This window comes from Lygodium microphyllum, chromosome 21 (assembly GCF_053477565.2).
Source record: "Lygodium microphyllum isolate KBCC chromosome 21, Lygodium_microphyllum_v1.1.10, whole genome shotgun sequence".
Lineage (NCBI taxonomy): Eukaryota > Viridiplantae > Streptophyta > Polypodiopsida > Schizaeales > Lygodiaceae > Lygodium > Lygodium microphyllum.
The window spans coordinates 52257258-52329346 of NC_141155.1; the positions used below are offsets into that span (position 1 = coordinate 52257258).

The 72089-nt window shown below is 39.8% G+C and overlaps 1 protein-coding gene across 2 annotated transcripts; it reads left to right on the forward strand.

Annotated features, from left to right (window-relative positions):
- The first annotated feature begins 20647 nt into the window (after nucleotides 1–20647).
- LOC148018003 (casein kinase 1-like protein HD16) lies at nucleotides 20648–49195 on the forward strand. Of its 2 annotated transcripts, XM_087661110.1 has the most exons (17): nucleotides 20810–20952; nucleotides 21304–21483; nucleotides 21679–21804; nucleotides 21909–21982; nucleotides 22077–22146; nucleotides 22241–22296; nucleotides 22396–22467; nucleotides 22545–22639; nucleotides 22753–22819; nucleotides 22903–23032; nucleotides 23110–23328; nucleotides 23421–23551; nucleotides 47704–47878; nucleotides 47970–48060; nucleotides 48141–48298; nucleotides 48419–48607; nucleotides 48712–49195. In XM_087661110.1, the coding sequence occupies exons 2-17, from the start codon at nucleotides 21400–21402 to the stop codon at nucleotides 48769–48771; spliced, it is 1797 nt and encodes a 598-aa protein (XP_087517236.1). In that variant the 5' UTR covers nucleotides 20810–20952; nucleotides 21304–21399; the 3' UTR covers nucleotides 48772–49195. The 2 variants fall into 2 exon arrangements, with proteins under 2 accessions (XP_087517235.1, XP_087517236.1); XM_087661109.1 differs by having other exon boundaries at nucleotides 20648–21483.
- The last annotated feature ends 22894 nt before the right edge of the window (nucleotides 49196–72089 follow it).

The following is a 72089-nucleotide window of genomic DNA, read 5'->3' on the forward strand; positions in this document are numbered from 1 at the left end:
TGAGGCCTACACAAAGAGGTATTGAAAGTCAAATTGGCCTTTGATCAACAAGTAATGTGTCATGACATTGTGAATGAAGATGCCTTTTGAAGACTTTTTGTAAAATATCATTCTATCATAGTTTGTATGTAGAAATGGTGGGAAATGATGTTCGATCCATTCTATCATAGTTAGTATGTAGAAATAGTGGGAAATGATGTTCGATCCATTCTATCATAGTTAGTATGTAGAAATAGTGGGAAATGATGTTTGATCCATCATCAATGTTGAATACTTAGGCTTGAGAACAATGTTGTAAATACTTACTTTTCTCATGAATAATACTAATATGCACATTACAACATGAACTTTATTTTGAATGAAAGATGGGGAAATACATACTTCAAAGTTCATAGTGGGGTAGGCCCATTTCATCATTACATTAGTTTTGATACTTCCCTCAAAGCTTGCAATGGCTTTGATTTAACATAGATGTGCATTCATTCATGGCAATTTGCCCCAAAAGAAAAAAGTGGGTGAAGGGCATCCACACCTTGCAAACGTATGGTTGGTTCTAATAGAACATTTTGTGCATTGAACATGGGGATTTTCTGGAGATGGCTAAAACAAATGGTTTCATTTATCTTCTCTCAAGTAACATAGGCAAAATGGTTGAGATGCATTTTTAGTGGCCCTAACATCAATAAAATAATACAAACTTTAAGTGCTAAACTTAAAAGGGAAGCAAACATGACAACATATTGCTTCTCTAGGCACACGAATAAAGAGCTAATAATTGGATAGACATATCACCATCGATATTCATGTTTTCTTTGCAAAACTGTGTTTGTTTATATTCCTAGTGGCGCATTTGATGGTTATCACTTCAATCCAACTTGTTGTGTTGTTTTTCCTTTGTTATTGCTCCATTTTCATCAAGTAAGCCATAACTTAGGAAAATTTGAGAAAGAAAAGGCTCAATTCCCTTTTCTTCTTCTTTCTTTCTTTAGTTTTCCCTTTAGCAAATTTATCTCAAAAATAGTCTCTTATTTCCTTCTTTCTAGCTCACTAAACTATGTTTGGCTATGTTCCTAATGGCGTGTCACATGTTTATCACTTCAATCCAACTTGTTGTGTTATTTTTCCTTTGTTATTGCTCCAATATTCATAAGTAAGCCATAACTCTAGAAAACTTGAGGAATAAAAATCTCGTTCATATTTCTTTCTTCCTTTATTTATTTACTTTTCCCATTAGCAAACTTGTCTCAAAAATAGTATCGTTTTGCCTTCTTTCTAGCTTGCCACATGTGTGCTCAGCATGTCCTTAATTTGTTTCTTTTTAGGTTGCCACACATTTACTTAGTATGTCTTGGCTTCCTCCACTATTGGCAAAATACGACAATTGTTTAACATCCATGCTTCTCATCTTTGTTCCCTCATCTTGCTGGTAGCTAAAGTAAACAAGCTTAAAGAAATAGGAAACAACCACGATGTAAGAAAGAGGTTGATCACTTGATCAATGTCCAATGTATAAAGACAAATCAAAACACTCTATTTTTCCACTTGCAAGTGAGAATATATATGTGAATACACTTGTATCTAAACAATTTTATAGTTTGAAGCTACGACATGTGTGAATACACAAAGAAAAATGTATAAAAGGGAAATTAGAACATCAATCTTCCATTAGGGATCCCATTAAGGAGTGAGAACATGCATGCATTTATCCATTGTTGTTGAAACATTATAACCACATAGACTCTAAAAGAGCTTAGATTGTGTTTATCATCATAGAAATATATATAAATTAAGCTACCAAACCCAAACTTTTGTATTGAACTCACATAAGGAAGAGAACAACATAAAAGAAATATAATAAGGAAAAAAGAAAACTCTAGTTCATTCATAAGCATCACTATTTGAATAAACCATGGATGTGCCATCTTAATCAAGCACAATATATTGTGAAATGTCCCATCGATGTCGTATTTGTTGTACGATACATATAAGTAGCAAGCATCTATGCATTACGAGGAGGCATTTTCCTATATTGATGGTTAAAAATCATAGCGTGCCAAAATGACATAAAGGTATAACCCATGCATGACTAAGATCTAAGAGAGCTAGTCTGATTAAAGGCTAATGTTTAGAGGAACTACTGGACTTAGAAAAGTAATTGAACATAGCATCTTGCTAGAGTACATGAGTGTAAAAAAGCAAGCCAAACACTATAAAGAAGAGCCCAAACCTTGAGCTATGAAACTAAGGTTGGGAGGGGAATTCAATGCTCTATCATTCTCCTCTTTAAGGTATTGGTTTCTTGTGATCATTTCCTTAGAAGCTCATAGAAGAAGACCCTTTAAGATAAATTGTAGGAAAAAGAACAAAAGAAACAAATATTTCTTTCTCACATGCCTAATTCATGCTTAAATTAATGAGTTTGGAAGCTTTTTAAAATATAAAAAAATATTCAAAGACAACAAACCAATGATGGTAAGCACAAGGTTGTAAAAGAAAAAAAAAGTACTTTTCAAATGCAAAACACAATATTTGACAATAATAGTGTATGAAATGGTTAAATGCACACAACCTTAAGGGATGATCAAAATAACTTGTCAATATCCAAATAAAATTGAACTTTTTATGTGCCAACAAACTTGAAGCATGACTTGTAAGTAGCAATGCTTGGATGTTGAATCAACAAACTCACTTGTTCCAAAACTCCCTATAACTTTCATCTTAAGCCATCCTTCAAACCGTGAAAAAAATTGGATCCTATTATAGCATAAAAACTAAATAACTTTTAGTGACTTGTGATGTATATGGGTTATTAAATTATCTCAAGTAGTGAAGAAAAGAGCGAAAACTTTTTTGTATCTCGTGGTACTATCATCTTGGGTAAATTCTTTCCATTCTTTTAAGAAAGCATTGCCAAAATACCGATTGTGAATGTTGGAGTCCATCAACTCATTGATCTTATCATTGTACTATATTATAGCATAGTGAGGTAGTAGAAGAGGAGAATTTACACATGTTCAAGATAGGTGGCTCATAAGCAAATTTCCATGTTCATAGTTGGTTATACAATTGAAAGATTCTCACTATCTTTTTGGCCATGTGTGTAAGCTTACTTATTTGCACCCCACACACACCCACACATGCACACATACACACCACAAATGTATGCATGTATGCACACATGTGCATTCACACATGCACACATTCCTCTCCAAATCTTAGAGGTACATGGAGAGGTATCTAGTAAGTTGGTGCTTAAGCAAGACTACAAGATTGTGGTGAGGTATATTGTACTAATAAGAAGTCATTTTCTGTTGCTAATTTGAGGTCCCATTAGAATCTTCCACATATCCTTGTTTTATTATGATTATGTGTGTTCTTATGGAGATGGTGATACTTCAATAGGGGGCTTATTTATTGCAAGCTATCATGCACATGGCATGCTCTACTCAAACAATCACTTGGCCTCATGGCTAGCATGGTGGGCATCTTATATGTAGATTTCAAGTTCAAACTTTAGTTTTTATATTTTTCTATTTCATGTCCTTATGTCATTGATTTTTGTCCCACTCTTCAAGATTGTGAATCTCTCTCTCTCTCTCTCTCTCTCTCTCTCTCTCTCTCTCTCTCTCTCTCTCTCTCTCTCTCTCTCTCTCTCTCTCTCTCTCTCTCTCTCAATGCATGCTTAGATGATGGTGGTTGCACTATTGAATTGCTACTCATGTTTACATTTATGGAAGGAGATCTTAAGTCGAGTACATTTGAACATCACACTTTGCACAAATATATATCTCAAGAATGTTTGTATTCTATGTGGAAGATCTTAAATTGCTACATTTTGTGGAGTCCAAGATCAAATGAAAGGCTATGTCTTCACGTTATTCAATTATTGTAAATGCCAATATAGGAACTAGTTGTTCTTTATAGCATGCCATGAATCATTTGGCATGAAATAACTCATTACTTAGCAAAATCTAGGGCCAAGTTTTGAATCACTTGGCATGAAATAACTCATTGCTTAGCAAAATCCAAGACCAACTTTTGGCACGTACCATTCTATTACACTGAAATTTAAGGAGCTCCATATCATTGTATCCAATATGCTATGAAGCCCATTGACTAGAAGGTAAACACTTGAAAGAGTAAGGCCATGCAGAGGGACAACTCATGTCAAGGAGAAATCAAACTTGAAAGACTAGGGAACACACACACCTACCCCTCCAACTAAGCTACTTCTTGGTGACATGTAAGACTCTTACACTTAGCACATAGAAGGGAGATGTCATGGAAAAAGTGCTTGATTACACCAAGTGCAACTTACCAAAGGATGATGTTGTAAGCACATGGCTATGACAAGGGAGACTAAAATTGTGGTGAATATTTCAATGAGAGTGGATAATGAGATAAGCAAGTACAAGGATGATAAGACTACTATTACTTGCATAAAATGGATAACACAAATATATACAAGTAGCATGGAAGATAGGTAGGTGGGTGGTTGTGGACCTAGTGGATACTCAACAAATATCTCACCTAGTGCCTAAGAATATATCATCTAGCACTCAATATTGCATATTCTTATGCTCACATATACAACTCTCTCATCATAGATACACTCTATCACGACATTTCCCGCCCCCCTCGGATGAAAAGAGGCTACATTGAAGCATATCCTTGTACATTTCCTCATTTAGAAAAAAAAAAACAAAATTTATTCTATAATATAAGGATCTTCTACCAACAAAATTGGGAATATGTGGAGTCATGGAAGATCCATGGTTGTTTCTTAAGAGAACCTTGATCAATTGCTTCAAATAGATATTGTGTGTACATTATTGCAAATATAAATCCTTACCTTCTCTTCAAATGATGAGCCCTTGATAATGTTATTGATCAAGATGACACTTTGATTTGTTGAGGTAGCACATGCAAGAGAGGGATTGAATGGTCAGGGAACCTTAAAGAGTATATGTACCATGTATAGTGTCATTAAGCGAACCACACATACACTAATGTAAGGAGAGGATGTAGGCAAATAAAGGATTTTGGGTGATCAAAGAGGAAAGTTCTTGTGGCAAAGGGATTCATGATGTGTGTATAGAGAACATCCTTAGGGAGTCCACCTTATAAAACATGTAAGATACCACATGAGTTCAAAGGAAAGGGTATTTTATTTAGTAAAATTTACAAGATAATGTTTACAAAGGGGTTTTTTAATTACAATTTAAAAAAACTCGTAAGTTTAGTAATTTAAAATTGGACATGTAAAGAAAGAGTATTTCTAAATAACCTTGGAATGCATGTTATATAGATGATTTTTATAGGTGCACCCCCCAAGGGAACATCCAACATAAAGTGAGACTTAAGAAGTAAGAACTCAAGATGTGAGTGCAATGATACAACAATGATATTTCATGTTTGAGAGTCAATGCAAATAGAATAATCAAGTACGACTCTTGCACATTTGTTGAGAATCAGTAGTGGATCAATGAACTCGTGTGACCTAGAAGAGATAATAGCAAGGATAAGGGTGACCAAGAGGAGGCCATAAAGGAATATTCCAATTGTGAGATTTGGCAAGCGAGCTTGATGAAGATGACAAGAACAATGAGAATAGAGTGGTAAAGGGTTTGGGGCAATAGACGAGTAGTAGAATTGGTGGAACATGAGTGAAGGTAGTCCATGTAGTTTCCCATTGAAATATCGTACTTAAAAGGTGGAATTCATTAATGAAAGGTAATTACATGTCCTATCATTTATGATAGAATTTAATTACATTGAAATTACATTTAATAGTACCTTTAAATTCATTTAAATTGCCTTTAATAGTTTCCCATGTACATTTTAATTCTACTTTTAATGATAGGTAATTACCAATAATGAAATCTTTATATGATCCATTACATAGCACCCAATATGCACAAGGGAAGTAACTCCATGTGGTACAAGAAGCATGTGTGGAAAACATTTTGTTTAAATAGTTTAGAGAACAAATGCAAAATCTAGATAGAAATGATGTCCATAGAGATGAGAAGGATGAAGCCCAATGCAAGAGGATTAAATTAAGATAGAATTTCTAGATGGAGTGCTCATGTGAGAAGAGACAAATGTCCTTGAGATTGTCAACTAGATCACCCTATCTAACCATTTGATTGTTGATCATGTGAAGGACATAGATGACATCTCCTTCTTTTTCTAGCATCTAATGTTGATGGTCAATTAGGAGGAATGCTATATATGTCTCATGTTGAATGTTGTTGATTTAAAGGGGTAACCATCTGTGTGATGTCAATGTAGCCAACTATGTTGGAAAACCTCTCTATTGTCCAAATGGAAGCAATTGAGGTAATAGAAATTGTCATTGCTTTTGTGACTTGGATATCCTCTTCATATGTCACTAAAGATCCATGGTACCAATGATACGATTGGTGTCCCTTACATGATGGTCACGTGGGATTAGCCCCTACCATATGAGAATCAACACCTTTGGGAAGATATGGAATTTCTACTTCTTTCAAAATAACCTCATTCCTCAAGCACGAGAGAAGTTGGTTTGGTCACTAAATGAGCTATGGGTGACCCATGAACTATGATTAGAGGGCATAGCCCTTGCCATGGGAACCTTATTTTTTGTCATATTTTTAGGTAGAATGATTAAGGAAGAGTTTATAGATTCCTTGTCGATCAAGACTAGGGTGGATGAATTGATTGTAGAGTGTGACTAAACATTCTATATATTAGTCAAGAAGAGAATATAAGTGCTCCATATAGTCGAAAAAGATGTGGTTTAAATGTACATGTGAATAGGGAAATCGAGATTTCAAGGAACCATAATTGAGATTTTGTAGACATGTGCACTGAGATATTGAGTAGACATGTGGCTAGGGCAATTCAAAGTTGTATGAGAGTTGTATACATGAGAATAAGGCAGTCTATATTTTAGGAACCATATTGTCACTCAATTAGTGAGCATATACAAAAGTTGTGTGGAAAAAAAGAGAATTAGATAGGTATGGAGATGAGACATAAATGTGCTTATGAATGGGTAGGAAGAATTGTGTGCTTGAAGAAAGGGTAGTGGCTTACAAACATGGTAATTTGATAGTGCAATAATGACAATATTAAGAGGGTGATTATTTAAGGATAAGAAGATAAGGTGAATAATCTAAGTTTAAAATTTGATTGGCTAGTGAGTGGATAAGATTGTGCAAAAGAGGATGGGGTGGATGATGCCAGTCACTTCCATGTCATGGAGTCCCGAATCACAAGTAGATGATGAGAAATGGCTTTGATGGAGTATTATCGAGGTGGTGTTGATATAACTGAGCTCGTGTCAACACAAGAGTACTAGAAATTAATACAAATTAGGTGGCAAGAGCTAAGAGGCAATCAAGATTGTTGTCAAGCTAGAAGATATATTTCTTGCACCAATATTCGTTTATTTATTGGATAATTGGGTTGTTGATTTAGAAGGTTGTTACATTTAAAATGTTAATTTAAAAAAGAAAAGAAAAGAAAAGACAGCAATCTCCTATGCCAATCCTCGTCACCTCTATTTGTCACCATCATCATCGTGATGTCCATCATCAATGCAATCATCTAAAAGAAGACCGAACATCCTGGGTTGCACACATTGAGAAAAGCTCACATGGAAGCGACAAGTACACTCAATAGCTACCCATCTTAAGGCTACATAAAGCCTTAGTAGGAGTTTAATTAGGGGAAAGGCACTAGTTGAATTTCCTTGGGAAGGTAGGAGAGAGAGAGAGAGAGAGAGAGAGAGAGAGAGAGAGGCATAACATGTGATAGATAGGAGATGGGAAACTATTTCCCCACTAGAGCTGCACATCTTGTAGATTTATTCCCCTATTCTACCGAATTACTTACCACTTCCTTCACTTAACCCAAAGTAATACCCAATTGCCTCTACCATTCTTTCCATCTTGTGTCATCAGACAAACTTTTTATTATCCTGTCTACTATCTATGGAATCCTTCAAAGATTTTGTTGTAGCTTCACCACTCAATCCACCCCTTCTAAAGTAAATTTCTCAATCTCTTAAAACCTACTCACACTTCCCTTGCAACTATTTCCCTGCTTCCACGAATCCTAGTTCACAGTTCAAGTTCGACAAAGATTAAAAAAAGGAGGAACTAAGGAAGTGCTAACAATGATGGCCCCAAAGTGGTAGAGAACTGGAGTGGGACAAGTGGTTTACAAGTGTGAATGAAGCCCCAATTGCACTAGCTTTTTTTCGGGTACCTTTAAAGGAAATTGCCTAAGTCAAATGATTGATTGATCGATTGATTAGCTTATAACTAATCGGCTATTGTTGCTACTTGAGACAATGATAGGTAAAGTTGTAGTCAGGACCTTGAGAATCCTTAGATTTTTATGCATTCAAGAGGAAGGAAATTGTAATGTATAATGACCTTAGGATATGGAAAGGAATTTGTTCATTAGAACTAGTTATGATTATCTCTTAAAGGACGGAACTACTAGAAATATAGATAGGTGCATGTTAAAATATTGCATGCTAAGGTGTTATATCATCTAGGAGAAAAGCTTATGACCTTTGAAAAGTATGAAGGAAGTTGAGAAGTATCACACCTGAAACACATGGGGAGACTATTGTGTATCACTCTTTATGACTGCATGTTATGGGAAATAAGTCACGGATTGTATCTTCTCTTGTGGGATAGTCGATGAAAAATGTTTTGATTTTGATGAAATGTTTATGATATGTTTGTTTCTAGGAAAAGGGATGGTTTCCTAATGGAGAATGCACAATTGCTTGTCTCCCTCAAGACTAGTGGTTAAGTCTTTTACTAAGGAGTTGGATTTGTCCACAATGGGTACCAGGATCGGCATCAAATGTGAGAGGTTTCTCCGTAGGGAGGACATTAGGCTAGGAGACAATAAGGGTGCTAGGAGGGTTATGGCTATAAATTCATTAAACATTGAGGACCGGCTAGCTAACCCCTACGAGCCTAGAATGGTCTTCTCAGAAGGCCCAAATGCTAAATAAGAGCAAATTAGTGGATTGTGCCCATGAATAGGTATTCAAATACTTTGGATATGAGTCCTAATGTAAGGGATAGAATGCAGGATGGCATTTTACCTTGGAGAATGTATGGATAAATATATAGCTTGTAATTATTTGCAAAAGAATGATTGAAATTGTATTTATATCTATGCATAAGTTACGTGAAGGAACACCATTTTAAAAGGGTTAATTAAGGAAGTTGACTGCTATGTATCAAATTAAATAGTGCTAGGACTAAATAGCAAACTAAACAAAACCCTAAAGGAAAGTAGCTAACTAGATCCCCAATGGGTCTCACCAAAGGTAGGGTAGTCTCAGTTCATAAGGAGACTTCCATCATAATGTAAGTGTTAGGCTAGGTAATTTTAGGAAAAGTTGAATGTTGATTGTCCTAGCATGTCATTGATAGAACTCAACCAATTCTATTTTAGGGGGCCGGAGTTGAGACTTTACCCTATGGATAGAGGGGTTGATGCACATTGCTTCTATTTGAGGGATGATAGCAATGTTATCACCTTAGAGCAAATGCTATGGCTAATAGGAGACATCAGTAATCAAATTGGATTCATGTTTCAGGTCAATCCTTGTGGGGTAGACTCAAGTAGCTCGAGATTACGACGAATATTTGGTTATTCAAACAAGTTCTAGACAAAAGTAGTCTTAATTACTTCTTGTTGATGGGCTACAAAAATGCATGCTATCGATGTTCCATTTTAGATAGGCATGTTACACGGTATCAAAGCACCAAAAAATATATATATAAATATTGTTACAAACTACTTAAACTAGGCAAGAATCAACTAGAAATAAATTCTTTATACCATCAATGCTTAATGAATTTGGATAAGAGAAATGAAGCATGGAAAAGATTCTTAGTATTTCAGGCTGAGAGATCAATTCATGTTTATTTTGGATCGAATTTATAATCCATCTTCATTGTATGGTGGAAGACACTGGTGTGAAAGTCATTGGACATATGAAAGCATATTCTACAACATCAATGTTTATCATCTTATTTACATCCAAATGAACATGAAGTGAATTCAATGGATGGAAAGTCTTAAGGTTATCTATTTATTCATTTTTGAAGAATCTAAATCAAACCCTACCCTCTATATAGATGGATGAGAGATTCAACAAAACCGTTATATCTATGAGCAAGTGATCTAAGTTACTCCAACTGATAGAGTTGCTATCCTAAGCTACTCACATCGTGAAAATTATTGTCAAAAAGTCTATCCAAACCTTCCTTCCAAATATCAGATCTTAGATTTATTTGATGAAGCCCTAACTTATAATACCATCGATGTATTGAATTTCCATGCGTGAATGTTCATCGTGATATAATGCTATTGACTATTGAAAGTAATGTGAATAAAATATCATTTTCTCTCTCGAACATGCACAAAAACTATAGTTATTAAAGGAAAACTTAAGTCAAAATGTGGATAAGCTTTATGATACATATTAAACTAGCTCCTAATGTATTGAAAGTTAGGATATTCCAACTATCGTTGATCCTACCGAATTGCAAGAGAATAAATATATTCTCAAGCAAATTAAACCTCTGAAATGCAATGGGAAAGGAAAATATGTGGAAACCAACACCAAAGTTTGGATCGAGTCCATGGAAGACTATTTTCCAACTATAGGGATGTGTACCCTTAACCAAGCCATGATGGCCAAACTAAAGTTAATAGGGGAAGTGTGTCTCTAGTGGAAGTAGTGATGTAGGGACAACACTAGAGTCTTGGAAACTACTGCTACATGAGAACTCGATAAAGAAGCTATGCATGGGAGGTATCTTCTACTTTCCTATTGCACCTCAAAGATGAACGAGTTCTTCAAGCTTCACCAACTTGAATTAAGCCTAGCAATATATTACTCCCAATTTGTAACCCTCTAGAAATATGCTCCAGCTCTGGATATCGCCCAACAGGTGGCCAAGTTTTGTTGAGTGTTAAATCCTCTCTTAGAAACTCGATTGGAATCCATGTGACCCAAGGATCTTCAAGATGCTCTCCTTAGAGCCAAAGCTTTGATTGGTTCAAATAGAGACCCAATGTATTGAAAATAACTAGCTCTCGATGTACTCCAAGAAAGACTCTGACGATCCAAAGAACCATGAGAAAAGGTGCCATAAGTACAAAGAATTAGGACACATATTGAGAAGTTGACCTACTCACCAATGTTTCCATTAAATGAGCTAGGGATATCCAAGTTAATTGTCTTGAACTAGATCAAGAGGATCAGGAACGAGCGAAGAAGCAAGGCCATGTAAGTTCAGCATTTGGTATACTACAAGAATCAGATAATGATGAAGACCTAGAGTCTACTAGACCCTTTTAAGATGAGTAGAAGTCCCAGACAAGATGCAATAAGCCTTATACTTGTAAGATATCCTCTACGTCCAATAAATTCAGTCAACATATTGCACAAAACATGTCTTTGAATTCATAATATTGCTTTTAAAGTTAAACACCTCTATCATAGTAGCACAATGAAAGCATGGTGGGTCCTAACCCATAAAATATATGATCAAAATTACCATGGAAAGAGTATTAACCCTAGTTCTTTTGAGATGAGGGCATCTCAATTCCTCTCGGGGGAAGAGAATGTAAGGTTTTAAATGTTAATTTACAAAAAAAGGAAGAAAAGAAAATGAAAAGATAGCCGTTGCTTGTGCCAATCCTCATCATCTCTGTCCATCACCATCATCATCATCATCACATCCATCATCAACACAATCGTAGTAGCAAAGCTTGCAGTCATCCAAAAAAGAAGGCCGAATAGCTCAAGTCACATGCATTGAGAAAAGCTTGCACACAAAAGCAACAAAGTAGGCTCAATAGCTAGCCATCTTAAGGCTAGATCAAGCCTTAGTAGGAGGTTAATTAGGAAGAAGGTGCTAGCCAAATTTCATTGGAAAGGTAGCATAGAGAGAGAGAGAGAGAGAGAAAGAGAGAGAGAGAGAGAGAGAACTATTTCCCTAGTAGAGCTACACATCGACTCTCACCCACATCTATATTTCCTAGGTTCCTTCCCTTATTCTATTGAATTACTTAGCACTTCCTTCACCTAACTTGAAGTAATACCCAACTACCTCTACCATTCTTTCCATCTTGTGTCATCGCACAAACTTGCTCTTATCCTATCTATTATCCATGGAATCCTTCGAATATCCCATTGTAGCATCGTCACTTAGCGTATCCCTTCTAAAGCAAATTTCTTGATCTCTTAAACCATGCTCACACTTTCTTTGGAAGTGTTACATTGCTTCCATAAACCCCATTTGAATTTCAAATTTGACAAAGACCAAAAAAGGAGAAGCCAAGGAAGTGGTGACAATGAGGGTCCCAAAGTGGCAAAGAACTAGAGTTGTGAGTGTGAACAAAGCCCCAACCACATCAGCTTTTGTTTAGGTACCTTAGATGTACTTTGCCCAAGTCAAATGACTGACTGACTTATTGATTAGCTTGTAACTAATTGACTATTGTTGCTCCTTGAGACAATCATAGGTAAATAGTAGTTCTTGTTCATGTAGTCAAGAACCTTGAATACCCTTAGATTATTATACATTCAGGAAGAAGGAAATTGTAAGTTACAATGACCCTAGGATATGGAAATATTTTTTTTTTGTTAGAACTAGTTATGATTATCCCTTAAAGGATAGAATTACTAGGAGTATAGATAGGTAGCTACACACGCATGTTAAAATATTACATGCTAATGCATTACATCATCTACAAGAAAAGCTCATGACCTTTGAAAAGTATGAAGGAAGTTGAGAAGTATTGCACCCGAAACACTAGGGGGGGACTATCATGTATTGCTCTTTACGATTGCACCTTACAAGAAATAAGTCATGAATTGTATATTCTCTTGTGGGATATTCAAATGAAAATGTGTTGATTTTAATGTATGATATGCTTGTTGCTTGAAAAAGAGATGGTTTCCTAATTGAGAATAGGCTAGTTACCTTGTTTATGGATTTTGAGAAGTGATATTGTGCCCACTTGGGTGTATTCTTGGATGCACCCTAGGTTTTCCCTAAGATTAGTGGTGGAGCCTCTCACTAAGGGGTTGGATTTGTTTGCAATAGGAGCTAGGATCATCCCTAGCTATGAAAGGTCTCTCTATAGGGAGAACATTAGGCTAGGAGGCAATAAGGGTGCTAGGTGGGGTTTTGGTTGTAAATTCATTGGGCGAAGAGGACTAGCCTCTAACCCCTATGAGCCCAAGATGGTCTTCTCAAAGGCCCTGATGCTAAATAAGGGCAAATTGGTGGATTGTGCCCATGCACAGGTATTCAAATACTTTGGATACGAGTCGTGGTGTATGGGATAGAATATTGGCACGACATTGTGCCTAGAGAAGGTGTGGATAAATATACAACTTGTAATTGTTTGCAAATGAGTGATTGAAATTGTATTTATGTCTGTGCATAATTTACATGAACACCATTTTAAATGGATTAATTAAGAAAGCTAACTGCTATATGTCAAATTAAATCATATTAGGAGTAGTTAACAAATCAGAGAAAATCCTAAAGGGAAGTGGGTGGCCAGATCCCCGATGGGTCTTGCTAAAGGCAGGGTAGTCTTAGTTCACTAAGAGGCTTCCATCACAATTTAAGCATTAGCTTAATTTGAGAAAAAGTTGAACGTTGACTATCCCAATGTGTTGTCGATAGAACCCAACCAATGTTGATTTAGGGGGTAGGAGCTAAGACTTTACCCTATGGGTAGAGGGGTTGATGTGCATCATTACCCCCTCATTTCTCACTCTCTTTGAACTAAGTGCGGCGATGGTTCACTATGGTCTAAGGGATGATAGCAATGTTGTCACCTTAGAGCTGACACTAGATGATTGATAGGAGATTTTAGGAATTAAAATAGGTTATTGTTTCAAGACAATCCTTATGGGTTTGAGGTGGAGCTTCCCTTGTGTGGTAGAATCAAGTAGCTCAATATCATGAATGTCGAGTTATTCAAATGAGTTCCGCACATCAATACTCTTGATTATTTCTTGATGGGCTACAAAAATACATGTTGTTGAAGTTCACTTTTAGGTAGGTAGGTTACAAAGGTGATGATTAACTTGCTAGTGGCAAGTTTTGAAGCTGTGTTTTTGAAAGACCACATGTTGTTCTCTTTGACATCATGAGTTGCACTTTTATGAGGTTGGCAAAAGAGGTTGTTATATTGCTTGCATCAACATTTGTTTATTTGTTGGATGGTGGGTTAAAGATTTAGAAGGTGATGATGAACTAGCCAATGGCAAAATATATAGCTATGTTTTGAAAGGCCACATGTTGTTCTCTTTGACATCATGGGTTGCACTTTTGCGAGGTTGGGAAAATAGGTAATTATTGGTTGAGAGACATTGAGCTACCGATTGGAGTTTAGAAGGCTAATTGTGGCATTGCCTTCAACAATTGGTTGATGGCCATTGGTGTTGGTGGAGCATGGGGTGTAGAAAGGTAGCTAATGCCAAGTTGTAATGGAGTAATTGACCAAGGTGTTGGTGGTTGTCGCTTTGATAGCCAATGGTGAGTTAATGACTAAGCTATTGACATTGGTTGATAAACATGTAATTGACAACTATGGCACTATTGCTTACATGGCTATGTTGTTGTTATTGTCATCTATTTTGATGCTACATAGCAATGAGTGACTACCTGTGGCGGCATGGAGTAAGGTGAGTGGACATTAGATGTAGATTATTGGGAAATGGTGGATTCTTTAGTCATGTAGGTTTGACACACTTCAATACTATTAGTAGTGGCCAAAGCGATCAACAACACTGGCTTGGATGAGATTGAGCTATTGAGAAGCTTAAGCTATACAACATCCTTGATGTGTGGGACTAGTATAGCTAGGGAAACTCATCAAGATGTCAATAGTACATCCAAACCAACAATGCTGTCATCCAAGCTTAAGCTATACAACATGCTTGATATGTGGGACTAGTATAGCTAGGGAAACTCATCAAGATGTCAATAGCACATTGAAACCAACAATGATGCCTCCCAAACCAATAAGAACCATGTAGGCATAAATGCATTTATCAATAATGCTCCATAATATCAGCTTCGAGATGATAAAGTACTAGTGCTTACTTTGTAGCAACCGATGGGGCTAAGCAAGTCCCACATCCGCTTTACAATATCCAATAGAGCTACCAAATGTATATGAAGGAATAGCATCCAAGAACACTGATATTAACACTTGAATAAGCTACATCCAATGTTTATATTTTTCATTTGTGAATCTCTTGTTGAGATAGATAACACTCAAAGAGCGTTACCACTTTGTGCACCAAGATGGATGTAGACTTACACTTGAGCTCGAAGTGATAGAACTTGATGTATGGTTTCTCTTTAAAGCAAGCCTTGTTGAAATGTAGACCTTATTTTGATTCTCCTCAATGAAAATCACCTTCTTGTTGATGCAGAAGCCTTGTTTTTGCTCAATACAAAATATTTATTGAAGACACTTGATTAGAGAATAGCTTTGTGGACAAAGAAAAACCTTTCAATAACTCAATGCAAACTCAATAAGTGAATAGCAAGATGTAGACTAGTGCTTCTTCGTTGCTAAGAAACCTATCAAGACAACACTACTTGAGTAACATAGAAGCCTTGTGGTAGCCTAATAGAAAATCCTTCTTGAAGACACTTTATGATTAAAGAAAATGTTTCAATAAGTCAATAATAAGCAAATATCAACATGTAGACTAGTGCTTCTTCAATGAGAAACCTATCACACAACTCTAACAAAGAAATGCTGCAAACTACATGAGATGGATTTTAAGATGCATATAGGAACCTATCAACCTAGGCTAGCTCCAAGGTTGTGAGGGATGAGGACACTTTGATACCATGTGGCAGATATATGCAATGAGAGTGGAGAATGAAACGGATGAATACAAATGAAACAGATGAATACAAGAATGATAAGATTGATCTTGTATTATGTAGAAAGGACACACGCACACACACAAGTAGCATTAAATCAGGTAGGCTAGTGGTTGTGGACCTACTAGATATAATCCTTTGTGATAGAAATTACACTTTATAGTAGTGAAGTTTCTCTAATTAAGGCCAACGATAGCTTGAGCTTTGATTTTTCCAGTACCCTTTGTAGTCACATACACACCTCTACTAAGTGCCATGAGGTGACAACATTTGAAGCCTATGTTGTAAGGATGTCTATTGCTTGGGTGCATGGTAAGTATAAAAATATGCCCTATTGTTGAGACAAACTTATGGAAATGGGAAAATAAAAAGAGACTATATTTTTGAAAACATTGACATTTTAGAAAAAGAGAGGAATAAATACCAATATTTCATACAACTATTATCATCCCCCCCCCCCCCCCGTAATCATCCTTCTTCCTCAGTCATGTTTCTTCTCCTTGTTTTTATCATGCTACCATTAGGAAATGGAGTTGGCCATTCTCATCTTTTTCATCATCACCTCTAATCTAGGATCTTCCATTAATCCACTTGCACACAATAAAATACTATTCGAACAAGGAGGAAGAGAAGAAGAAACAAATTTCTATAGAGGGATCAATTGATGAAGTGAGAAACATAGGAAAACCTATGTATGCCATCCTTCTTGATCTCCAATCTCAAATCGGTAAAGTTTGAGGGTCATTCTTTCTTTGAAGTGATAGACATTGATCAAGCGATGACATGATTATTAGGTCTTCAAGGTTAGATGTGGGGTGTGAGCATTAGATGTGGAGCTCGAAGAAAGGATCAAACCAATTCTTTTCTAAATTGGCAAAGACCATATTTGATTGTCTTAATGCTATTTTTTGTTTCAAAGTTTGATATTTATTTGAAAACGTTTGTTCTATGTGTTAAGTAAACATGGGAAAACATTTATTATAAGGTATTTGTTGAAAAATATATGAATAATGAAAAGGAAACTCTTTCAAAGTTGTCTCAGTATCCTATAAAATAAGAATCCCACCTACAAAAAGATGACGATGAGAAAAATGAGCATTGAGTTCTTCTTTATCTCCTTCCTAAAGGCATTTGTTTCTGCAAAGTAAAGAATAGCAAAACCCAATCCCTTTTTAAATGAAATATTATGCAAATGCAAGGCAAAGAGTTCCCCTTGGTACTTATGCCATAGGGCAAGGAAAGGGCAAATAGTATTTTGAGGTAGAAAAGAGGTTGAAATAGATGAGGAGAAATTAACCATGTTTAGGTGGCTCGTAAGCAAATTTCTTCATTCATGGTTATACATGTGATTAGCTCATTTTCACAACTGTCAAAATCTCCTCAATCTTTTTCGGCCATATGTGCATGCTTACTCACTCATTCACACACCATACATGCACACACATGTGTTGCACACACATGTATGCATGCACATGCACACATCTTAGAGGTACATAGAGAGGTATAGGAAGTTGCTACTCGAGCAAAACAACCAAATCAAGATGCAAACCATATTGTGGTAAGAAGAAGCAAATTCTATTGCTAAGTTGAGGTATCCAATTCTTCCAAGTGTCCTTTTTTAAATTTATTGTCATGTGTCCTTAAGGAGATGGTGAAACTTCAACAACCATAGGAAGGTGAAACTCAAATAGTGAGTTTGTTGATTGCAAGCTATCAATGCTCATGGCATGTTCTACTTCATCAACAATCGATTGGCCTTGTGGCTAGCTCAATGGTTGTCTTGTATATAGATTCAGTTTTCATTGCTTGTCCTTACAATCTTAGTTATCTTTTGTCATGCTCTTCAACCTTATGAATCTGTACCAACTAATTTGTTAGGATCACACACACACACACACACACACACACACACACTCTCTCTCTCTCTCTCTCTCTCTCTCTCTCTCTCTCTCTCTCTCTCTCTCTCTCTCTCTCTCTCTCTCTCTCTCTCTCTCTCTCTCTCTCTCTCTCTCTCTCTCTCTCTCTCTCTCTCTCTCTCTCTCTCTCTCTCTCTCCCCCCCCAAATTGATTTTGACCAGCTTGTGTCATGTCTTTTACATTTGCTTAGTCCAGTTATACATGTCCATGCATGAGTGTGAGAGGATCACACGAGCATCCAATCACTCCTACCCATTCTACTAATGTTGATCCAAATGTTACACGATGTAATGGTTATAAACGGTTTGTCGAGGAACCTAAACTATATCCACTTTGAACACAAAGGTTGGACATTCTTGTTTATTGCCATTCATATTTTAGATGTGTTTAAAATGGACCTTAGGCCCTTACGAGACATATTTTGAAGTCATTTGGATGGTGAGTTTGGTATCATTATAAGCTTCCACAGACATTGTTCATTGGATCTTGAAATTCATGGAGTATGATTGATCATGAGTATGGAGTGACAATCTTGTGAACACTTGTATTACACACAAAGACTTGCCACTCAAATCGAGCTACTACTTGTTGACATGAAAATTTCTTATATTGAGTGCATAGAAGGGAGAACTACAATGAATAAAAGGAACAACTAGAGCACAACCCAAAGGCATTATCAACTACAAACAACTCCAATCCCAAAAGGAACACATGGTGCTATAGCTTAGTTAGCAACTCAATGGATTGATGCTCATTTAGAGCCAAAAATTCAACCTTGCTATAGCTCAAAGTTGGGAACAACATGACAACCTTTAGGCCATGATCAATGGAGCATGATGTATAAGCATGTCCACAATACAACTCACTTAGAGATGAATTTGATGTTAGTGACTCATGGAGGAAAACTCATAGGTATAGACATCACATTGGGTACCCTAAACACAAAGCAACTCCCTTTTTAGACATGATAACTCATTTGCACTCATAGTCCTCATCTAAAAATATCAATGTCTTGACACATGGCTCACAAATCAGTAGCATCAATATAAAAATCCATTGCAATCACCTAGAGTAGTGGGCAAATAGAAGCTCTCGATGAATTTGTTGGGGAGACCTCAACATTGAACTCACAAAGATCACCACTAATCCACGAGCCACCTCCACACCTTCGTGAACACTATCCCACTCCCTCCGCTAGTGCTTGGTCACCACCTTTAGGCTTTGACTATCTTTGCCTCTAGCTTCTTAGGTCCTCCTCTCTTTGATCTTCTCCTCAACCTGTTCACAAACCTCTCTCTTTCTTGCCCCACAATTCTCTCTTTCCTCCTCCACACCTCTCTATTTTTTTCTCCCTTTGCACTTGATGTTGCCACCTTATATAGCCAATGCAATCCCTACTTTAAAGCAAACCATGCTTTTCCTCTTCTAACATAATTGGTTGCTTGTATAAAAAGGCATTTGGCTACCCTACACAACACTTCAAAAGCATCTCTATCATCATGCTACCACAACAAGGCAAAATGCAATTAAGTTTTTTAGGATATACATATGCTAGGCCTTAAAAAGTTTAGCCCCCATTCACATGCAATCAAACTTAAGGTCTCTTGGACCTTGTTTGCATGGAACTTTTGTCCAAGCCTCTCATCAAATTGACCCATCCAACTTCCTTATCAATATCTAATCACAAGATGTCCTGGATATGGATGTGAATGGCCTTGAGATCTTATATATTGGCCAAAAGCACCTTTATGCTATTAAAGACAAGTTGGTGGTGCTCACACATGTACTCCCTGACCTCAAAATATCATGCCCAAAACCTTTGAGTCAACCACCAGGTCAAATCCCAAGTAAAACCTTCACTAGTTAATAGGAAAGACCTTGACATGCTATCCTATAGAACTAAAACTTCCTATCACCTAAGACCATCCCAATATTCCTCTTGCCTTAGGGCACAAAGGCTATTTATTCTTTCCTTTCATGACTTTTCAATGCATCATTATCTTGTCCCTAGATCCTTACAAAAATGGCTCAAACCATGGCAAAAGGTATCAATTACACTAAGCACAACTTATTAAAGGATGATGTTATAAGCACATGGCTTTGACAAAGTACGTTGAAACATGCTTTGTAATAATGAAGTCTCTTACATTAAGGGTGGGTTCAGACAACAACAAAAGAAGAAAGCACTTTTCTTAGAGCTACCCTATTCTTGTTCACCCAAGGCAGAGGCAATGCATGTAAAAGTAGAAGTCTCACATGGTTACTGCACGTATAGAAAGACCTTATTGGCTATCTGGTGGGCTCAAAGCCCTTGCACCCACCATATTCACCTTTTTTAAGTGGAGATGTTCCTCTTTCTAGGGGGGGATGCACCCATTTTCAAGTGGATCTAGAGACAATTCACTTTTCCTTTGGCTAATGACATGTTTCCCTACAAACAATGTGCCCTTGTCTCTTATTCCTTTGCTATCCGTTGTGAACCCAACCTAAGGCTATGTGTTGACACAAAGGGATCATCGATTGGTGCAGTTGAGCTTTGCATTTGCCAGAATCGTTCGTAGCCGCGTGCACGCCACGACCCTGCATGGGAAGGGGGGCAACATTTGAAGTCCATGTGCCAAGGATGTCTCTTGCTCGTGTGCTTGACGAGATGCCCCCTTGCCCACCGAGACAAACTTATGGAAATGGAAAAGAAGACCTCAACAAAATTGAAAATGTCGGCATTAAAATAAAAAAAGAGGGAGGAAAAAACACCAATGTTGCATACACCTATTAGGCTATCATCCATCTTCCTCTTCTCATTCTCTCTCTTTCTCTCCTTCCTCGAATCGTGTTTCTTCTCCCTGTTTTTATTGTGCTGCCGGTGGGGAATGCAGGTGGCCATTCTCCTCTTTTTCATCATCACCTCCAATCCAGCGGCCTCCATTGATCCTCCTGCACACAGGAAAAGACACTTTGGACAGGGAGAAGAAGAAGGAGAAGAGGAGGAAGAAGAGGAACAGGAGGTAGAAGAAGAGGAAGAAGAAGAAGAGCAGCAAGAGGACCCCCATCCAATCTGCTTTTCCCTCATCAGGTAACAACAAGGCACACATCCCTCCCATTGCCTTTATGTGCTTCTCTCTTTTCCTGAACTGGTTCCTCCATCAAAGCTTTTGTCCCCCACCCCCCCGTGTTTCTTTCCCTATCGCTTTACCTAGATCGCCCCCTCTCCTTCACTACTCCATTGCTACTCCCTTTGCTTCTTAATCAGATTCAAAACAAACTTCCTGCTTTCTTTGTCCGGCTTTTGTGGACCTCTCTCTTGCCCTTGGCATCTTTCTTTCTGGAACGCCCTAACAGAGCATCCCCTTTTCCTTTCCCCATGGTTGCGAAAGTATGAGTGTTTTCCCCTCACTTCTTTGCTACCGACGTCACTGATAATCAGGCGTTTGGGCAAATCCATCCCCTGGGCGTTTGTGCTATATTCAAGTTATCCACTAGGGTTTCAAGAAACAAGCAGAGCAGGCCTTTGAGGATCAAGATGGAGGAAGAGAGCGCAGGGAATGTTGCAGATAGGCGAGCCGCAGCAGAAGATGAAGGCAGCTCTGCTCCTATTCCAGAGCGGGTAACACATACCACCTTTTTGCTTCATTATCCATGAAGCTACATAGATGCTATGTTATGATTAGATGACTCTCTGCAATAGACGTTAATCTTGCATTGGATTTCTTAACGGATCACAGAGTATGTAGTATTTTAAGGTATTGAGACGTGTTATGGTACTACATCTGATACATGGGGATGGTGTTGCACGTTCTAGGTACAAGTAGGGAATTCTCCTGTGTATAGAATCGATCGAAAGCTTGGGAAGGGGGGTTTTGGTCAAGTTTATGTTGGCCGCAGGATACGCAATGTTTCAGAACGTTCTGGTCCACATGCTGCAGAGGTATTGTGGCTTTGAAAATGTTTTGATCCCTTATTGCTTACATGTAAGACAAGCATTACTATGTCCATAGTTGGTCTGCTTAGAAATCAGCATTACCTGTACAGGTTGCTCTAAAATTTGAGCATCGGAACAGCAAAGGCTGTAACAGTGGGCCACCATATGAGTGGCAAGTTTACAAGTATGTTTTTTACATCCTTTAGATGTCACCATTTATTGTGCTCATGTGCTCTGCTATTAAACATCATTTCTCTCATCTGTCTCACATTATGTAGTTCCCTCAATGGTTGCTACGGTGTGCCTCATGTACATTTTAAGGGACGACAAGGGGATTTCTATATCATGGTAAGGCATTGTCCTTTATGGTCTCAATCTGTAGATCATTTAAGGTGCATTAACGCATGCACAGTGATAGTTTACAAGACTCCCTTGTATCCAGGTCATGGATATGCTAGGGCCCAGTTTGTGGGATGTATGGAACACTTCTAACCAATCGTAAGTATTATTGTGTCTTCTACTTGCAATTTTGGCACAATAAGCTGTACTTTCTCAATCCGATTCCTTAGTTTGTGGTGCTTAAACTTCATTGAGCAGGATGTCCACAGAGATGGTGGCATGTATAGCTGTTGAAGCGCTCTCAATTTTGGAGAAAATGCATGCAAAAGGGTAAACCTAAAGATTGCTTATGATTTTGATTCATTCTTGGATGATGAGACCATTTTAAGCTTTGCATTCTTTTCTAGGTATGTCCATGGGGATGTTAAACCTGAGAACTTCTTGTTGGGTCATCCTGGGTCACCAGATGAGAAAAAACTCTTTCTTGTGGACCTTGGTCTTGGTAAGAGAGTTTTTTACGAAATGCAAGTGCATCTGTTGTTTGTCTGAAAGTGTTAATAGTTATTTGTGTCTCCCAATTCATGATGATTTTTGCCATGTTGTCCTGATTGCCAGCCTCAAAATGGAGGGATGGTGCCACGGGCCGACACATTGAATATGATCAAAGACCTGATGTTTTCAGGTTAGTCTTGTAGGAGCTTCAAAATACTGTTGCTGGAGCACCCTATACTCATAGCAACACAATGTATTTCTGTTCTTTTTTAGGGGAACGGTGAGGTATGCAAGTGTCCATGCTCATTTGGGCCGCACAGGCAGCAGGAGAGATGATCTTGAGTCACTTGCGTATACTTTAATTTTTCTGCTTCGAGGTCGGCTTCCATGGCAGGGTTTTCAGGTCTGTTCCAAGTTCTTGTCAGTGCTGAAGTCTGCCTTTGAATTGGTCTAGACTTCTTAGGAGTCTTTATGTTTCAGGGTGAGAACAAGGGGTTCCTGGTGTGTAAAAAGAAGATGGGGACCTCCTCTGAAGCTCTATGCTGTTTGTGTCCTCCACCATTCAAGCAGTTTCTGGACACTGTTATCAACATGAAATTTGATGAAGAACCAAATTATGCAAAGTTGATAAGCACTTTTGATGGTATTCTAAGTCCAAATCCTGCAATAAGGCCTCTACTTACTGATGGTGCCCAGAAGGTATTTGGCATGTCACGATGTTGAGGTTGTTCTACAATAGATGGCCTTTGAAGTTAAGATGCTGAATGATTTAAATTTGTTTCAAAACATAGGCTGGTCAGAAGAGGTCCAGGATGTCCATTGAAGAAGTAGAAGATGATCAACCCAGAAAGAAAATACGTCTTGGAATGCCAGCAACGCAGTGGATTACTGTGTATAATTATTGCAAGACAATGAAACAACGGTAATGTTCCTTTCATGGCCTTGTGCCTGCTTGATGAAAAAAAATGCTGCTTACATCTTTTCATGACTGATAGCAACTTCACTCCCTAATTAGCAGTGCACATATTGAGTTTTTTTTGTTGATGTAGCTCATATTTTCTTCAGTGAGATTCTGCTTCATTTTTACTTGAGGTGTTATTCAATGGAAAATTAGTGAATAATTCTCAGCAGCTTACCAACTAATTGAGAGTGGGAACATTTATCTCAATTCGGGAACTCAGATAAATCTAGAGTTCTATTGCCTTGACCTTTATACTTCGGTTCCTGCATAGGACAAGTTCATTGACCAAAGCTACCTCCTGTAGCTGATTGAGAAGAGCTGGTAACAAAATGCATCCTCCAAAGCATCTGGTGACAATAATAGGAGGGAAAGACGGCAGTTTTGGTGTGAGAACACAGGTGCTGGAATCAAGTGGCAGCAAAATGTAAATGTTGACCAGCTGGTGGCAGCACGAGGGAGATAATGGAGGAAGAAACAAAATGCAGGTATGTAGGATTCTAATGATGGAAGGAGAGAGATGATGGTGGTAGTGTTGGAACTGAAGGCTTGTTAGGATCGTAGTAGGCAACCACATAATGAAAGAGGCAATGCCCAAAGATAATGGGAATAGGAGTTTGCTATGAGAGTCAATGAGAACAATCGTTGAGCACGTGCTTGCTTGCCCCATAGGTTCCCATTTTGCACACCAAGAATCTACAAGTACTAGACTCAATGATTGGTTGCACTTCCTTCTTTTATAGATACAAAAGTGGGGATGTCCTACCATAAGTGGGTTGGCTAGTAATCAAATAAATAGTAAGGGGCTGCCCATAGATTAGGGCTTGGGCACTTGTGAGCCCCTGAAATGAGCAAACCTCAATATCGTATGAAATGAGCAAATCTCAATACCCACTCTTAGAACACTTGTGAACAAGCAAAGAACAATAATGACGAGGATGTACCATGGGTATTCGAGCATTGTATTGTAGACTCCGGTTGGATATGCCTTAGTAAAAAGTCTCCATGAAGAAAGGTCTAGTTCCGGATGCCCTCTTTAAAGGCAAAGTAGCAAAGTATCCATAGTGTCTCACTTGTAGTCACACAAGCTCCATAGATAGTCTACTGCGATACCAAGATTCGCTCCACTAGAGTATAAGTATGCCTTTTGGGTCCCCTCATGTGAGACCACATGAATACATCATGTTGCACATTCCATCATAAACTTGGTCTAGACACATTAATCCAAGGTTTGGAGTTGCTAGAATATGTGATCTTGATAACACATGTCAAATCCACGAACTTGAAAGAGCATCAATATGCCCTCTCTTTGCCGTCACACTTACCCCTTCTTGACTCGGAGGATGTGAGGGGGTGTAGCATCACCAGAGCAAAACCAAGATGACATTGACCAACCAATCTCGTGTGTTAACAAGCACAACCATGAGTGCCACCACACGGAGCAAGAGCATGTCTTTTTCCATCTGCATGCTTCTTTAAATGTGACATGCATGACCACTTTGCCACATTGTATGGGAGTATAAACTTCAAAGTTTGGAGCAATCCAACCTCTTTAAAAAGTAGTGGTGAGTGCCGAAGCTCTCAAACCACAACTCCATGAGATATGTCAGAACACACATGAACAATAGGGTCATAATGAGGGGAAGTGGAAGGAAATTACTTGTAGGTTACCTTGGTTGGGATAGTAGCAGAGGGAGCGTGATTGCTTGTAAAAATCTCACGCACAAACAAGTGATGACACATGCACTTAAGTTTGACGCCAATCCAAAGGCAAAAATTCCAATACTAAAAAGAGTTTTTGACTAGTCAACCAATGCAAGGCACCACACAAAGCGTTCTTACACGGAGAATGAAAGAGCAAGCATCAACCGTGAAAATGCATGTCCCTCATCAAACCTAAATGTTTGGTACCATGTGAGAAGAGTAATAGGCAATGGAATCATGAAAGGCACAATGCACAAAGACTTTAGGAACAATAATTCACTATGAGAATCAATGAGTATGATGGTGGTGCTCCCTCTGTTTACATAAATTTTGTTGGTTCAAGACTTAGTTATTGCAGCCATAGTCTGTCTGCTTATAGACAAAGAAGAGATGTGCTACCATGAGTAGGGGTTGCCCATAAATTAGGGCTTGGATGCCCATGAACTTATGAGATAACAAATCTTTATAACATTGATGTGGAGAGGGCAAGATGGTAGCAAAAGTTGATATTGATGATTGCCAATGAGCTGATGGAAACCTGGTGTTGATGATGTAAGATCAAAGGGATGAGTGTGATAATGCCCATGATTCGAGTTTATAGAACTATTTGAGCCCATGGTCTTACCTAAACCCTAGAAATTTGTAATTCGCATCCAATCAAGCATTAGGCAAGCCATATAAAAAACGATAATAAGATCCCAACTACTTCTCCAAATACAATATCTTAAGTACCTATTTTAATATTATGGAATTATTTTTGGGGTTGCATTAGAGCAAAATAAATTTAGATAGTAATATGAGTTGACTAACTCAAACATCACATCAATTAGATAGAGCAACTTTGAAGTGACTTGGCTACATATGGGAAGGTTCTCTTTTCAAAGGATATGACAAGGACTCTGCTTTCACTCCTTTCCTTCATCTATGATGTCTTCTATCCAAGTTAACCCCTCTACCTTGTGTATTCACAGGTCTCTGATAGGGGGGAGCTTGTCCTTGTGATCCTTGAACAGAAGACTTAACATTTTGATGTTTTTGGTGGCTTGTAGCTATCACTAAGAACTTTACAATTGATTCTAGTTGGGGAGGGAAGCAAATAGGGAAGGAGGAGAAGGGAAAGAAGAAGGATCATTAAAAGTCCCCTCTTGTAAAAACGACACTCATGTAGAGGATCAGTATTGGTAGCAGCACCCTTGGCTTTGTCCATTGAAGGGGTTCTAAGCTGTTGTGAAGGACATTGTGTGACAACATTGATGACTAAGTGTTTGTTAGCCTTTACAGAGGTTTTGACCTCTTGAAAGCCTAAGTCATGTTGGTGGATAGTGGTGCCATTACTCCTATCATCATATGTCTCCGCATAGGGGTGTCGGGATTTGCAAGACAGAGGCATGATAAGTCTACATTGGCTATTCGTAGTGTGACTCATGTTGTGGCTCTTCCATAGCTATACATTTGAGTTACCTTCTTCTTGAGATGATTCGGTGGAGGTTGAGGCTACATGAGAGCTTCTCTAGCTGATCTACAAGAAGATGGACTTTATAGGTCCATGGCCATGTTGCCCTTGCAATAAGGACTTACATGGAAACAAGCATTCTTTGGCATGTTCAATGTGGTTGCTTGTAACTTGAGGCCTGATAGGCTAGTTGTGCACATTTGGTTGGAGAGTTACTAGATATTGAGACATGCCCATTGACACCTTGTCTTAGTTGCATATGAGGCAAGCAATACACGAAGGCTTTCCATGGAGGGTTCCCATTGAGCCACTATTCTTTAGCTTGCCCATATCGATTTACAGGCCTTTGTGCAATCCATCACTTTGCAAGGTTGTTTGCTTCATGTTGATTGTTGATAACTTCTCCAAATTTGCGTGGGATTTAAAAAAGGGACAAGCCTTTTAGTGCTTCTCAAATAGGAGTATGTGGAGAGAGACTACCAATAAAGTTAGGACAATGAAAGCAAATTAGGGTGGTGACTTCATGTTCCATGAATATTAGCAATATTTCACATGATATGATTTAGATGCTTTAACCCTTTAGCTGACCTGGATGGCAGGTATATAGACTCGAGCAGCATCCTATTGAGGTTGGCAGCTTGCTTTCTGATGTAGGAAACATCCTGCTGACCTGATCACCTATTTAGACCTACTAGGTGGCCTCTTTTTGAGGTTAAGAGTAGGGCAGATTTGCATTTATTGCAGGTTCACCCTTTTCGGGCATTCATGGTCCTTTACCAGCCCTTGGATTGGTTGCGATTACAAGCTGAAGTCTTGTTTTCCTCAGCATTTATTGTTTCCTCTTTTTACTTGGCGGTGTGTATGTTTTCTTTGGCATTGAACACTCCTTGTCTACCTTGCCTAAGTCAATTTTCTTTTGTATTGTGGCCTGATGGACCCCAATTAACATGAGGACACCTCTCATTGGTTGTGTTTGTTCCAGTGGTGGCATTTTCTTTGTTTTCTTGTAGGTACTTTATTGAAGGACATCCATGGCTGACGTGCATGCTTTGGGGGATTATGTGGTATGGGACAATTCAATCGGACTACCATCCTCTTTCTCTCTCTTCCACTATTTTCCTCTGAGGTGTCCAATCCTCGATTGGGATTGATGGTATCTCTTGAGCATGTGCCAGTCTTGCCTCTCTACCTGTATCCAACAAGTTGGATGGGACCATAGAAACATGAAACAGGGAATGGGAATGGGGAATGGGACGAGGACACCAAACCTAGGGAACGGGGACGTGGGAACGAGAACAACATTTAAAAAAATTCAAATTCATGAAAAAAATTTAATATTTCACTCATAATCCATGTGGACTCAAATCATTGTAAGTCTTAACTGTAAGATATCATGTATCGTTCTAAAACTACTCATTAGAAATTGGATTGCAACTTACAAGGCTCAAGAGATAAGCTATTCAATTATAAAATGCATAATACATATGCCATAAATGATAAAACAATGAACAATGAACTAAACTGTAAAGTCTAAGTTGAAAGAACATGCCTATGGTACCATTGCCAGAAAACTTAAAAAATTACAAATATGAAGCCTAAATTCTAATCTTTGAAAGAACATGCTCATTGTCCCAAAAAAGACTACAAATAGAAAGTCTAATCTCTAGATTGAAGTAAAATGTGGCATGCCAAAATAGCCCAAAGGGCAATTGCGAGACTATAAGTACCAAGTGTCACGACTTACACTGTCATGAATGATCATAATATCATATACAATGTACATGTGTCATGTATCATGAGACTCATGATAAGTAAACTAAATCAAAGATCGTCATTATGATCTGAGGTTGCTCTAGCTATTCTTGAAGTGTCAGCCTCATCATCATGTGTACCATGAATTATTGCATCTTCCTCAACATCACCATGTGTTTCCTCTTCTTGTTGCATCTCCCACTTTGTGAATGGATCGGACTTTGTTGTCATACTGTTACATAACATCCTCAAATTAACACTGACGAATACTAGATCGTTTGCCCTCTCCACACCAAGACGGTTCCTCTTCTTTGAAGCAATGTGAGCATATGTACTCCACAATTGCTCCAAACAAGAGGATCTAATTGAGTGACTCAAAATTCGGATGGCTAGTTGTTGCAACTCAGGACCATCTGAACCATAGTTCTCCCACCACAAAGCTGTTCCAATCTTACAACGATCCTCCTGTGTATCTCCACAACCAAAAGACCCTTGAAAGGTTCTATAATACGAAAGCTGATCTCTGATCTTTCGTCTATTTCCATGATCAGACACTAGACGAGACAATATAAGTCTCCATGCATCCATAACCTGAGTGTCATTCTCCTGACCCTTGTCTTGGAACTTAGGATCAACAACAAATGCAGTTGCATGCATGGGTGAGCTATAGGAGTTCCATCTCGTCACAACTAAATGGCGTATCTTCTCATATGCGTCATCATTTGGTGCCAACTCCTGTAACGTTTCATTCAACCTATCCATAGCTAGCCTCATTTACCTTGCCAATGCAAGGTTGCATAGTATCCATAATCCTCAATAAATGCACAATAGGTGATACCATAGCATCTATCCACTTTACATCATCCCAAAAAGTGGTTATTTGCTTTCTCCAAGCATAAGATACCTGTAGGAGTATCTGCCAATGTTGATGAGGTGAACTCGTCACTAAGAAATAATTGCCTCAAGGCACCATTGCATTCTCTTAATTTGCCTAGCATCAAGAAGTTAAAGGCAAATCTGGTATCATAGTATTTTAAAAGTGTCTTCTTTGACCGCAAAGAAAAGTGATGGCGAAGAAACTGGTGATTCAAAACAAAGCTAACCATTTGAGCTCCTTGTTCTATGACAGGTGCAATCCATGATAGGTTGCCAATATCCTTTACTAGGTTGTTCAAGCAATGAGCCATACAATATGAAACTGTGATATGCGGATAATATCCTTGGATAATAGCACCTGTTGCCCTATTTGCAGGCTCTCCATTTGCAATAAATCCCACAACATGCTTTGGGCCAATAAGCTCAATACTTGTAACCCACTCTGCTACAAATACATCTGTTGACTTTCCTGTCTCTAATGCATCATGTGAAGATATAAAATACATTTCCCCACGAGAATAAGCAACCATACCATGAATGGATCGCTTGCGTGTATCACTCCAATCATCAACAATCAAGAAAACTCCATTTTTAGCCCACATGCTCTTTCTAGTCACTGTTGCTTGCTCAACAAGGTGCTTTTCCTTGTCGAGCAAAGTGGCGCGTAAGGTCTTTGATGATGGAGGTACATATGAAGGGTCATACTCACCATTCTTCTTGCATATCAATTTAAAATACTTCGACTTGGCTGCACGAAATTGAATGTGGTCATGATAAAAAAACGTGCCACTGATGTATCCACCTCTTTCTTCTTCTTGGGATCCCAACTAGCATCAAGTGTGCTCTGACTATGTGCAACATGTGGCGCTATTGATGCCATGGCCGATGCGATGCCTGCAGTAGGTGTGGATATAGCATTTCTTGATACTGACTCTGCTCTAGACACATTTGATGGGGATGGTGTCACAAAAGTTGCAGGGTTAACTGCAACACGAGGTGGTCTAGATGCAAGATAAGCTTGTTGACCTGCTACACAGTCATGAAGCTCCCTTTGCTTCTCCAAGGTCACATTTGAACAACATTGTACTTCTAAATTTCGCTCATGTAGGAGATGAGCTTAGACTTGATTATGCATAAAACAGAACAAGTAGCAAGTGGTATTCTATATTCTGATATTTAAGTAACTTTGAAAAATTAAAATCAATAAAAATTCGAAATACAAATGCTCAGCTCAATGGATTACCTTGTTTGCTTCATTAGTTCGCTTGTATGGGGAAAGCTTGCAAGTCCATGGTTGAGATCCTCCACCACTCAATGGGTGGTCAACATTTACTTCTTCCCCCCATGACCAATCATTGGACCTTCTTCCTTGACCACCAACCCGACTAGCGGGGTGGGAAGATGAAGCCATTTCAGACTGAAAATTGAAATAAAAATGGCTCGAGAGAAGTGAGAACTCTAGTCTCGAGAGAAGGGAGAACTTAGAAGGTTCAAGAGTCGAGTTAAGAGAGAAGGGAGAAGGAAGAAGAGAAGAGGAGAAGAAGGAAGAAGAGAAGGGAGAAGTGAAGAGAAGGAAGAAGGAAGAAGAGAAGGAAGAGGAGGGAGGAGATGGGGGGATTGGCGGCTAGCGAACTGATCACGGGGGGGATTGGCGGTTGGAGCCTATCGGACTGGTCACTGGGGGCGGGAACGGGCAAACAAAGCAAGCAGAAACGCGAAGTCACAGTCTGTAGACTATCGGGCGAGAGCAGCAGTTGGCCGAAGGTAAGTGGGTGCCATGTGGCGTTTCCTATCCCATTTCAGACAGGGAACGTTCCATCGATTAGCAACGCGTCCCATGACGGCTTTGTGTCGGGGACGACGATTTCGCGTGTCGAGGGGCCATTCCGACCGTTTCTTGTTTCTATGGATGGGATAAACTACCCTCTATGTTCGTGTTGCATGGAGTGTCTCCTTGATGATTGTGACCTTTGGGGTTTTGTTACTGTCCCTATGCCTTGACCTACCATGGATCCTTATGATAGTATGATCGCGGATTCGACAACTTTATGGGATCAAATGAATGCTAGAGCTTACTCTTTTCTACTTTTCAGATGTATAGTTTTGTACTCTTGTATATTAGACATATTCGCACCGCTGTAGAGGTTTGAAGAAATTGGCATCTCTCTAATGGATTTAGACATTTAGGCATCGTCCATCTCTAGAGTTGATGCCACGAGAGCTTTCAGTTGTAGATTTCCCTACAATGAGGGATCACATTTATAGTATGGAGGAGCTTCGAGGTGAGCTTGCATCCCTTGGTATAGACATTTCTTCAAAGGACCTAGCTGTGTCTTCTCACATCTTTCCTCATCCGCATATGGTGTGTTCTACACCAGTCTTATCACTTGTTATAGCTGAGAGACTCTCACTTGGGAGGAGCTAGTCCCATTGGTGCTTGAGCAAGATGTGTATCATAATGCAACAAATTCTAGTGGAGCTCGTGCACATGGCCATGCTTATGCAGCTTTATCTTCAAGTATAGGACAAGCTAAGGAGAATAAAGGAAAGAGGAAGAAGTTGGAGTCATCTTTTGACTTTGATGCAACTTTTGTGGGAAAGCGTAGAGGATATGCCATGTGTCCTCATTGTGGGAAGACTTCGCATCTCGAGGATTAGTACTAGAGGAAATACTCTCACCTTTGTCCAAGAGAGAAGGGTGGATCTATATCAAAGCCTTTGTTGACTTTGTTAGTTGCTATTATCACCTTGTGTTTCTACACATTTATCAAGTGGAGGAGCCTTCTACGATTGTCTCGTCTTTTGAGTAGCCTTGGCTCATTGACAATGGTGCTTTGAGTGATATGACTCCTTTAGGTGATTTGAGTAGTTCATTGACGATGGTGCTTTAAGTCATATGACTCCTTGAGGTGATTTGTTTTAGGATTTCCATTCGTTAGAGGGTATCATCATTACTGGTGACATCTTGTTGGTGCCTAAATAGTAGTATTGGTACCTTGCCTCTCTTGTCCAATCGTCCATTGAGCTCCGTTTCTGAGGCTCTACATGTTCCGGACTTGGGTTTCCTTTTCTCTTAGTTTATGGCCTTCCTAGACTTAGGACTTGCATTGTCTTCACTGAGCTGACTGTTTTTGTTGAGAATTCTTCTACAGGAGACACTTTTGTGACAGGTTGGTAAAAGGGGCTGTCTATGCTCCATTTCCCTTTCATTATGATGGGCCCTCCAAGGTGGCTTTTTTTGTTGCACCCGTTCTCGTTTATGTAGTGTTTACCCAAGAGGTTGTATCCCATTTCCACAATCTCCTTTGGTGGTTCCCATGTTGGGAATAAAGGCTCACCGTGCCTTTTACTGTGTTTGAGTGTGAATGCACCCTTACACTTTTTGTACTTTATATGTATTATCAAAACCTGAAAAGTGGTGCACTAGTCTTTGTACCGAACATCAAGTGTCGTGTTCACTCTCCTCTGTACTACTCTCTACTCTCTCTGTGTGTGTTATCAGTTGCATTCACTCTCAGCTTAGTAAAAAAATTTCCATCAAACTTGTATCAAAGCTCAAGTAGTGCACGCTTCTCGAAGTCAGACAGGCTAGTCAGGCAACCTCAAGTGAGAGGTGTCGGCAGCAATTGTTAGCGTCCAGCAGGTGCAGGAGAGGCAGTCGGACCAACAAGAGTAGCAAGCAAGGGACGGGCGACAACTTTGTCAATGCCTATTGCAGGCGACACACTACTAGGCTCATGCGATATGTGACCAGGCTCAACGACACGAGATGGGCTCAGTGCGAACGAGACGGGCTCACGGAACATGCGGTGACCTATTAGACAGGTCACCTGTGACCAGACCAGTCACGAATCCGATTCAGCAGTCAACGTTGGCATTTTTTAAAAATTATTTGAGAATTGTTTCCCTCCCACAATTGAATGCTCATGCACACATGCACAGTGTGCAAGCATGACCTGAAAAATTGGGGCTTTTCCTGGATTTAGGGACTTTAATGCAGAATTGGACAATTTGACTCAAAAATTGCAAAATCAATGCACATTTGCTTGTGAAAATTTGGGGCTTTTCACATTTTAGTGAAAAATTTTCAATTTCATTGAAATTTGTGCACACTAGACCCGAGAAAATTGGGGATTTTGCATAATTTCATCAGTTTTGCAAGAATTGCCTTGTATATGCACTTGGGCACGTGTGTTGATGCAATTTGAACAGATTATCGTCTAAAATTTTGGGGCTTTTGATTAAAATTGTCAAATTTGTACCCGGGAATGTCTTTGGAGCAGAAATTGTAGTGAAATTTTGGGGATTTCACATGTAATTGGTGACTTGGTCTCTAAATGTGTTAGAAATTGCTTGAGGAGTGCAGCAAAAGACACTTTTTAATTCTGAAAATCTATTTGCAGATCTGAAATTTCTGCAATCTTGGGGTTTTCATTGCTGGTTGGTACTTTTGTGTGCCGTGGTTACTAGTGTCACATTTGGGCTTGCCTTTGGTGATTGATTAGTCAATTTAGGATTGCAAATTATGGCTGGAAACAGTGGCAGCAGTAATCTTTTGGACATTAAGAAGCTAGAGGGTGCACATAATTTTGCAATTTGGCAAAAACAATGCTACAATATCTTGGTGCAGAAGAAACATGTAAAGCCCATCAAAACAAAGGGAACCAAACCAGCGGACATGGATGACTTGGATGAGCTTGCTCGCTCTACCATTTTGCTCTCAGTGTTAGATAACTTGCTCTTTAACATTGAGGAGTTGAATTCAACATATGCAATGTGGCAAAGGCTTGAAAACTTGTATGCTTAGAGAAGTGTAGCCAGCAAGGTTTATTGGTTGAAAAAATTGATGGACTTTCGCATGAAAGAAGGTACAGCCATGTCTGTATCTTTGATTGAGTTTAACTCAATTTTCAGTTAGTTGTATGCTTTGGATTTCCATATTGATGAAGAGTTCAAAGCTACTTTTTTGCTATGCACTTTGTCTGAAAGTTGGGATACTTTCGAGGACAGCTTTGAGTAATTTGAATGCTCAGTTGTTATACTTTGATGTGGAGAGTTCTTTGCTGATGGAAGAACTCAATAGGCAGAATAACTCAACAAACAAGTCTTCAAATGCATTATATACTAGAGGTAGATTTCAGTACAAGAGCAGTTTTGAAAACAGAGCACATAGGAAATCTCGTGGAAAAAATGTGGAGTGCCATCATTGTGGCAAAAAAGAGCACTACAAACAAGATTGCTGTCAATTGAAGAAAGAGAAGGGCAAAAACAAAAACATTGAAGCCAACAAGGCGGAAAACAAGGATAGCCAACTTGCCGAAAAGAGCAATGTGAAAATAGAAGAGGTTAATGTAGTCACTCATGATAATGAGAGTGATGGTGATGTGCTTCTTATTACTTCTTTGAGTGCACATGCATTGATTGCAGATTTTGAGGGTGATATGCACACTTGGATACTTGATTTAGGTGCGTCCTTTCATGTCTCACCACATCATGAGTGGTTCTTTGACTACAATGGTGGTGTACGTGGTGTTGTCCACTTAGGGGATAACTATGCATGTAAAATTGCAGGCATTGGCAGTGTGAAACTGAAATTTCAGCATGGTTCTGTGTTTATTTTGCATAATGTGAGACATGTACCTCAGCTCAAGAGGAGCTTGATAAGCACATAGCAACTAGATGATGAAGGCTATCACACCACCTTTGGAGATAGCAGATGAAAAATTTGTAAGGGTTCTCGCATTGTTGCCAAGGGGTCCAAAAGTGATACATTGTATCTTTTGTATGTATCTAGTATGTGTGACTATGTAGTCGTCATAACTAAGTAGCTAAGTGTTTCTTTGTGGCATAGCCGGTTGGGACACATGAGTCAATTTGAAATGAAAGTGCTCTCTCGTTTGGTTTATTTATTGTCTTTGAGTATGCTGATTTTGAATAGTGCGATCATTGTATTTATGGTAAACATGCTCAAACGTCACACAAAAAATCTCTTTCTCTAAAGTCTTCACCCTTAGAGTTGGTACATTCAGATATATGTCAAATGCCAGGATTATCTTTAAGGGGGGAAGAAGAAGTATTTCATTACCTTTGTCGATGATGTCATACACAAAGTCTGGGTTTAGCCAATTCGTAGGAAAGACGAGGCCTTGGATAAATTTAAAAATTTCTAGCATTTGCTGAAAATCAGACTAGCAAGACATTAAAATGCCTTCGCTTTGACAATGGTGGGGAATATGTGTCCAAAGCCTTTCAAGACTTTTGTGACAACAAAGGGATTAAAAGGGAGCTTATTGCTCTTCATAATCCCCCCCAAAATGGTGTTGCCAAGTGTATGAACATGACCATTCAAGACAAGGTCCGTAGAATGCTGTCACATGTGGGTTTACCCCATGGATTTTGGGCAGAGGTTGTTATGACAGCTGTACACTTGATTAATCGGTCACCAAACGGGTCATTGGGAGGGGGAGTCCCTCAAGAAGAGTGATCGGGCAAGCCACTTTCGTATGCTCACTTAAGAGTGTTTGGTTGCGAGGCATTTGTACACATTCACAAGGAAGAATGTAGCAAACTTGAGCCAAAGTCTTGTAAATGTATTTTTCTAGGATATGGTGATGAAGGTAAGATGGGGTATTGATTATGGGATCTTGAGAAAAGAAAAGTAGTACGTAGCAATGATGTCATTTTCCGGGAAGATTGCATGCATAAACAGCCCAAAAGAACGTAGGAGGTTAAAAGGGTTGTATTCTGGGAGGATGTACCAATAGGACAGCAAAGAATGCCTGTTAGACAGCAACAAATGCCTGTTGTAAATGTCCGTGAAAATGCAAGGAATGATGTTGAAAATGATCAGCAGAATCTTGCCCATGATATCCCACAAATTCAGCAAGAACATGTGTCTTTGGAACAACCTGAACTAGCTGTACAGCATGCTGAACCTATAGAACAACAAGCTGTTAATGCAGATTTGAAGGTTGAACAACCAGCAAATTTTGACCATTGGGTTTGTAGGTTGACCTAAGTGCCAAAATAGCCAAATAGATTTGTTTTTGGTGTAAACTATGTGGCTGATTATGTCATGTTAACAGATTGTGGGAACTGTCATACTTCCATGAAGCAATGGACAGACAGGATAGTAAGAAATGGTAAAAAGCAATGCTATCAGAGATGGAATCCCTCATGAAGAATGACACTTGGGATTTGGTACATTTGCCAAAAGGACAAAAAGTGCTACCTTGCAAATGGGTTTACAAAATGAAAGTCACTTTTGGTTTTTTGCCCAAGTACAAGGCACGCTTGGTTGCTGAAGAATACAAGCAAGAACATGGAATTGATTTTGATGAAATCTTTTCTCTTGTAGTCAAAATGACTACTTTGCGAACCATCTTGGGGTTGGTTGCATCTGAGGACATGGAATTCATAGAGATGGATGTAAAAGCCGCCGTCTTACATGGCGATATGCATGAGGAGATCTATATGCAGCAACCTGACGGTTTTGTTGCAAAGGAAAAAGACATGGTATGTAAACTCCACAAGAGTTTGTATGGGCTGAAGCAGGCACCGCAAGAATGGTTTCACAAATTTGACACATTTATGCAATCTCAAGGATTTCATCGTTCTAAAGTTGATCACTTCTTATACACCAAGAAGGCAGTAGATAGCAACCTTATTCTCTTGGTTTTATATGTGGATGACATGCTGATTGCAAGCAAGGATGTTCATGCCTTGGACTCCTTGAAGTAGAGTCTACACAATAGCTTTGATATGAAAGATCTTGGTAAGGCAAATCACTTTTTTGGCATGCGTATACTCAAAGACAGATCAAAGGGTCTTCTTTATCTGTCACAACAGGAGTATGTCATGGGTGACGAAAGTTCTGTAGCGTTTCAATACGGAGGGGGGAAGGAAGCCATTAGTGTACCATTGCCTCCATGTGTGAAAGTTGGTGCATATGATAGCTAGCGAACACTAATTGTCTCGATCTTCGTGCCTCTTAGTCACTACATTTGGTATCTGAGCCAATGACTCAGGCAAGCTGTTGAGAGGTAGACCAACAAGTGTAACAATCTCGTGTAACAGTCTTGTGGACTGTTGAGGAGCAAACAACATGTGGCGAGTAGACAAATAAGTAAGCAAAGAACGATTGACGGATAGGCAATTGCTGGTCAGGTGCAGTCAAGGGCAGAGCCGGGCAGACTGATGACACGCAAGACAGGCTGCGTGACAGGTGATGAGGCGACTTGAACGCAGCGTCCAACGGTCTTCGTGATAGGTGATGGGGTGAACTGAATGCTATGGGGCTGCACGATGACCTATACGCGACAAGCGACATGTCATTCCGTCACATGAACAGGGCAGAAGATCAACGCCACATTTTTTCCTTTAATTTTGCTTCATCCTATTTTTCTCTTTATCAGGTGTTCACACCTACAAGCACAGAGTGTAAATTTGTGTCTTGAAATTTGGGGGTTTTCCCAAATTTGGTGCCTGACACACATTGCAGTGATCACTCGACCAAAAATTGGAGACATTGAATGCACATGCCTCAGAAATTTTTTGGGGATTCTCAAATGCAAGTGAAATTTTTGCTTGATGAGTCAATTTCATGGAAATTTGTGCAATCTTAGTTTGAAAACTTGGGGCTTTTCTCGGATATGGGGATTGTGATGCAGGACAAGACAATGTCCCAGAAATTGCAGGAATTTGTGACATTTTGTCTCCGAAATTTGGGCCTTTTCATGTACATGAAAAATTGGGCTGAAATTTACCCAATCTCTCAACATTGATGCACATTAGACCTCGTGCAATTTGGGGCTTTTGCTCTTTGGGCAAAATTTGTGCACCATTTGGTCATTTTACGTACATGCATGCTTAATTCCATGCAATTTGGACATCTAGCACTTTGAAAATTTGGGGGTTTTTGCTGAAATTGCTCTATTTTGGCAAAATTGGCATGTTCTATGCATGTCAGAAGACAATGCAGATGTGTGGTTGATGCTTACAAAAATTTTGGGGCTTTTGACCATGTGTGTCAAATTTTATGCCCGTGGATACATGTACAACAGAAATTGCAGCTAAAATTTGGGATTTCTCATGTAATGTGATTTATATGCCCTTGGAACAGCTGTAATCAGTTGTGGAATGCTGTAGCACATTGTTTGGTGCTTCTGAAAATTTAATTACAGATCTGGAGCACATAACTTTGCAGTTTGGCAAAAATAGTGCTACAATATCCTGTTGCAAAAGAAGTAGGCAAAGCCGATTAAACCAAAGGGGCAAAGCCCGCAGACATGGAACAGGAAGATTGGGATGAGTTAAATGAGCTTGCATGCTCAACCATTGAGCTATCAATTTCTGATGTCTTGCTGTTTAATATTGAAGGTTTGGATTCTGCATTTGCTATATGGACTCGACTTGAAAGTTAGTACATTTAGATGTATGACAGATGCCAGGATTATCTTTAGAAGGAAAGAAGTATTTTGTCACCTTTGTTGATGATGCTACACGGAGGAGAGCTTGGCATTATAGAGTTACCTGTTTTCCATTGTGACAGTCAGAGTGCTATTATGCTAGCACGGAATCTCGTCTTTTATGCGAAGACGAAGCGCATACAGGTGAAGTATCACTTCATTAGAGATGTACTTGACAGCAAGAGCATTCAGCTTGTCAAAGTGTATACAGATGATAATCCTGCAAACCTTCTCACTAAGGGTCTTCTAGCAGAGTGGTTTGCTTATTATAGATAGATGATGGGAGTTAGATAGATATATGTATTTCAGCTTTGTACATACCTAGACTTAGCTGATTCTTTTCTCCTTTTAATGCACATTGTCTTTAGGTGGGAGGTTGTTGGGAATAAAGGCCCTCGTGCCTTTTAATGTGCTCAGGTGCGAACACATCTTTAGCACTTGTAATTACATATATATATCTATCTAAAAACCTAAAGTGGTATACTCGTCATTGTACCTAGAAATCATGCACACTCTCTACTCTGCTCTCTCTCACTCTCTGTCTCGTTGTTGCTAACAAACACTGATTGTCTCGATCTTCATGTCTCTCGGTCACTATAGCAAAAAGTATTGGGAAGCTGTGAAGGGTATCATGAGATACATTAAGGGCACAAAGGATTTGTGTATTTGTTTTGGTAACCAGAAGTCATTTGTTGTCGATTTCACGGATGCAGACTATGCTGATCTCCTGACTGTAGGAAGTCTACTTCAGGATATGTGTTCATGTTCACAGGAGGAGCAATCTCTTGGATATCTAAGCTTCAAAAGTGTGCTGCATTGTCTACTACAGAGACAAAGTATGTGGTTGCCACGGAGGCATGCAAAGAGGCTTTATGGCTTTCATGTTTGGTGAGAGAGCTTGGTATTACAGAGGTTCCTATTCTCTAGTGTGACAGTTAGAGTGCTATCATGCTAGCACGAAACCGTCTTTCACACAAAGACAAAGCTCATACAGGTGAAGTATCACTTTATCGGGGATGCCCTTGATAGCAAGGGCATTGAGCTTGTCAAGGTATATATAGGTGATAACCTTGGAGACCTTCTCACAAAGGGTTTCCCAGCTGAGCAGTTTTCTCATTGTTGCCAGATGATGGGGGTTGGATAGTATATGTGTATTTCAGCTTGTACATATTAGAGGGGGCTTCTTGGGATGGTGAGGAGTTTCTTCAGGCTTTCCACTCTACTTTGGGCCCTTTCTTTATGGGGAAACCTCTTTTCTCAACATGGAGCCACCATCCCTTGCCGCTTGGCCCTTGGTCCATATTGCTTCTTTGAGCTTATGGCGCCTTTGATAGTTCCCTATTGTTGTTTGCTAATTGGGTTAGAGGCTTGGCTTACCCATCTCTAATTGGTGTTTCTAGGAGTGATCTCTTGGGCTTTATTCATTGACACGGACTTCATCGGGATTGACACTCTTCCTGCCATCCTTGGATCTGCATTTGCTTTGGCCGTACGACACATTTAGGATTTGAGAGGGGGTGTCTTTGGTGACCTTCCTTTTGATTGGATTTTTATATGGTGAGGGGGTTTTGCTCCTTGGTTGGCTTTATTCATTGATAGACTTCATTGGCATGGCACTCTTCTTGCCACCCTCGAATCCACATATCCTTTGGTCTTATGCCACATCTAGGATCTGAGAGGGGCTCTTAGCAATCTTGTGTCTTGTGTGGTCATCTTTTGCTTGTGAGCCTCAATCTAAGTTAGATGAGGACATCAGGATCTTTGACATTGTATTTGCTTGTCATTTTATGTGTTTTAGGGACTTAAGATGGAGGGCACATTAGTGTATTTCTTTTTGGGCACTTTGGGATATCTTGGGTGTCCAATTTTGGGCTTGGTCACTTTATTACGAGTTTTGGCCCTAGTTTGCCCATATATAGGTGGCCTACCCTCCCACACTTTGAATGCTTCCTCCCACTCTCATTACTAGTAAGATATTTGATTCTTTGTCTTGTGGTGGTGTTTTTGAGCATTCAAAGTGTGCAAGGCGGCCACTCCTTTGAAAGGAAATACACTTCAGTGGTGGATAACCTTTGTGATGCAAGGCAAGCCACTAGTAGCTTGGATGCATTTTAAATATGTTTTCTCTTCCCAATAACTCACAAACCTTTGAAGTGGATGTAACAATAGCTTGGTTCAAAGTGGATGTACTTTAATGTGCAAATTTAGAGGAGTATACAAATAAATTTGGGCAGCATTGTTGTTGGTTAGCTCTATTTTCGTAAGAACACAATTGAGTAAATAGAGATATAGGAACAAAGACAAAAGTCACATGCATGACACAATTGATTGAAAATGCTAACACAGCTCATGGAGAGTGATGAAAGGCCATGTTACAAGATATAAGAGTAATAGAGATGCTTCAAAAAATAGTGCTGAAAATAAGGGCAACAAGACTAAGATTTTAGGTAGCAAGTTTAAATCTTGAAAAAAGGGACAAGCAACTAAAAATAAGGTCAAGTCACTCTCTCAAAAGGAAAGCAAAGGACAAGGCCATTTGCTAGTGTTAAGAAAGTTGTTGAGAGGAAGGGATTCTATTTTGCTAGTAAATTCTATGTTTGTAAACAAAAGAAGCATATACCATGTGAAAATTCAAAACCTAAGTCTAAAAATTATGCAGATGACAAGGATTAGAAAGACTGGAAGCTTAAAACTATAGTTGGATTGTTGTTTGATCTTCTTGGTGAACAACCAAATTAGATGCTTCAAAGCTATGCCATGGGTGGGGCAAAGTGAGGGATAAGCATCCTTGAGTTTTCTTTGATGCAGATGCTTGCACCAACTTTATTTCTCCAAAATTTGTAGCCAAGTTGGGCATCAAGAATGAGGAGATGGGTCTCGTTAGCGAGGCTAGTTTGCCTATCTTGGACATGTAGAGCCAACCACCCTCTCACTGGAAAACTTTGTATTCATTTCTAGTTATATATGGATAGTGAGGATTTTCAGATTATGCCATTAGATGGTTGCAATTTATTATTAGGTATTCCATGGCGTCATATAGTACATGCTATGATCGATGTTTATAATAGCTTAAAACTACAGCTGGATTAGTGCTTGATCTTGATGGTGAGCAACCAAGAAAAGATGCTTTAGAGCTATACCGTGCATGGAGCAAAGTGAGGGAGCAATATGTGAGAAGTGGATATAACAACGGAAGCATGAAAGAATGTAGAATAAACTCTTGAACACAAGATAAAAGAGAAAAGAAAAACAAAACACAAGAACTCTGCAAAGGAACTCAAAGTGCTCGGAAAATGGAATTTATATACCAAACACAAGACAATCACGTATAATAGTAAGTTAGTGGCATTGGCTCCCTCTCCACAAGGCATGCATTGGATTTGCATGTGCTGAATGAATGAATGTGGAGGTGCTTGAATAAATAGGCCAAAGGAATGCCGTAGGCATCATGTTGGCCAGCATGAAATGCCAAAATAGTCAACTAATGACCATTGAAAAATGCCTAAATACCTCAATAATATTAAGCATAGCCTAGATTCTCACATGAGTTGACTAGATTGCTAACACAACATCCTTTAGTTGTCTTCGATGCAAGTCTCGCTGCAACTTCATTCTCTAGAATTGACAGCTAAGTTGAGCGTTGAAGATGATGAGATGGTTCCTATCGGTGAGGCTAGTTTGGCTTGTCCTAGTCATGCATGTGAAGATATGCTAGGGTTTGCATTGAAGAAACACAACATGTATGACCATGATTGAAACACAATGATTGAGATAGTGACAAGCAAAACTCACACCCTAGATGCTAAACGCAAATGCAAAACTCAAAACTCAAACAAATTGACAACCGCAAAGAGGAGAAACTCTAAAGTGATTGAATGTTGTAAATAAATGTAAGTTTACAGAATGCCCAAGGGCAAAGCAATGGAGTGTTGGAGAGTGACGTCCATGGGAGACGGATCCCAAGTTTTGTAACCACTAGTTGGAGATGAGAGAGTGCTGAACAATGAAGGGTAGCATAGTTCCGCCTTTGAAAGCTAGTGGCATAGGGTTCCGCCTTTGAGTCAGATTAGGCACCCAGCTCAAAAAACAAAAACAAACAAAATGAAGGGCAGTAGGCTGGTCATCAACACATAGTAGTTGGAGGCATAAATTTGGTAAACGCAATAGTGTACCACCAAAGAAGGTTGAAAACTGGTCACCCAAGGTAGAGAACTGTCATGTGCCAATAGGAGATGTGTGTGCTGATGTAGGCAACTTGTTGAATAGCAAAAACGCAGATACTGCAATAGTCTCATGGTAGGAGAGATGGCAATAGCCTATCACCTAGCACTAGATGCTGAAAACACAAGCTGATCAAGTGCTATTGTGACACAACAGATAGAGATTTCCATATAGCAAGGCGATGGATGAAAATAGGCTATCTAGGGCTGGAAAGTGATGGGTTGCAGTCAGTCGGTGATGGTTGGACAGTAGATGGTAGGTGCCTGGCGGCTGAAAGCTGCATGGTAGAGTTAAAAGCATGCACAAAAGGATAAAAGGTGAATGGTGCATAGCTTGTCTATTTGTAGATGTTGAAGGGTGCCTTAAAAATTAGGGTTTTGGGGGACCATTGAAATTCTCTTGAACCGTGCACCAATTTTGCGATTTTCATTAATTAAGCGTGTTTTGGGACTATTTACAAATGCTAATTAGTTGTAAAGAGTGTTTTAACTCAACAGTTCCGACTATTGGAGAACTTTGCATTTATTTCTAGTTGTATGTGGATAGTGAGGATTTTTTATTATGCCCTTAGAGGACTATGATTTATTATTGTGTTTTCCATGGTGTCAAATATGTGCAATGATTGACCTATATAATAGGAAAACAATGTTAAACAACGAGCGGACAATATTATACAGTGAATTCAAAGATTGCTTTTCGAGCTCCTTACTTGGGGAGTTACCACCTCAAAGACTAAGTGGATCATCCCAATGATTTAATACTTAGTAGTATGTGTCATGAGTACATGTATTTTTATGCTTATCTTCGGCATTGTTAAGCGATGCACATGTGAAGTGAAAGTTACTCTTGGGGCACAGTGGTAGTCCAAAATCTAAGAAATGGGATCATGCCAATGATTTAATGCTTGGTAGTATGTGTCATGCGTACATGTATTTTTACTGCTTAGATTTGGTATTGTTAAGTTGTTTACATGTGAAGTGAAAGCTACTCTTGGGGCATGGTGGTAGTCCAAAATCTAAGAAATGCAATGAGTGTTATTGGCAAAAGTGGGTGCCTAGTATTAGTTTGAGCCTAGCTCATTAAGTGGCCCTAAAAAATGTCCCTTGGTGACATTAGGACTAGGCATTTATTAATTAATTAATGCTAGTGTAAGGCGAAGTTAAGTTGGAAATAACTTTAAGTTCCATAGGGCACATTAAATGTGGATGTGCACTAGCCAATTAACGGGCATGGTCAAATGGATAACTAATTAATATTCAAAAATTTAATTTTGAAAATAAATAAATTAAATAGTCAATGTCTAAAATTGCTTTTGGAAGGCTATCACTTGGCAAATTAATAAAGTTTGAGGAAAGGTTGTTTGTGGCTGGCTCAGTGTGGTGGCAGCCATTGAGGAGATTAAGGGAGGAAGGAGAGGTGGTCTTTGTCATTGGCGTCGGTTGTGGATGTGATTTCTAGCCACTAGGAGGCCAAGACCAGCAGTCAACAATATTTTTGGGCTGTATAGGGCTTGGTGTAGCATGGCTAATCAGGTGATATCATTTTGGCATCATCAGGTGGCAAGCAACAGCCCTTGTGGTTGTCTTGTGGGTGGTGGTGTTGAGGTAGAACATGCTTTATAGCTGATTAGCATTTATAAACAGCCCCAAAACACGTTTAATTAATAAAAAATGCAAAATCGGTGCGTTGTTCAAGAGAGTTTTAGTGGTCTCCCAAAACCCTAATTTGTTGGGCCACCCTTCAACATCTATAAATAGACAACCTGCCCACCATTCAGTCTCGTTCTTTTCGTGTAGATTTGAGCCATCAATCTTCATCCATGTGGTGATCCTACCCTTATGACTATTGCCACGCCTTCCAAAGCTCCTCTAGTGCTTGGCGTCTTCATCAATTGCTTCCACCCATTGTCTGGCACTCTTCCTCCAGTCGTGTTCAACATCTTTGTCATCACCAGTTCCTCTTGTTCCTTGCGTTTGGACTCCACAATCCCCGGTGTCAGGCGGCAGCCCTTCTCCATCCTCCAGGTTGCCTTTTGTTGTTTGCATTTGGTCTTTCCCACCCTTGGTTGCAGCTAGTGTTTATCCTTCTCTTGGCTGCTCGTCCATTGCTGCATTCACAGTTCTCTAGTGTTGCCGCCCTCATCAGTCACCATTGCTGTTGTCACCTCAATCTCTCCTCATTCAAGTGATAGCGTTTGGTGTTTCCTCACCTTTCATCACTCCGATTGGTGGTCACAAGACTTGGGATCCGTCTCTAGTGGACATCACTCTTCAACGCTCCATCGCTCTGCCCTTGGGCATTTTGTACACTCTTACATTCATTTACAACATCCATTCACTTCAGAGTTTCTCATCTCTATGTTTGTCTCTGTGTTTGAGTTTTGAGTTTTGCTTGTCACTATCTCAATCTTTGTGTTTCAGTTGTGGTCATACATGTTGTGTTTCCTTAATGCAAACCCTAGCATATCTTCTCAGATGGCAGCTGATTTGGGCCACTTTTGGCGACATAAATCAGCATATTCTCTCTCTACAACTTCCTTGCTCATTGTTTGAAAATCTTTTAGCAATTCTCACCATATTCTAGCCTTTGGTGAAGGTCAATAGTGGTCTACTGCTGTCAAACCTAAATTACAGCAGAAATTAGGGTTTACTCAGCCACCTTGGGACTCCTGCATATTGATTGGAGACATGGACAGTGGATTAGCAGCTGTTATTGAAGAAATTGCAGCTGATCGGAAGGGTAGCTCCATCCCCTTTTGCTTTGGCTTGCACGCAAGTGCTTGAAGAATAATTTGTGCCCAAAATTATAGCCCAATCAAAGGGGCAAGTTGATTCTTAGTGCCGCGGGTCGTTTTGACAGCCATTTGTGGTGTTGGGGCCAATCAGTGTTGGCTGTCCAATATAAAAGTGATCTTTGAATTTTGTTGCTTTTTGTAAGAACCCTATCCATGACTTGTATTGCTCAAAACGGCATTTTTGAGAAACAGAAATGGTGGCTCTATTTCAGGCGTTTTGGTGGGTCCAAAGTGCCGTTTCTGGAAACTGTGCTGCTATCTCCCAAGTCCGGGAGGGAGCCTATTTGGCTCTATGGCTGGGAGGTAAGTCTAATATCCATTCTTTTTATGTTGACCATGGGTATGATCGTGTTTCGTGTGCAGGTTGGATCCTAGGGGGATGTTTCACCCATTGTCATTAATGATGCTTGTGGCATAAGAGGGAGATAAATGCTACTAGAAAGCCATATATTGTCAGTTTCAGCTCTTCTGCCCTCATTCTTGGCTGCTGGGATCAATCTCTCTCTCTTTTTTTTTTTCGTAAAACAATCTCTCTCTCTCTCTCTCTCTCTCTCTCTCTCTCTCTCTCTTTGAGAGCCATGGAGAATGCAAATACATGTAAAATATGTGTGGAGGTTAGAACGGCAGCTTTTCTCTTTACCTGGGAAATTAATTGGGCACTGTGTGACTCCATTATCAATAGGTATACTGCTATTTTTGATCAAAATTTTATCAAAATAGGTTATTACAGCACAATGTTCTAAGATCTGTTGTGGGGCTGTGAATATTTAACTGATTTATCCTGGGACACAAGTGCATGTGTGTGCGCACGTACTTGTGCCAGTGTCAGTGTTAGTACATGCTTGTGCAAGTGCAAGTATGCCTAAGTGTTTCAAACATTTTCAGGTTCATGGAAGTTAGGATTTTAAAATTGATTTTGGGCATCTGCCCAAAGTTGGGAAGGGCCAATTAATTTTCATTTTTACTGAATTAAAATTGGCTGGAAATTCGGTTGTGGGGTGAGTTCACTTGGGCATGTTTGCCAAGTGTCAGGGGCTGACCTGCCATGTGGCAATCAGCCATCAATAGGACCATGCAGGTCTGGGGAAGAAGGGGAGCGAAGTTTTGGGTGGTTTGGCAGCAGGCGACAGCAGCTGGGCACCTTCCAGGAGCAGGTGACAGTAGCTGAAGGTTGTTTTGGGGTTGGTGACATGATCTGGGGCTCTTCCTTGCCAGCTGGATTCTCAGTTTTGGGTATAATGTGCTATCAATCACAGTTTGCTGCCTTTGGGACTGAATTCAGTAAGAATTGGGGTTTGTGAGGGACATAGTTTGAATAGGATCATGTCTCATGGCTGCTGCATGTTACCAACAGGGGTTGTGTCTGACATCTGTTTACTCTCTTTAAACCTGTTCTCCTCCTCTCTTTGTAGGAGCTACATACTGTCTTCTCCCATACGTCACAGTTTGGAGGACTGAAAGATCTCTCTGATAGATTCTTTGCTTTTACATCTTTCTCTCTTATTCTCTGATCTTTATTCCCTTCTGTTCACTCTTCTTGACTTTTTTTTGTTTTGGTCTCCCTCTTGGCAAATATCTTCTGTGAGACTCATGCAATGTGGATAATTTTGAACTCTGACCTTTTTTGTAACTTGGTCCTGCTTCAATTTGTAAAGTGCCCTCTTGCATAAACTTTGTGTTATAACCAAAAACTACTGACCCTAATCTATAACATCTGTATAGATTTCAGTCAGCTACTTGAGGTCAACCTAATTGGTAAGGTGATTTGGAAGAGCATTGTCCTTTTTTTGGTGGTAGATTGTTGTAGCGGATTGCTGACATTCTGTGGTACTGATGTGCACGTTTACAGGTATCATTTCAATGTTGCAGACTCTCGTATATTGCAATATGTCACAAAGGGTTATGAAGATGGCCTGTTTATAAGCAGCATTGCATCCAGTGCAAATCTCTGGGCACTTGTAATGGATGCAGGCACAGGTTACACAGCACAAGTTTATGAACTTTCACACTTGTTTCTACATAAGGTAGGTTGCAATGCTGTTTAAAGTTTTTTGCAAACACATAAGGGGGTTATTCCAGGCAATCACACTGATGATGGTGGTGGAAAAATTTCAGGAATGGATAATGGAACAGTGGGAACAGAAGTACTATATCAGTGCAGTTGCTGGCGCTGATAATGGAAGTGCCTTAGTGGTTATGTCTAAAGGTAGGTTGTTTTAGGGAGCCTCTAAACGTGCAAGTTGTTTGATTGTAGCTTCTTTCTGTACTGAATCACCTCTACTTTAGGTACACCCTTCACTCAACAATCATATAAAGTGAGTGATTCCTTCCCTTTCAAATGGATCAGCAAAAAGTGGCGTGAAGGTTTTCATGTGACATCTATGGCAACTTCTGGAAGTCGGTGGGCAGTTGTTATGTCTCGAAATGCAGGTTTTACAGACCAGGTGGTTTTTAAATTGAAGCATTTAAGACTTGCTATACAAAATTGCACGTCTGACTTTAGAGATCAGCATGCTGAATCCTGGTCTTGCAGGTTGTACTATGTCTAATCTGTGTGATTGCAGGTTGTTGAGCTTGATTTCTTGTATCCAAGTGAGGGCATACATCGCCGTTGGGATACAGGCTATCGCATTACTGCAACTGCTGCCACTGGTGATCAGGCAGCATTTGTATTAAGTGTACCTCGGAAAAAGCCTTCAGATGAAACCCAGGAGACTTTACGTACTTCAGCTTTTCCCGGCACTCATGTGAAGGTTGGAGGATAAATGAAACACATTATCATATTGGCAGAAATTGTGCATTTGATAATTGTTTGTTATACCTTACAATGATTACATGTTTTGCCTCATTATTGCAGGAAAAGTGGGCCAGAAACCTTTACATTGCAGCAGTCTGTTATGGGCGCACTGTATCATAGGACCTGTCAAGGTAGTACACACTTGGTGCATGCTATCATCAAAGTTCAGCTACCACTAGCTGGTAGAAGTCAAGAGTAAGAAAACCTTGGGCACAGTTGGATATTATTTGCAAGAAGCATCTGCAAAACCCAGGCTTCTTGTGATTTTGTTTTGCTCCTGTTTGCTGCCATATGAGGCCAACAAGTGTATAAATGCGAGGAGAGTCGAATACACGATCCTCATCCTGGAAGAGGTCAATGAGGTGAGAGCTTGTAAGGATGCTGTAGATACGATATTACAGGTTCTGACAATAGTTTGGCCTCACTTAATGGTGAACCGTGGTCTTCCTCTGCTTGCGGAGATTTAGTTCGACATACCAGCTTTGTAATGACTGCTCGTCGTTCAAAACCATTCAGTGAAATGAAAGCAGAATACAAATTTCACAATTATTTGTCTCGGGCCTCGATGGTTTATGCTTTGTAGTATTGCATGTTGTCCTATCACCAATTAAACCACATTCAGAGGGAAAGCATTTGTTAAGATGTTTTTCTTGTGGATGCCCTTTGAGCACAGCAGCTACACTCGCAAAATCCTTCCTCACAATGAATGTGAGGTACTGAAACACGCGGTTCCCCTAACTCACCACGATAGCTTCATATCCATCTAAAAATACATGACTGTAGGCAATGCTTTTGGAGTCTCCAAGTGTTATGGGTAGTGCTTAGAGACTCTGTTTGCTGGGCCTTTACCCCCAGCAATCTAAAGGTGTTGCCAAGAGGTTTGGTGGAAAGTGTCTGCAATGCAGTGCCTTGGCTATTGGTTGTTGCGTGAAGGGGTTTAGTCCATGTCAATGTGCACCACTTAGTGTTTGCTAGTCCGGGGTTCTGCAAGCAAAGAAACTTCTTGGCTTCTCAGAAATTTTGAGGCTGTTTAGAGCCACCTTCTTGGATTCTCAGTGATTTTTGAGGCTGTCTAGTGCTACTCTTGGAATCCCAGGTGCCACCCATAGATGCTTGACCAAGTTGTGTGTGGATCCAACTTCTATGTATTCCCTTTGGAGGCCTATGAAGTAGATCCTTATGAAGAAAGTTAGTGAAGTCTAGACCTTAGAGCTAGTCAATCGCTCTTTTAAGAAAAGGAAGTGCTTGAGGGGTGCCATTGATTGCCTTCACTTGCAATGGGATGCCCATTGGTGAAAATTGTGTTGCCCACCCCTTGGTTGCATTGGCTCTTTTTTTTTTTGAAAAGGGGGAGGGGCATCCGGGGGCATTGATCTCTTGCCTCATGGCATTTGCACCTCCCCCATATCATATTGTTGCTTATGAAACCTATAGATTTGTGCCTTGCACATGTCTCTCCATACATTGATAGATTGTGCAATGCTAGCTTTCCAGTTAGCCCATTGGATGTAGGTGCACTCCAGTTGCTTACTATTACCATGTTACATTTGTGGATTACAAAGGATTAGTTGTCTATCAATCCGCTCTTGACATATTAGGGCATGTTGTCAAGAGGGCCTTATGCAAGCTTTGCCAGACCTAAAGTAGCTTGCGAAGGAAAGATTATATAGATAGCGTGCTCTATGTTGCAATAGGTAAGTCTCTACCCTATGAATCAAGCATAGCTAGGAATTATTGGGTTGTGATGTGAAGTCCCACCTTGAATCTAAGGTATCAAATAGTTGTCCCATACTCACCCATGTGGAACACAAGTGGATACCTTAATCAATGCTAGAATTTGGGTTTTTGCTATTGTACAAAACCTCCATTGCTTGTTGCACTCTCTCAAGCATAACATGTTATTCTCAACATAGAGAGTAGTGTCATCAGTGCACTTCGAGTCTATTGGCTTTGTCTTAGCTTGCATTGGTAGCTTGAGGTCGTGTAACTCTCAAATGAAGGAAGTGAGAAATTGTCTCTACAAATAGTAGGAAGAGATGAGGAGCTAGGGGATAACCTTGTTGGGCTAATTGCTCTTGTTGAAACTTTGCACCTCTCCTTGATAAGATCACCCCCTACTAGTTGACCTGGATAGTGTAGAGACATCATTGATGCATTGTTGAGGGAAACCTAGCTATGCCATGGTACCCTCTAAGAAGTCCTCATGGACCTTGTCATATACCTTGAGGTCTAGGAGGAGCATTGCAACCCTTTGCTTGCTATGTTGATTGGCCCACTTTGTAGCCTCAAAGAAGGTGAAGAGGTAAGGTGTCTCCGTCTAGACGTCCATGTATTACTACATTGACAATACTTGCCACTGCACATTGCAGGTGGCGGGTGTGCGCCGTCATTTTTAATTCTTTTAGTGACATTTTGAATAAAGGAAGGCTCGGTCACACATTGTGTCTGTTGGAGTTCCCATTTGGTCTCTCTCTCTCTCTCTCTCTCTCTCTCTCCCTCCCACCATAGCTTTTTCAAGCAAGCTTCGATCATTCTTATCTTTCAATTAGTATCAAAGCATGGTTGCTTGAGCATTCTGACTTTGGTTCGTGACTCCTTCAACTTCCTATCAATTACCTATACTCATTGGGTCTCCTTCTCGATAGCCATAGCCGACTCTCTCAAGCTCCGGTCACTTCCCGGCTTCTCGAGCACTTACTTGGTCCATTTGGGCACCATCAGGGCATTCCTTCAGAGGTGTTGGAGTTCTCTTTTGTTATTTTACTTCAGTCCACAAGTGTTGTGAAGCAAGGCAGCCATATCCTCTTGCTTCTTATGATGTCTACTCTCTACTAGTGACTTTGTCTTTTAAGAGGGAGCTCCTGGGGGTCCTTGACTACTTTCCTAACCTTGCCTTGACCTTGCCTAGCCCTTCCACAGGCCCTAGATCAGTTTGGGTCAGCTTGAAGACCTGCAAAACATTCGTTTTTTACTTCAGCCCTCCCTTGGCACTCATTGGCAACTTAAAAATACTTCATTTGGCACTTGGGAACACCCCCTTGATGCTCGACATTGGTGGTTATCATTGGCATTCATTTGTGGATTGATTTACCTCAGTTCCGGATTGTTATATACAGTTTACAAGCAGCCCACATCAATGCTATATTAGCATTTTATGTCTGGATCACTTTGGCATTGATATTGGTTATCCGGTTGGTTTCGAATTCTGTCTGAATGCTAGGATAATGCATGCTTATGATATGAGATGCTTTTGGGGTTGAATTTTCTCAATCATTGACTATTTTACAGAGTTTACAGGTAGCCCAAAACAGGGCAGCTCTCTATCATTACATTTTATGCTCATGCTACATAGTCATTTGATGTCCGATTATGCCCGGCTAGTGTCTATACATATGGGAAATTATACATATGGTTTGTCTATGGTTTTGAGCTTGGATTGAGTCACCGTTTGCTCAGTTTTGGACCTTTATTTGCTGCTGGAATATTCAGGGCTGAAGCTTATTTGTTTATGTTTGGATATGCCTGTTCGATTCGGGCTATGTCTTGGATGTATACATTGATGTAGTGACTCTCGGGGATGGATATAGAGCTTGGATTTGCTCTCGAATCATTAGTTGAGCTTGAGCTCACTTCGCATAGCATTTAGAATCTTCATCTCTGATATACTTATGGCATATACTTTGCTTATGTCTGACCGGTCTTGACGTGCTTGGCTTATGCCACTACTATATGCTTGTTATATTGTTTGGAGTTGGATGCTACTAAGCTTTGCTTTGGCTTGACATTTGATTGCTCGGAGCTTACTTTGGCTATTTCTCAGCTTGCTAGAATTATAGTTTGGATGTACTTGATGTCTATGGATGCTATGTACGGATGCTACACGACCTATATTCTCATGAGGTCTTATTGATGCTTGATCTTGGATCTTCTAGCACTGGTGCTATCATATGTCCTTGTTGAGCTTCTTTGCTTGATATTTACGCCTTTTGTACTAGTGGGAGCATCTTGATACGCTTGATAGACATTGGGCATGCGATTTATGTTACTTGAGTATTCAGATACTTGAGACTGGGATCTTCACTTGAATGTTGCATGGTTGATATGCAGTGGTCCTCATAGATATACTTGGGCTGATTTGGGCTTTGCACTCCCTGAGCATACACCTGTTTGTGTCAGGTCTTGCTAGTGTTGTGTACACTTTGCTCTATTACACAAGGGATGTGTCGACTTACTGATGGATTCATTTGACATGCTTGGGTGTTTGCTCGATGTTCGTATGACTCACTTGCTGATTTATGTTTACTTGATGTCGGTTATGCTTTGATAGTCAGTGGCTGACTTGGTATGCTCATTTTGCCTAGAGTTTGCTCTCATTGTATTTGGCTGTAATTTATTACAAGCAGTTATGCATGGACTGATGTGGAATTTTCATGCGAAATCATTGTGATTTTAAGTACTTTTGATGATACCTGGTGGAAAGCATAATTAGCTATCAGTTTGTGCTCATTTTGCCTTGGTTTTGGTAGTATTTTGACTGTTTACAACATAAAACAAGCAGTTTTGAACTGTCTGCACGATTTTGGACTGCAGTATGACATCTTCTTCCATTGACAATGCTATATGAATTATGCTTATTGGAAGAGCCAAGTTTGACAATTATTGGTGCAGAAATCTCAGATCAAGCCACTAAGGATGCATCGTGAGTAACCTGAAACTATGACTGATGACGAATGGGATGAGCTTGATGAGTTATACAAGTCCACCCTCATCTTGTCTCTCACTGAACAAGTGCATTACAATGTGGTTGAGCAAGCACAGAGTGCTTGGCAGCTTTGGGATAAAATTAAGAACCTCTATGACAAGAAAAGCCCAGCAAGTCAGATGTATTGACTGAAGCAACTTATGGACTTGCAAATAAATGAGAATATGACAATGTTTGCTCCTTTTAGCCAGTTCCATGCTATTCTCAAGAACTTGACTTTGCAGGGAAGTAGCTTTAATGATGAGGTTACTTCATTGTTTTTACTTGCGATTATGAGTGAGTTATGGGATGTATTCCGCACTGCCTTATGTGCTCCTGCTACTATTTTGAACTTGCTTGATGTAGAGAGTGCTCTTTTGCAAGAAGAGATCAACCGTAAGAACTTGGATGCCTCTTGTGCGTTGCATGCTTTGACTGTTCGAGGCAGAGATGGTATTGGAAAGAATGACCGTGGGTATGGACGTGACATAGACTCGCAGAAGTCTAGGTCTAACTTGCGTGGTAAGTCACGTAGCAAGTCTCGTAAGAGAAATGCTAATGTGATATGTCATCATTGCGGCAATAAGGGTTTTATATGCCCACAATGTCACGAGTTGTGTAATGAGAAGCACAAAGACAAGGGGAAAGAAAATTCAGGAAAAGTCCTTTGATCGCAGCATGGTACCTACGAAATCCAATGTGAAAATTGAGGAGATAAATGTCATGCAGACTGATGACTCCGATGGGGAGTACATGCTTGCAACTAGTTCTTGTGATGCTATGCCGTTGACCGAGGTTCACTCTATATGCGCAATGATGGCTCTTGGATTCTGGTGCTTCATTTCACGTTACACCGTGTCGTGAGTAGTTCCATTTCTACCGCACTGTCTCTGGTTCAGTTCGCTTGGGTGATGACATGTTACTTGCTATTGTTGGCATTGGGAATGTACAATTGCAGTTCTCTATTGGTAGTACTTTTTTGTTACAGGATGTACGCTATGTACTTGCGCTTACACGTAGTCTTATGTCTGTAGGGAAGCTTGATGATGCTGGGTTTCATGTTTTATTTGGGGATTCTGCCTGGAAGATCACACGTGGTAGACTTGTGCTTGCTAGAGATGCCAAGGCTGGTAGCCTCTATCCTCTTGTAGTTGATGGGTCCTCTGTTGACCATGTTTTGTCAGTCAGTTCCATCCCACATGTATCTCTTTGGCATGTCCATTTGGACCATACGTCCTTGAAGAAAATGAAAATGCTTTCTAGTTTGCAGTACTTACCGTCCCTTGACTATGCATGTTTTGATTCATGTGAGCATTGTCTTTATGGCAGACAGACTAGGAATACACATAAGAAGTCTGGTAGGACCCGTATGAGTGAGCCCCTGGCATTTGTACATTCGAAAGTCTGTGGGTCCATGCCCTGTCAATCAACGGGTGGTGCAAAGTATTTTGTGATGTTCATTGATGATTTTTCGCGTAAAGTGTGGGCTTAGTCCATTAAGCTTAAGTCAAATGTCTTGGCTGTGTTTTAAAGGTGGCTTGAATTGGTTGAAAACTAGACTGGGCATAGATTGAAATGCCTTAGGATTGACAATGGGGGAGAATGTGTCACGTACCTTTGAGCAGCTATGTGACGAGAGGGGTATTAAGCGTTAGTTGATCGTCCCCTATACCCCACCCTAGAATGGTTTGGCTGAGCGGATGAATAGAATCATCCAGGAACATGTACGCAGTATGCTTAGTCATGCTGGCCTACCACAGAGCTTTTGGGCTGAGGCAGTCAGTACAACTGTGCATATCATAAATAGATTACCTTCCAATGGTTTGGATTTCCAGGTTGTAGAGGATATATGGATTGGGAAACCTTCGTCTTATGCGCATCTACGTGTCTTTGGATGTGAGGCATTCTGCCATGTGCCCAAGGACAAGTGGACTAAGTTGGATCTTAAGAGTGTCAAATGCATTTTCCTTGGCTATGGAGATGCATGCGAGATGGGTTACCGCCTATGGGATCTGCAGGTGCAGAAAGTCATTTGCAGCCATGATATAGTCTTCCATGAAAACAAGATGCATAGGCAGCCTGAGAAGGTGGTAAAGATACGCAGGGTTATATTCCAGGAGAAGCCACGTGCTCCTGCATAGCCAGTTGGACAGTCTGCAGCAGCAGTTGGTACACATGGCCAGAGTGTTGGACATGATACTAGACATGTAGTAGAGCTTGTAGTGAGACGGTCTACTAGAGCTAGACGTCCACTTGATCGATTTGAGCCATTGCTGCATTACGTCTTGGTTACAGATGTAGGAGAGCCTCTCACCTATGATGAGGCTATGTGCATGGGTGATAGTCACTCCTAGGAGAGGGCTATGCAGTCTGAGATGGACTCTATGCATAAGAATATGACTTGGGATTTGATTGCATTGCCTAATGGCAAGAAGACTTTGCCATGCAAATGGGTGTACAAGCACAAAAGTACCCTTGGGCACCCCAAGTCGGCTTATAAGGCAAGACTTGTTGCTAAGGGTTTTAAGTAGGAGCATGGAGTTGACTTTGATGAAGTCTTTTCTCTTGTGGTCAAGATGACTACCCTATCCTTTGTTTTAGCCTTAGTCGCACAACTTGACTTGGACATGTATCAGATGGATATCAAGATTGCATTCTTGCATGGGGATTTACATGATGAGATTTACATGGAGCAGCATGCCCTAGGATCCTATTTCAATCCATATAAGCCCTTACATAGTTTGCACTCTTACTTGCCTTTCACAACAAATCCTTCAAATTACTGTATACAAATGTCCTCGTGCAAATCTCCATGCCAGAAAGCTGCCTTTATATCCATTTAAATCAACTTCATATCCTCTTTGGCAACCAATGCAAGTACTGTACAAAGGGTGATCATTAAGATACCTTCAACTTATGGGCCACTAGTATGGTAGTGCATGTTTTCCCTTAAACAAAGGAACTAAATCACAATAGCATTATTCACCAAAGAATCCAAGTCTGAATGCACAATCTTTGCCAGTTATGACTATCATTTCTATCATAACATCAACAAAACAAGAAGGCTCACCACAATTAGTCACCATGACATATTCTAAACAAGACGACAAGGAGTGCCAATAAAGTGAAAGGCTTTGTATGGTTGCTAAACTTGACTTGAAACTTCAACAATACATAGCCAAATGCCAGCAAACCCTATCCTCAAAAAATAAACTACTATGTCTCTTGTAGTCTCAAACACACTAAGAGCACACACAACGTAGAGCAACTACGACCACAAAAAAATAAAGCAAAAACCTTGACTTCGAAAAATAACCACACACATGTCACGTCCAAATATAACACATTCCAAACAGGAAACAATCAAGACACTATCATAATTCCAAAATACTTCTACAGCAAAGCGTACACATAAACTCCATACCTCAAATTTCAATGGTTGTGATACATGGAGCTATTCGCACCATGATGGTATAAGGTTAAAAAATCATAAACTCATCTCAAAAGACTCGGGTGTGATCCTCCTCTCCTCACATTCATGACTTAAGCAGAATAAGTGAAAGCCCCCCTACTCTAACCCTTTAAGGGTTTATATATATTTTTCCACCTGACACAACAGTGTGTGTGTGTGTGTGTGTGTGTTGGGGGTGGGGGGGGGGTTTTTAAGCACTTATAAAGTTTTTCTACATTTCAACTTTTTTGGAAAGCGCAAGAGCTTTTTCTCCTTTCCCTTTTTGCCTTCATCAGAAAGCTGACCAGCGCTTGCTGCATTCAATCACTCTTCTTCTTCCGATACGATGATTACATCGTAGTCCAAAAGCCACCTTCCAGATTACACAGGCCATAACATTAATATCACTTAACGCTTCAGCCCCATCGCCAATAATCAGTACTCTCCATCCAGCCTCCAATTCTTAGTCGCCATGTCTCCCTGAGCCAGCCGCATGCATGCGGCATCTGGCATGGCACCAACCCATTCTGGCCCTCTCTTGCACAGCAGCAAATGGGCACTCAGCCAATCCATTCGCCATGATTCCTGTTGAGATTCTGGGAAAGAAGACGCCTCCTCATGGCTATCAAGCAAAGGAGCCCACCTTGCCTAAGGTCACATGCAGGCTGCCTTCCTTATCAAAGACCATCTCAATGGGAGAGGCAAGCGTGGCAAGGCTAGCAAGCTTGTTTCTCATTCACCTCTTAAGGAAATGAATTCAATAAGTAGAGTTCTCTCAGTCGGTAGAATATGGCCTTTAACTCGATGAAGATAATGTTGTACTACCAACTCACATTAATCAGACAAGGCTTCCTTACTAGTTTGCAGCCTCTATCCTTCCTTTTGGTCATGTCCTCTTCACCACCCTCAAGTATCAATAGTGTTCAGAGTGAATCTTGCTCTCATATGAGAACACATTAATGTCCACATTGTTTCCAACCGAAAGGTACACAACTCTTTCACCAATGAGGAAATTAACCATGGAGCTCTTTCCAACATTGCCTTTTTCCAGAAGCAGCAGCACAATGAGGCTGTTGATGTTTGTGGCAAAGAGCTCCTATGACTGTGCAAATGACTTGTTTATGAATATTATCCACTTTCCCTCGAGCATTGTTTTTTATGTATAGTTGCTTAAATGCCAATGTGAACTCCACAAAGAATGGAAGGCTATGTTAAAAGTATGCCGTCCCAACTCATGATCAAATATTTTCATTCAATCATCAAAGCATGTTGAATAAAATCAAAGCATAGATCCTTAAACTTGAAACATAATAAATCTTCTCCTTGTAAAGCTCAAGCATCCTTCATGTCTTTCTAAGAGTATTGTTTATTTAGTCATACTTGCTTTTAATACAATTCAAAGTGACCTATCTCATAAGACATGCTTTGAGGATGTACCTGGTGCTCAATCACTCATGAGTTTCAAAGGAGTGTGAAGTCGAAATCCATGCCATGGAATCGTACAATCAATGAATACACAGAAAGATGTATTCACTAAAGGATTAATGTCTAATCTACCTACAAGTGCTCATGTATCATGCAAGATGCAAACATAATTCCTTGGTCAAATTACGATCTTTAACCTCACCTCTCATCACTCAGCAAAAAGAATATTTGTTGTGCTCACTCCACCCAAATCTCGAGAAAATCTCACAAACTCTAAAGAAAATAATGGTCCTTATCATATTGACCAAGTAGAAAATCCATCTCACAATTGAAGGTATCCTTCACAACCCTCATACTCACCCATCCACCTTCTCCACTCATCCAAAGGTTCCTAATTTAGCGATGAAAATCCCAACTCTCGTGCATGCAAAGAATTCTGTGTACACAATAAAATGTGTTCTCTCTAGTGTGCATTCATCTAAAGTACACTTCATATAGTTGTAGCAGCCATCATGTTGTGCTAGTGCTCATTGATGGTGCAATAAGTGTATCAACCCAACCCATGGTATGAAAGTAATTTAAAAATTTCAAGAGATGACCCCCAAGTCTAGTATATCTAACAAGTGCAATGTGAAGTGCTCATAAACCCATAATCCTCGTGTTATGTAAAGATATCGAAAAGAGATTCAGAATGTCCAACAACGACAATCACAATCCTGCTCCAATCTGTCCAAAAAAAGACCAATCTCAACTAATGCTATCAAGTTCTCAAGCTCAAAAAATCCAAATAATGACATAAATTATCAGTGCTCTAGACAAACACAAAAAATCCAACTACAAAATAAGCAGTTATACAAACAACTAAGCTAAAAAATCCTACCTATCTAATGTTTCACTAGGGGTTTTCACTTTACGTGAAAACGCTTGACAACATGAAGACCAAGCTTGTTGGAATAAAGGGGAGCCATGATATAAGAATTGTAAGAAGTTCAGGCATACTAAAGAAGATTTTTGGAGCAAAAAAAGTCAAGAATTAGAAGGTCATGAACATCTATAAATTAGATTTTCCTACACCCCAATGACATTGCTTGAGCTAGAACCCTTGCATGCATTAAGTAATGGATCATGTATCATTTTGACATAACTAAGAGCTAGAAACCTACTTAACACAAAGGGGGGGATTTGAAACAATAAAACCTACATTCTTAGGTGAAATTTTTCTAGAGGAAAAACTAGCACAAAAGGAAAGGCAGCACGGGGGTGAGGGCAGGGGCGAGGGGGAGAGTAGTTGTTTGGTTGTGTCAAAAGAGTAGTGCTAGAGGCACCTACACTACCCCATAAGCACACACACACACACACACACACACACACAGAGAGAGAGAGAGAGAGAGAGAGAGAGAGAGAGAGAGAGAGAGAGAGTCAAAAAATCTATACAATGATATATTTGGCTCTTTGTTCAATGCAAACAATGAAGTGATGCTATCAATCTTCTTTATACCTCAACTCTTCAATGTTGTAGAGCTAATTATTTTGACATAAAGGTCTTCGTTGTTAGTTGCCATGTTCTTCTTCTTCTACTTCTACTTCTACTTCTTCTACTACATGGACTTCATTGTTAGTTGCCATGTTCTACTACTACTGCTGCTGCTGTTGTTGCTGTTGCTGCTTCTTCTGCTTCTTCTTCTTCTTCTTCTATACACCATAGCCATGCTCTAGATCTAGATCCATGTCTTCTAAGAATATGACTACTCAACTTCAAATCCGACTAATGACATTAACACTAGGTGTTACTTATAAGGATTATCAACTTTAAATTTAACTAGCAACATTAGCACCATGAGTTTTATGTGGAGGATACTACTTCATTCTTCATCCAAACTCATAGTCAATCCAATCGGAAGTAATTTGCACTCACAAAATCTTGAGGTGATACAAAGTGTCAAGCTTAGTACCATGTGACACTAGAGCTTCTGTACCTTCTCTAACTTCTTTGAGTATTAGAGTATTCCCAAGATCTACCCAACCTTGTCTACATTAATAGCCAAAATGTCATTACACTAGCTCAAAACCCAATCTTCTTTTTATGGACTGAGAACACTAGGGTTGAATATGATCTTATTCATGACTAGATTGTCCCTACCTAGGATAATGCAACTAATGTCTTTCACTAAGGTAATACCTTTTAAAAAGCTTGAAGATCTTATATACAAAATAAATTTGGACCACCATTATTCATTAGGGATATTTTGGACTCACTTTTGGGCCTTGTAAAAACTACCATGTCATCATCCTATTAGAAAAAAGGGGACATTGATAACTACTTCCTTTGTACCTCAAAACTAGATTAGTAAGATAACATTGAAAATATGTCGATGAGAGGATTCCAACATACCAAGCTCTAAAAAAATTAGAGTTTATATGCTCAAGTTATGGCCTCCCAACCAAAAATAACCTCAAAAGTTTCATAATGGTAGCCGCATCCTCACTTGTCCTTATGGAATATTCCCTAAAATCCCAAAGAGCCTAAAAGGCCCAAAAGTGAGTCCAAATCTCCCATAATGTCTACTATTATTTGAGACAATGTCATCATTGAGAGGGGATATTAAGTTATGTATCCATCTCCATATAGCCACCATCCAAGTTACTCCAAAGGGTCAAGTTTTGATGGAAATCCATCTATTCAATAGTCGAACAAAACTTGCCAAGCCACCAAAGAACATGGTGCCCCTCTCTATATTAGAGTCATCACTATCAATCAGGTAGGAAGATCACCACGAAAGAAGCATGATACCATCTTATCTACATAACATAGAGATACGACCACCAAAGCCACTAGAAAGTAGCCACCAAGAGAACTCAATAAAGCATGTAGATAACCACTAGTCTCCAAAGACAACTAGCTTTAGAAGAACCAGATATGTGGAGTGAATCTATGATTCTCTATTCATGATTGAAACACAAGATAAAGAACCTATAGTTGTAAACCAAAGAACAAGTATCCTCCAAGCCCAAAAAAAAAGCCTTAAAAGATCAAGCTTAGGCCATGTTAAAGAAATCTCATGCTACTCAAATAGAAAATTCATAAAAAAGATTAGTGATATGCAAGATAATGAAAGAGAGAGTAAGAAATACCTGGCCATTTGTGGTCAACCAACCCAAACAATCCAAAGTTCCACAATTCATGCAAGCACACAATAGAAAAACATGAATATAGAGGGTAATCACAAAAACCAACATACCATACCCTCTCTACAATTACAAAGCCAAAAAAATGTAAAACACGAAACCAAAAGCGTGCACATAGTTCAATTGACATGCAAAGTTCACCATATGCAAGAGTAGTCCATTTGCCAAATACAAGATCGATAAGCGTTAAGACATGTAGTTGACAACTAAATAAGCCTTGATGAAGTCACAAAGAGCCCAAATGGAGTGAGAACAACTAAAAATGCTAGATAACAAGCAAGTTCAAGCTAAAAAACAAGTTATCCAACATCAAATTGAGGTCATTATTGAGAAATGAGGCCAGCCATAGTAAACAAGAGGTAGGGGGGAAATGCAAGTTGGATTAGATCCACGATAATAAAACATAGGTCACGACAACTATGAAACAATAGCAGTCAAGTTGCCCAACTTAAATATTGATAAGAATGAACATGAAAGAGAGAACACACAGACTCAACAATGAATGAACTGGAAATGGGATTCATAACACAATATAAGAGATGTATTGTACGAACCACACATGTCAATAGCATGTTTGGTGACCAACTGTACCTCCAAACACCCTCTCTCCAAATGGATGTCATCCGATGTAATAAGAATGGAGTGGAGTATATATAGACTAGAGGGCAAGAGATCAGACAATGAACTAGCCTTAAATGGACCATGCCCATAAAAGCACCCAATTCAAAGTCTAGTAAAGATCCTAACACGTGTCAAATGTACAGAACTAAGAACTCCTAATATGTTGCCTAAATATCTAGTTGATTATAGCTACATAATTGCAAGTACATGCATGATTTATTTACAAGAGACCCATGGGCATCAAGAGGTGTTTACAAAATTGGGACGGATTCTTGAAGATCTATTGATGCTTTGAATTACTCTTATTTATTTGATGTTCTACATCCACAAATTTGTATGCTTCTCTTAACAATGCATCACGTAATTTCTTGAGTTATACTCCAGTTAGGAATAAAATGGAGGAAGTTTGTGATTAATATTTAGTACATAAGAAAGATATTGCATGTGCTTGCTTTTGGCAAGCATCCCCAAGCATACTCTCATTCACTTGTACTATCTATCCCTTTTTCTCTTTCTACTCTTTCAACTCCTAGTAGAATCAATCCACATCAAGGTCATTTTTTAATGCTTTTAGTAACAAAGGATAAGACACATTACGACCATTATGTGCATGCACTTGCCTCAAAAAATCCTTTAATGTTTTCATAAAGCACTAAAGAAAAAAAATCCACCTAGAATGCATTGTGCCACATATAGCCATCTCATCCCCATCAAATGAACTACAAGATGTAGTTGGATTTGAAAATGGTTTGTGGGAAACTAGATAATTCACTTTAGTTAAATGCTCCTATTTTTGCATAAGTTGTCTAAGGGTAGGCTAACCTCTCCTAATAATGTTGGTGGCTATGTCCAAAGAGGTAAAGCTAAGCACTAATCTTATCACTAAGTCTATCTATTAACAAAATGTGGATTGGTTGAAATACAAAATGGATATCATGCTAACCAACCAAATCATACATCAATCAAGTCATTCAGCAAAGGCAACTTCTAGTAAAGCTTTAGAGAAGGTTAAAACTAAAAATCTGCCTAGAATTGGTAGACATTTTGGCCATTTACATAGAGATAGTTTGTGTCAAGCTTATTATCAAGTTAAAGCTAAGAATACACATAAGTCTGGATTCGGCACTAGTTACAAACACTATGAGTTCTTAATCATGCCTTTTGAATTGATGAACATTATACTTAGGTTACAAAACTATACCTAAAAACAATCTAAATGAACCCTACCAAAGTTAGCACCATTTTCAACTTAGATACCTCAATTCTTGAGAAATTCCCTTTTTGTCAACATCATGAGTTTCATTGGGAGTACATTTATGACATCCCAAATTAGTTGGATGATCAACTTCATGGAAGTTAAAAATCTTTACATAATGAAGCTCAAATACCTAGTTCTTGACAAGCTAAACATTATTGTAGCTCACATCTTGCAAATTGTGGATCCCAATCATAGGTTTGGAGGAGGGATTTTGAGCAACCTCATGCATATATGTGGTCCATACTAAGAAATTGGCATCATTGTCACAATAAGTGAGATCAAAGGGTTGATCACAACACTTTTAGCTCTCACAATACATGTGGTCCATATATTAAGAAATTGGCATCATTGTCACACTAAGTGAGATCAAAGCGTTGATTACAACACTTTTAACTTTCACAATACAAATGGTACATAGAAAAGTAGAGTGCATTGACTTTTGATTCTAGTTCATCAAACCAAAAAAAGTAATATTAAAATGTTCCTAATGTGCAAGTCCTTTTTGCACAAGGCAAAGAACGCCATCATGCAGCCCAACAATCCAAAATGCAATGACATATTGGAGTTGTGTACTTGACTTGGATAGAAAGTCCAACAAAATTCAAATTGGTTGATTGTGCTAAACATATATCATGCCCAATAATCAGGGCGTGTCAAGGACAAGTCATGACTCTACGACTGTAGGCGACTTCAATGTGGAGCTACACAATTGATTATTGGCACCATGAAGTTATCCTCACCCACTAGACTTCACTACTTAAAGACTTATCCCCACACATCAATACTTTAGCCCCATCTAGTCACCCCATGCTACATCCTACAAAGGAGGAAAAACACATCATCTCATGAAGCCTATGTTCCTATAAATATACTACACTATTGAACTAAGGAGTCACATCATTAAGGGTACAAACAGCTCTTGGGAGCTTATAGGATAGGAGGATAGAGTTCTCTTTCCACAACTCAACCGCCTTTCGGGTGCAAAAAGGAGAGACCACATGCAAAGAGTTGTCTCAATTGCGCCAACCTTGCACCTTTGAGGACCAAATCAGCAATCTATGTGATGAGTACGAAGAGTGAGATCGTACCATGAGGAGGTGATGGGGCTCTATTAACTTCTACAAAACTTTTTTAGCACAAAATAGTATCTCATCTTGGGAACTTTATTACAAGTAGCAAGTGTTGGATTACATCCCATCCCTAGTGACAAAGAAGATGGGGTGATCACTCCTCACCCCTTTCACTAAGCAAGAGTTTTTTTGTGTTCTCCACTCACAAGATGGGTAGAAAGCCCAAGAGAGAATGTCTATCCAAGATTTTCTTCTTTACCTACTACAAGGAGGTAAATGACCCCTTACTTTTAGAATTTCAAATGATCTTCAATTCAAGGCAAATGCCAAGCAGTCTATTTGTGGGTCTAGTTAGTCTCCTCCCCAAAGGAGAGGGATCACTTGGAGCTAACCCAATGGCAACCACTAACCTTATTGCCACTAGCATGCAAGGCATTGTTATAGATGATTTGCAATCAACTTTGCCCCATTCTCCCAAACATCATTTTGAAAGGCGAGAAGGATTGTGGAAGAGCTATGGCGGGAGAGCAAGAGCAAGAAAGAGAAAGAGACTAAATGGGAACAACAGTCACAATGTGTAATTGGGGCTTCCTTTCTTCAAACTATCACTAAAAAAATAAAGAATAAAGTGACCATGACGGGCGCCTGTCACCTGCAGTATGCAGTGGCAAGTACTGTCAGTGTAGTAATACACGGGCAGCTAGGCAGAGGCGCCTTTACCCCCAACAACCTTCCACTTAAAGGAAAATCTGCCTTAGTGGGGAGTGAAAAGAAAAAGAAAAGATAGTACAATGTACACATATACAACAGGATGAGGAAAAACATCATCTCATCCAATGCCCATCAATATCTTGAGGAAGGCAAAGCGTTTAGTAGTGAGGCTTTTCGTGAGCAGACCTACAAGATTTTCATCGGTGGAGATCTTGACAAGGTCAACAGACTTGTCCTCCACGACCCCACGTATGAAGCGATACCTCACCTCCATGTGTTTTGTCTTCGCATGAAAGACCGGTTAATTCTTGGCTAGTTGAATAGCACTCATAGAATTAGAATGCAGTGTAGGTATAGAATCAATCCCAAGGTCATGAACCAAATGGCCCAACCATGTGGCCTCCTTGAAAGCCTCAGTGGCTGCAACATACTCTGCCTCAGTGGTAGAGAAAGCCATACACTTCTGAACCCTGGATATCCAAGAGATAGCACCTCCAACATATGTGAATACATAGCCAGAAGTGGACTTCCTACTATATGCATGTCCTACTACATAATCGGAGTTCGTGTACCCCACAATTCTTGTATCTTGGTTGCCATAGCAAATACACATATCTCCTGTGCCCTTCAAGTATCTCATGATACCCTTCGCGACATCCCAATGTTTCTTGCCAGGTGTAGCCATATAGTGTACCACAACACCAACTACAAAGGCAATATCTGCACAAGCGGCTATCATGGCATACATCAAACTGCCCCGACTGATGCATAAGGGATCTTGGCCATCTCAGCCCTCTGCTCATTTGTCTGTGGACAATCAACCTGTGAAACCTTCACATAAGAAGGTAATGGACAGCCAATAGGCTTGACGTCCAGTATGCAGAAACGCTCAAGGACTTTATGAATGTACTCCCTCAATGAGAGGTAGAGTAGTCCATGATGCATGTCGCGCTTGATGCACATACCAAGAATGTGGGAGGCCTGTCCCAAATCCTTCATCTCAAAGCTCTTCTTCGATTGGTTTTTAAGAGCATCCAGCTCATCATGAGCTTTCCTTGTTATCAGCATATCATCCACAAAGTACTAAAATAAGCAACGAGCCATCACAGGATGTCTTAGTGTAAAGACATGGACCTTTATGTGGTCTCAAGAATACATTAGAAGTGAGACTGACTATTATATATACACTAGGAAGACTAAGGATGGTAGCCTTATGCACTAGAAATGAGATTGACTACTGCCTATACACTAGAAAGGCTAGGGATGGTAGCCTTATGATTTTGATTCTCAATGTGGATGACATGCTGATTGATGGGAAGTTAAACATGGATGATGTGGATGCACTAAAGATAACGTTCCATGAAACCTTTAACATTAAGAACTTGGGGAATACTAGTTACATTGTTGGCATGTGCATTGTGTGGAATGGAGGTAAAAGGATAATCTATTTGTCACAAAAAGAATACATTGGGGCATTGGAATATGAAGAGTGAAAAAGTAATCCATTTTCTATTGCTATAATATTTGAAACTTAGCCAAGAGAAGAGCCCCAAGTTAGATGAGCAAAAGGATGAAACGGCAAAGGTTCCTTATGCATTTGCAATTGGTATCTTGATGTATGTTATGGTTGCCACATGTCTAGACATTACCTATGTAGTGGGAATGGTTAGGAGGTATATGGCAAATCCTAACAAGAAGCATAGGAAGGTAGCAAGTAGTATGAGATACTTGAATGGCACTCGAGCTAGTGCACATGCTATGGAAGGAAGGATGCTTGAATGGCATTAGAACTATGTGCATATGCTATGGAAGGAAGATGCATTTGATCTTGTGGTTATGTAGATGTTGACTTTGTAGGGAGTGTAGACTCTAGGAGGTCTACTACATATTTTGTCTTTACTTTTATAGGTGGTGTAATCTCTTGGGTCTCTCAATTGCTTCCATGTATAACTTTATCTACCATTGAAGCTAAATACATTGCAATCACTAAGACTTGCAAGAAAGCTATATGGCTTACTCGTTTAGTGGGAGACTTGAGTATTGCAATAGATGTGCCTACGTTACACTATGATAGTTAGAGTGCTCAAGGGGATGCAATGGCAGTGGAGAAGGAGAAGAGGAAGATGCGGGAGAGAAGAGCACACACAATGTAGGTGCTATCCAAAATGATATGACAGTCTTATTGCACTATCTCATATATATGAATGAAGAATATGGGCGTTCACTATACATGGGCAGGCCCAGAGGCCTTTTACCCCAACAACCTCCCACTAAAAGGCCAATGTGGCTCTAGGAAGTGAAAACAAAGAAAAGAAAAAAAAGACAAGGTGAAGAATCATGACATCTTACCCAACGCAGAATCGGAAAGCGAGCTATGCAAAAAGTGTCAGGAACCTCTGCAGAAGAAGAGTAAAGCATCCACGAGTCCATGATATCCAGGAGATAAGAGATCCCGTAGCTCCATACAATGGAGCAATCCAAGAATGCTTCTCATGAAGCAAGCACAACTCATTAGTGTACGACTGTAAAGCATAAAAGTCGCGCATAGCAGCACCGTAGCGCATACAAGAAAGCGGAGAGCAGTCAAACTCTCCAGATTCAATCATTGAAAGAGAGCCAACATCCTGGACACTCGTCCAATGGGGTCTCAAGACTACATGTGGCCTCAACGATGTGGAAGACTGACATATGGCTGGCTATCCAGCCTGCAAAACTACAAGAAAATGGCTCTTATGAGCCTGCAAAGGGTCTAGCAACTGACCACCAACATCCTGGCCCTGACTGCTATGCATAGCTATGTCATCTGGGCCCTGACTGCTATGCATAGCTACTTTAAAATAAGCCATAAAGCGTACTGAACTCTCATCAAGAGGCTTAAGAGGTGAGGCCTTAAAGTCACCATCTCCATAGCCAAGGAGGATACATCTACGTGACATAGGCTCATGTGGCATCACACAAATGCCTGGCAGCCAAACATCCTCAAGTAATCATAGGAGGGCTATATGCCACTCCATGCCTCATGGGGTGTAATACGATCCAAGGTCAAGCACGGTGTCCTGTTAACCAAATACACTGCCATCATAAGGGCCTGAGCCCAAAAGCCATAAGACAACTTAGTTGTGGTAAGCATAGAAGCAAGCTTTGCTTGTAAGGTCAGGCACATGCCATGAGCAATCCCATAATACCGTGGGCATAAGAAATCAATGCCATATTGCTGACAAGAGGTTCGAAAGCTAGGAGAGAGAGTATGAGTCTCATAATCCATCTGCAAGCACCTAGACCTGCTACCAGCAGAATCTATAAACCTGTCAAGTATAACTCCAGCATCCTCAATCTGCACCAACGGAAAAGCCCAAACACGGTGGGTAGCATAATCAACAAAAGTCACAAAGTACAATGCTCCACCAAGTGACTGGGAAGGCATAGGTCCATATATTGCACAATGGACAAGATCTAGAGGAGCATGCCTTGTACGATTGCCATAAGCCAAGGGGGACTCTGCAAGGACCAAGAGTACAATCAGGGCAAGCATCAAGATCTGTAAGTGACATAGGAGGCAACAATGAGTCTAAATGAGATAAGACCTCCATCTCTCTGTGGTGCATATGGCCTAGGCGATAATGCCATAATAATGCATGTGGTATCCGGATAAATGCAACCATAGAATCTCCTACATGAGAGACATGCATTGGGTAATGAGAACCAACTTTAGAACCTCTAGCCAAAACCAAGCAACCTCGACAGATCTTCCATGACCTATCCTGAAGAGAAATAGTATATCCTGCATTATGCAATTGATTGACAGAAATCAAGCTCTTACTGAGCATGGGAACGTGTAAAACATCCCTAAGCATAAGAGAAGTCCCATTAGGCAAAGCTAGGTGTATGTCCCCTATACCAAGAGTAGCATAAGTCTGCTCAAGGCCCAAAGAAATGCATCCATCAAACTCCGTGTAAGTAGAGAACCATGCTCTATGTGGAGTAACATGATAAGATGCCATAGAATCAAATAGCCAATTTGAGGTGTAGGCCGTATCACTGAGTAAGAAATTTATAGGAAAACTAGACGACAGGAGTACATGCTCAACAGTATCATCATGGGTAACAACACGTACCTCACCACTAGTAACAGTGGTAACACCTACTGCATCTCCTATATCTCAAACTCTCTGCTCATGTCGAGTCCATCTCTGTCTCTACTGCTCTCTAATCCATTTGAAACATTTTCTTTTAACATGCCCAAGCTTCCCACAATGGAAGCTTACATCTGTAGAAGGCGATAAGGAATCCAAGTCATCATGAATAGGGCTATCCATAGCATCCACGAAGCTCAAGGAGTTGAGGGCTATCCCAACATAGGGAAATTGCTCATCAAGACAACTGTTAGTAGAAGCACAAGTGGTAGAAGCATGCTGTTGCAAGTACTTTTCCATCCTCACTAGAGAGGGAAGCACATAAGCATTAATTAGGGGATGCAGAAGCTCCCACATGAAAAAGACTCGTAGCTAAGTGAACGATATAACCAACCACAATAGTGTAAAGACCAAGACATCTGTCAAAAGATCATACGGTATTCAGCCATGAAATCAACCCATAACCATAATGGCAAACATGACTCTGCAGTACATTAGACCACATAGTAGCATCCAAGTCAATGCAAGACCGGTAAGCGGCATAAGATCCTACAAAGGTCAAGCTCCAGGAGAAGCCCAAGTATGTGTACAACAACATCCAAATAAGTGGCTCTGTAAAGTACATGATAGTAGACAAAGTGCATAACTGGGTAAGCATCAAGAGCAAGTGCTCTTTGATATGTATGGGCAAAAGCAACCCAACTAGCATAGAAGCTAGGCAACACAGAAGCAACAAAGCCATAACTGCTAAACCCAAGCACTATCAAGAAGTCCATTGACCAAGGAGTAACCTCCAAAGAACCAAGCATCAATGAGCAATGAAATCTCAATAACCAACTACCAAGACAATGGAGCAAGCACTACTCAAAACATGTATCTGCATCCAAGTAAATCCAAGATCCATAATTGGGGCATTAAGGGCCAAATAGCATCCAAGCTGCATAAGTGATAAGCCAACCAAATGCAAACTACTCCACAAAAATCTCAAATGCATGCCGATTCAAGCCCAAATATTTGCCATACTACAACAGCCGCGAACCCAAAAGCTTCCACATAAGACATCAGTCCCATAATGGGTAGTACGGGGCATAAATCTTGTCAAGTGAAATGCTAGCTGTAAAGAAAATGACAGTGAACCAAGAATTAAGCTCTACTCTTTGCTCAAGAAGCATCCGGAAGCATAAACATCAAAGTGGCATCATCTAAATACATCAACATATCATCCTGAGTAGTCGGGAGCACTCCTAGACCATAGGCATAACCAAACTGGAGGTAAAATAACCTGTCAACCAAGGTAGCATAAATCCCAATCAACAACAAAGTGTTCGCATCCAAATCAAGGCTCAGCTCTGAAATAGCATATCCGGGCATAAACCATGATGACCAAACATCAATACATCCAATAGGACACCTGAATGTCAACAAAGAGCATTATGCATAAGTCGTCCCTGATAAAATCTTGCTGCGTAAACAATGTACATCAGTAAATCCCTGCATAAATCGAGCTATGGAAGCTCAAACCAAGTCCCAAAGCATCTCAAAACATGGGGCAAACATCCCCAAAGCATTTGGGCATCAAATATCAAGCCTCGGGAGCATCACATAAGCTAAGCGCATGACATTTTCTTGTTGTAAATCAACTCAGATCTTGCCTAAATCAGGTTCTAGATGCTCGGGATATGAGAAAAAATGGGATTTTTGAGCCAGATTTTGAAACATGCGCAAAAAAATGTGAGTTGCTACTGTGGGGCCGGCTGGTTATGCTGAGGATAAGGGGGCAAATGGGGCAATAAAGGTGCCCAATGAAGCCAAGGAACACCTGCAAAGAGTCTATGAGGGCCGAGGAGAGGCGGGAGATGAAATCTTACCTCGGGGGGAAGAAGCCACAGCTAGCATTGAAGATCCAAGCTCTAGGTCTTCAATCCAGGCTGAAGTAATGCCGGGGGCCAAGCCCCATGATCAAGCTCTAATACCAGTTGAAGGGGATGCAATGGCAGTGGAGAAGGAGAAGAGGAAGATGCGGGAGAGAAGAGCACCTACAATGTAGGTGCTGTGCAAAATGATATGACAGCCTTATTGCACTATCTCATATATATGAATGAAGAATATGGGCGATTACTATACATGGGCAGGCCCAGAGGCCTTTTAACCCAACAAGTGCCATTCAGTTGAACCTTGCCTTTCATATAAAGATAAAATACATTGAAGTGATGTATTGCTTTATTAGGGAGGTGCTTAAGGACAAGTGCACTGATTTTGCCAAGGTCCATATGGATGATAACCCTATAGTTCTTTTTATGAATAGTTTATCTTCTTAGTGCTTTTGTACATTCTAAAGTGCTTATAGTATGTTCACTTTCTTCTTATACTCCCATAAAGGAACATTGGCCTTTAAGTGGGAGGTTATTGGGGTAAAGGCCAATGGCTAATTAGTCGGTTGGGCACCTCTTGTATAAGTACACATTGTATAGTTATATATAAGTGAATATAACAAAGAATAAGGTTACCATTTATTGTACCCACAAAACTTTCATGTGTGCTTCTCTTTCAATATTCTTGCACTCCATAGCTTCTACCTTATATCCTATCATTTCCTCTCTCTCGCCCTTCTTCAATACAACAAACAAATCTCTCTGTTGAATACATGAATTGGGGCAAAAGAGAAACACTAAGGTTGCAAGAGTAGATACATTCTTCTTTTTAACTTATGAAAATATGAATTGTTGGTTCGCATCATGTTCTTCAATGCTAGCTTCATTGTCATCTTCAACATTGAGTCCAACTAGGAGGTGCACTACCACCATGATGAAATGATGTGTTCATCCTCATCAATCCTGCTTAA

Coding starts and splice junctions, on each gene's coding strand:
- LOC148018003 (XM_087661109.1), top strand. CDS start 21,400: ATGGAGGAAGAGAGCGCAGGGAATGTTGCAGATAGGCGAGCCGCAGCA. Junction 22,147..22,240: donor AAGGGGATTTCTATATCATG/GTAAGGCATTGT, acceptor CCTTGTATCCAG/GTCATGGATATGCTAGGGCC. Junction 48,299..48,418: donor ATGCAGGTTTTACAGACCAG/GTGGTTTTTAAA, acceptor GTGTGATTGCAG/GTTGTTGAGCTTGATTTCTT.